At 36.0% G+C, this 72,089-nt stretch overlaps 2 protein-coding genes, 1 non-coding gene and 1 pseudogene across 3 annotated transcripts; 3 read left to right on the forward strand and 1 right to left on the reverse strand.

Moving 5' to 3' along the window:
* Positions 1–13,351: 13,351 nt before the first annotated feature.
* On the forward strand, positions 13,352–13,488 carry LOC111754733 (small nucleolar RNA SNORA2/SNORA34 family). The gene has a single exon (XR_002789396.1). It is a non-coding gene; the product is annotated as a small nucleolar RNA SNORA2/SNORA34 family (small nucleolar RNA).
* A 2,879-nt stretch (positions 13,489–16,367) lies between these two features.
* On the reverse strand, positions 16,368–36,084 carry LOC100733842 (olfactory receptor 5P76-like; annotated as a pseudogene).
* A 36-nt stretch (positions 36,085–36,120) lies between these two features.
* LOC100733560 (olfactory receptor 10T2-like) lies at positions 36,121–37,077 on the forward strand. The gene is given in 1 exon segment (XM_013144023.1): positions 36,121–37,077. A coding segment is annotated over 1 exon segment (957 nt).
* Positions 37,078–46,646: 9,569 nt separating this feature from the next.
* On the forward strand, positions 46,647–47,585 carry LOC100720754 (olfactory receptor 5M5-like). The gene has a single exon (XM_003462455.2). The coding sequence runs from the start codon at positions 46,647–46,649 to the stop codon at positions 47,583–47,585; it is 939 nt and encodes a 312-aa protein (XP_003462503.2).
* The last annotated feature ends 24,504 nt before the right edge of the window (positions 47,586–72,089 follow it).

The raw sequence follows: 72,089 nt of genomic DNA on the forward strand, positions 1-72,089 counted from the left end.
GAGGAAATTATAAAAAAAAACAGCAAAATCAATGCAATAGAGACTAAGAAAACAATTCAAAGAATCAACAAATCAAAGAGTTTGGTTCTTTGAAAGAATAAATAAAATCGATAAGCCCCTAGCCAGCCTTATTTAAAAAAAAGGGAAGAAAAAGCTCAAATTCATGCAATAAGAAATGAAAAAGGTGAAATCACTACAGACTCTATAGAAATACAAAAGATCATCAACACATATTTCAAAAACTTCTATTCTCAAGGATTTGATAACACAGAAGAAATAGACAGATTCTTAGAAACATATGAAGTACCAAAGCTAGATCAAGAGGATATAAAACTGCTGAATAACCCAATCTCTATCAATGAAATTGAACAAGTAATTAATTTCTTACCTACAAAGAAGAGCCCAGGCCCAGACGGATTCACTGCAGAATTCTACAAGAAATACAAAGAAGACCTAATGCCGACACCCCTCAAACTCTGCAATGAAATTGAAAGGGAAGCAATCCTTCCCAAGTCATTCCTGGAAGCAAATATTACTCTAGTACCAAAACCTGAGAAAGACCCACCTGAAAAAGAGAACTACAGACCAATCTCCCTAATGCACATGGATGCAAAAACCCTCAATAAAATATTGGCAAATAGAATGCAACAAATCATCAAGAAGATTATACACCATGACCAAGTGGAATTCATCCTAGGCATGCAGGGATGGTTCAACATATGTAAATCAATAAATGTAATCCACCATATCAGTAAAGCCAAAATAAGAATCACATGATCATTTCTATAGATGCAGAAAAAGGCTTCAATAAGATCCAACATTCATTCATGATAAGAACTTTACAGAAAATTGGAATAGATGGTCTTTACCTCAATATAATAAAGGCCATTTATGACAAACCAACAGCCAGCATCATACTAAATGGCCAAAAACTGAAAGCCTTTACTTGAAAATCAGGCACAAGACAAGGGTGTCCTTTATCACCACTCCTATTTAATATAGTACTGGAAGTACTAGCCGGAGCAATTAGACGAGAGAGAAAAATAAAAGGGGTAAAGATAGGAAAAGAAGAAGTTAAATTGTCATTGTTTGCCGATGACATGATATTCTACATAGAAGACCCTCTATACTCCATGGAAAGACTCTTAGATATAATAAATAAAGTCAGTAATGTAGCTGGATACAAATCAATACTCAGAAATCAATAGCATTCCTATACATGAACAACAAAATCACAGAGAGAGAAATAAGAGAAGCCACACTCTTCACACTAGCAAGCAAAAAATTAAATATTTAGGAATTACTCTTATGAAAGAAGTGAAAGACCTATACAGGGAAAATTATAATACACTGAAAGAAGAAATTGAAGATGATCTCAGAAAATGGAAAGACATCCCATGCTCATGGTTAGGAAGAACAAATATTGTGAAAATGACCATTCTCCCAAAACTGTTATATAGATTCAGTGCAATCCCAATAAAAATACCATCAACATACCTTATAGATCTCGAGAAATCACTCCTAAAATTCATCTGGAACCAAAAGAGACCTAGAATAGCAAAGGCAATTCTAAGCAGCAAAGGCAAGGCAGGAGGCACCACAATCCCTGACTTGAAGTTATACTACAAAGCAACAGTAGTAAAATCAACATGGTACTGGAATCAAAACAGAGCCGAAGATCAATGGAATAGATTAGAAGATACAAACACACTCAACCACCTTATCTTTGATAAAAGAGCCAAGCAGGCTCACTGGAAGAATGACAGTCTCTTTAATAAATGGTGTTGGAAAAACTGGCTCTCCATTTGCCAAAAACTAAAACTAGACCCAAGCCTATCACCATGTACTAAATTAAAATCTAAATGGGTCAAAGATATGAATATTAAAGCAGAATCACTAAACCTATTAGAAGACAAATTAGGTAGAAACCTTGAAGACATAGGGGTAGGTAGAGAATTCATGAACAGGACTCAAACTGCATGGGAAATACTTCCCAGAATCAATAACTGGGAACAACTCTTGTTAAAAAGTTTCTGCAAGTCAAAAGAAATCTCCAGCATAGTGAAAAGAAAACCCACAAACTGGGAAAAGATCTTAGTGAACTCCCCCTTAGACAAGGGACTTTCGTCTAAAACATATAAAGAATTAAAAAAACTCAGACCCCGAAAGTCAAAGACCCAATCCAAAAATGGGCATCTGAGATGAATACACACTTTTCAGAGGACGAAATACAAATGGCAAGTAAATACATGAAAAAATGTTCGTCATCATTGGTCATTAGAGAAATGCAAATTAAAACCACACTGAGATTCCATCTCACTCTTGAAAGAATGGCCAGGATCAAGAAAACCAACAACAACAAGTGCTGGAGAGGCCCTGGGGAAAAAGGAACTCTCTTACACTGTTGGTGGGAGTGTAGACTGGTACAACCTTTATGGAGGTCAGTCTAGAGATTTCTCAAGAAACTGGGATTGGAAATCCCATTTGTTCCAGCTATTCCACTTCTAGGCATATTCCAAGAAGAACTGAAAGCATCATACCACAGTGATATATGTGCACCTATGTTTATAGCAGCACAATTTGTAATCACCAGATCTTGGAAACAACCCAAGTGTCCATCAACTGAGGAATGGATAAAAAAGTTACGGTATTTCTATACAATGGAGTACTACTCGGCTACAAAGAACGATCACATTGAGATATTTATCAGTAAATGGACGCAGCTTGAGACCATACTCATAAGTGAAATAAATCAAACTCGCATTTGTGAACACCGAATAGTTTCCCTAGTGTAGGAAATGATTCAAATATATAAAAGTATGTGGTAATCATGATTCCCCATTATGTGGCCTTAAAGCCTTATAAAGTTTTCACTCATTAATTGGAATGGCTTTATTCTGCGCTGTTCAATATTATGGCCTGTGATGCAATGAACAGCTATTTTGAAGAAAACAAGACATCATAATAGCTAGTGCTGATTTAATACCATCTTGTTTTAAAGCCCCACCAAACTATGACTCTTCTGTCTCCATTGGCTTTATCATGTTGTATGTTGCTGGATTTTATCATATGTGGTATTATAAACAAAAATTGTTATAGGCAAAGAGACAATATAGAAACCATTGTTCACTTTTCTGTTAGCTGGTTCTAAATACTCTACCATGCTTTCATCCACTTGAATGGTGTTACACTGTCTTGATATGTTTCATGCTATAGCATATGAAGTTATATTCAAATATTTCAAGGAAAAAGACACTATACTAACTACTATTAAGTTGGGTTATTTGGTGGTGAAGTTCTAGGTTACTGGAAGTGTCATGCTTTGACCTGTATTGTTATGTTGTTATGCCCTCTTTTATCTCAACCTCTCCCTTATTCATTAAAAAGTTATTTAATTTTTTTTATTTTTCTTTTTTAAACTAAGGAGAAAAATCAAAAAATTAGCAGGATATATTACAGTAACTTTTTTGATTTCCTGTTAACTTGATTTGAAGTCCTGTAATACTCCCAGTATTCTTGTTTTGACTGATTGGGCTCTGTTCCGCTCTGTATGATAGTATTAAGTATCAGAGTACAGGCAACTACTTTGAAAGCAATAAGATTCACATGGATGCCCATTCTGGTTTGACTATGATAGTAAAAAGAGGATACTCTTTTGAAGTTTTGTAAAGTTTACAATGTTTACAAGGTTTTATAGGTCTTATTCTCTACTGTTTAGTTCAACTTTATTATACCTAATGAGATAGACAATTCTTCTTAAGGAAGCAAGAGGCATTATGGTAACCATTGTTGATAACCTTATACTCTGTTTTTACATCATGTGCTATGTCTATCCTGGGTTTTGACTGACAGCTTTGTTTTATCATGTTTGATTTTATTCTCTTACAAAAAAAGTAATAAGACCTATGGGGGCAATAAAACCCAAAATGTGTAAATTTTGTTGTAATAAAGAGAGGGGAAAAAATAGTGCCCTAAAGGAAACAACAGCAAGCGTGTTAATGTGTGTTAAATAGATGACCATATTAATATTTTTGTTTGGATCATTGAACACAACTACTCACAGTCTCACTGTTTGAATTTTCACTTTGTATGCTTTGATCCTGTGACCTGAATAACCATTTCAAAAATGATAGTGTGTAATCTATTAACTAGTGATATCTTACTATTTTTTTTGTAGTTCTGTATTACTTGTACCCTTACACTGTTTTGTTTTTTCTGTTTTTTTCTCTTTTTCCTTTTAAATAAAAAAATAAAAAATAAATAAAAATCTATTTACTAAAATAATAATATATAGCATTCCAAATAACAGGAAATAATTTAATGTATAGATAACTGAGGTAAGTAGAACTTCAAGTAGCCACAATAAGGAAAAAAAAACTCCCTATGACACATCACAGTCAAAATTCCAAAAGTCCCACTCAAGAATACAATATTAAAAATGATAATAAGATTCACTAAGATACCCATTCTGGTTTGACTATTGTCTTCTTTGGAAGTCCTGTAATGTTTACAATGCCTAAGTTTTATTGGTCTTGTTCTCTACTGTTTTGTCCAACTTTATAATATCTAATAAGATAGACAATTCTTTTTAAGGAAACAAGGGACAACGTTGATAACCATTGTTGATAAACTTGTACTCTGTTCTACACCATGTGCTACGTCTATCCTTGGTATTGACTGACAGCTTTGTTTTGCCATATTTGACTGTATTCTTCCCCCCCCCAAAGAAAGTAATAAGCACTAAGGAGTAATAAAATCCAAGATGTGTAAATTTTGTTGTAAAAAAGAGAGGGAAAAAAAAAAAAGAAAAGGAGCTCTAACGGATATAACAGCAAGTGTGTTTGGGGGTGTTAAATAGCTGACTTTATCAATGTTTTTGGAACATTGAACACAGCTGTTTGCAGTCTCCCTGTTTGAATGTCCACCTTGTGTTCTTTGATACTGTGATTTGAGGAACTATTTTCAAGAAAATAGTGTGTAATCTACTAGCAGGTAATTTCTTACTGTTATGGTTTTTTGTTTTGTTTTGTTTTGTTTTGTTTTGTTTTGTTTTGTTTTGTAGTTCTGTATTGCGTGTACCCTTACGCCGCTTTGGTTTGTTTTGTGTTTTTCTCTTTTTCCTCTTAAATAAAAAAAAAAAAGAAAGAAAAAAAAATGATTAGAGAAAATTAGTAAAATTAAAATTACTGCATAATTCTAGCAAAATCCTTAAAGGAGAAAACAAAACAATTTCCAACCCAGGCTGATATATTCTGCAAAACTATCTTTCAATTTTGTTGGAGAAATGAGGTATTTTCATGACAAAGAACATCTTACAAAATTCATGACCATTAATTAGCACTCAAAAAATTCTCAAGGACATCCAAGTAAAAGACCATAACAATAAAAAGGTCTAATATAATAAATACATCAGGAAAGGTGAACAATTAAGGGGGAAGAAATCAACAGCAGAAAAATAATGCAATGGCACAAAAAATATAGCTGAGCAATAACTTTCAATGCGAATGATCTCAGTTCCCAAATGAAAGACAAAAACTAGCAGAATGGATCAAGAAACAAAATCCAATGATAAGTTGTATATTTAAAAACACATTTAAACCAAAAAGAAGTTCATACACTAAAAATCAAAACATTGGAAAATCATGTACCACAGAATGGGCAACTGAAAAAATTAAGTGAGGGTAGCCATTCTAGATTCAGACAAAGTGGACTTCAAGCCAAAACTGGTCATAAAAGAAAAAGAAGGCCACTAAATATTGGCTAAGGGAACAATCCAAAGGGAAGACAAAATAATTATTAATATATATGAACCAACCAGTGGGGAGCCCAACTTGATAAAATAAGTACTACTGCACAGAAAAGATCAGAGAAACATAATCAAAATTATAGTGGAGGACTTCATTATCAAAAATATACAGATCAACTAGACCAAAAAAAAATCAACAAATAGTACTTTTCCAAGCCACCAGTCCCACCTGTCCTAAGTTTTAAAAAATAAGATCACTAGTACATGTTGAGGGAAAAAGTCAAATAAATAATAAATTAGTTTAATAAAATTTTGGAGAAAGAGACCTAATAGATATCAACAGTGTTCCACCCAGTAACAGACTACACATTCTCAGCAGTATATGGCACTTTCTCCAAAATAGACCACATTCTAGCCAATAGTGCAAGCTGAGTAAATTCAAAAAAATTAAACTATACTAAGTATATTATCAGATCCTAGTACAAGGAAACTATGAATCAATGGCAAAAGAAGCACAGAGAATATATAAATGCCTGAAATGTAGACACTATTTAAATAATTTTAAAAATCAATGGGTTATAGAAGAAATCAAAGCAGAAATAAGTTTCTAGAACTACACATTAATGCCATTAAAATATACTAGAATTTATGAAATACATGAAAGCAGTCCTAAGAGGAAAGTTATAACTGAATGCTTACATCACAAAAAAAGAGTAAACCCCTTAATAATGAGTTCCTAAATAAATAAGAACTCAAAGGCAGTACAAGGAAGGAAACAATAAAGATTAGGTAGCAATCAATGAAATTTTGACAAGAACATAATTCAAAAATTAAAGAGCTCAAAGAGGTAGTCTTATAAAAGAATAAGCAAAATATATGACCTTCAGAAAACTCACCAAAAAAACAAGAATATGAAATCACAAAGGACACTATTGAAATCAAGATTATTAACCACTCTTTCACAAACCTTTAAACTAAAAAATTGGAAAATTCAAATAAGAGATTGTTAAATACATGTGAATTACAAAAACTGAACCAAGAAGATGTAAAAACTGAATAATTCAATAGGAATCAATATAATTAAAGCAGCAATTAAAAAACCTACAAACAAGCAAAGTTCAGGTTTGGATTAATTCACTGCTGTATTCTACAAAATCTTCAGGGACTGTCTAACACCAATGCTCTTCAAGCTCTTGAATGAAATTAAGATGAAAGAACTATTTCCTAGACTTCCGGGAGAACATGGCGGATAGATAACAGCAGCTACAGAGGCTCTCTGAGATACCCCACTTAAAATCCAGGAATGGTGCGGGATGAGAAGTCCTAAGCAAGGGGAGATATACCCTGCTGACCCAGAAATAAACTAAACTAAGAGAAACCAACTGGAAATGCAATCCCGGTGCTATAACAGGAACAGATAAGGTCTCCACATGGAAGCTGAAGCCCGTGCCACTGGAAGCCATGATTTGAATTTCCTATAGCCGCTGCTGCGTCCCAATCAGCACAGCAAGGAGAGAGGCGTGAAAGGTCTGAGAGTGGGAAGTGGTGAATGGAGTTGAGAGCGAGACTGGCTGGGAGCCCTGCATGGACCTGCGGTGAGTGAGCAGATCAGGGACCCTTCCATAGAGTAGGAGGCTTCAGCAAAGGATATACTGGGACTGGGCAGACTAGCCGGAACAGGATGCTGCAGTGTCCTTAGTCGCATATTCCCCTCTCAAGCAGGATTGGTGGGGAGTGCCTGGCCTGGGTGTCGCTGCTGACTTAAGACCCAGTAGGCTAGTCCAAACCAGGTCCCAGCGCCTGGAGGTGCACCCTAGCAGTGAAGCCTTTGGTAGGTTGACCTGGAGGGGTAGGCCAACCATAGGCTGCCCAGGTCTGTGTCTCCCTAGTACACTGCAGTGGGTGGGAACACCTAGCCAGTGCAATTCAAACAAAATGTAACCGACAAAGAAAGAAACTGGGCCTCCTATATATGCTTGTATGGAAGGAACAAAAAAATATGGGAAGAGGGAGCAACAAGAAAGGGTCCTGCCCCCAATCCTGAGAAACATGCAATATCAGACACGGCACCAATAGACGCAAAGCAATATCTCCAGAGCCTCATAGACAAGTTCAAAAATGAAGTTATTAACAACCTAAAGCAAGATAGAAGTAGAATAGTTAGAGAAATGGTAAGCACCACCCAAGAAAAAACAGATGGTGGAATGGAAGAACAGAGAAAAAGGGGAGAATTGTTTGATGGAGAAAATAGAGAAAACATAGAATACATGAAGCAGGTTCAAAGAGATTACCAGGAAACTAAAAACTCTATCAAAAGCTGGCATAACAGCTTAAAAGAAACTAAGGTTAGATTATCTGAACTGGAGGGCAGATTTGTAATGTGGGAGCATGAAAGGAAAAACTTCTTAAAAATAACAAGAAAACAAACAGCAATAATACAAAGGCTAGAAGATGATAAGAGGATCTATAACTTAAGAATTAAGAACATAAAAGAAGTAGAGACACAACAAATGGACTACAAAAGCTATTCACAGAAATAATCCAAGAGAATTTCCCTAATTTAGCAAAAGGTAAAGATACTCAGATCTATGAGGCATACAGGACCCCAGCCACCTACAACCCAAACAGAGCTACACCCAGGCATATAATAACCAAAATTCCAGAAATCCAGTATAAGAACAGAATATTAAAAGCCATCAGAGACAAGAAACAGGTCACTTACAAGGGAACACCCATCAGAATTGCAGCAGACTTCTCGGCACAAACCATCAAATCACAAAGACCGTGGGGGGAAATAATTCAAGCTTTGAAAGATAATAACCTCCAGCCAAGATTGATATATCCTGCACAACTGTCCTTGGAAATTGATGGAAAAACAAGGTGCTTCCAGGATAAAGAGGAACTAGGGGAATTTGCAACCACCAATTCAACTCTACAGAGATTATTGCAAGATATTCTAAAAATGAAAAATACCAAGATTCCAGAAACAGTGGCAGAGAGGCCACAATGAATGGAGCAGAAAGAGAAATGAAGAAGACAAACTGACAACAAATGACAGAAAAAGAGCTCAACAAAAATGAGGCAGAGAAGATTGGATGGTAGGAGCAGCTATTTTGGAGAAAACAAGACATCATAATAGCTAGTGCTGATTTAGTATCATCTTATGGGGGTTTTTTTTCTGTCTTTTTCCTTTTTATCGGTACCAGGGATCAAACTCACGACTGCTTGCCAGGCAGGTGCTTATGCCACTGAGCTAAACCCCCAGGCCCAGTATCATCTTGTTTTGAAGGCCCATCAAGCTTTTATTCTTGTCTCCATTGGTCTTAACAGATTGTACCTTATTGGATTTTATTATATTTGATAATATAAGCAAAAACTTTTATAGACAAGGAGATTATACAGAAACGATTGTTCATTTTCTGTTAGTTGGTTCTAAATATCCTGTAATAATGTCATTCTCTTGAATGGTTTTACATTGTCTGGATATGTTTGGTACTACAGTGCATGAAGTTATATTCAAAGATTTCAAGGAAAGAGACAATATGGTAGCTACTTTTATGTCAGGATATCTTGTGGTGAAACACTATTTTGCTTAATGGTTATGTTTTGACCTGCGCTGTTTTGCTGTTATGCCCTCTTTCATCTCAATCTCCTTTTTTAAATTATTTATTTTTTTATTAACTTTTTAAGGAAAAAACAAATAAAAAAATAGCAGGATATGTTATAGTAACCTGCTTTCATTTCGTATTAACTTGATTTGAAACCCTGTATTGCCCTCACCATCTTGTTTTTGACTGATTTTCCCCTATCCTGTTTAGCTTGATAGTACCAAGTTCGAAAGTATAGGCAACAACTGTGAAGACAATAAGATTCATTATGACACCCATTCTGGTTGACTATTATCTTCTTTTAAAGTCCAGTAATGTTTCCAATGTTTTGGTTTTATTCTTTACTGTTTTGTTCAATTTTATTATAACTGATGATATAGGTAATTTTTCTTAAGATAGCAAGAGGCAATATGGTAACCATTGTTGATCACCCATTTTGTTTTACATTATCTATTATGTCCATCCTTTTGATTTGACTGACTCTGTTCTGATATGTCGCATTTGGTTTTACTCTCCTCAAAAAAAAGTAATAAGAACTGTGAGAGTAATAAAACCCAAAATGTGTAATTGTCATTGTACAATAGAAAAAAAAAAGAAAGTGCTCTAAAGGTTATAACTGCATATATGTTTAAGTGTATAAAATAGATAACCATATTACTGAGTTTTGTTGGATCATTGAACAAAACTGCAGTCTCACTGTTTGTTTATATGCTTTAATTTTGTAATTTGAACAACTATTTCTAGGATGACAATATGTAATCTATTAACTAGTGATTTCTTACTGTTTATTTTTTAAATTTTGTATTACTTATACCCTTTTTCTGTTTTTTTTCTTTTTCTCCTTAAATAAAATTTAAAAAAAAAAAGAAAGTGGGAACTATTTCCAAAGTCATTCCTGAAGCTAGCATTATGCTGATTCCAAAGCCAGACAAAGATTCAAACAAAAGAGAAATTTAGTCAATCTCTTGAATGAATATAGATACAAAATTTTTCAACAAGATACTGGCAAACAGAATGCAATGATTCATCAAAAAGACCATATTTAATGCCCAAGTACATTTCACAGCAGGGATGCAAGAATGATTCATAAATCAATAAATATGGTAAGTCACCTAAAAAGAAATAAGGAAAAAAGTGATGTATCATCTCAAGAATCAGAAAATAACTGACAAAATCCAACATTCTTTCATGATTCAAAAAATAAAACTGAAGGAAATAGGTATAGAAGCACTGTTTATGCTTGTGTCTGGGTGTCACCCAACCCAAAGCCTCACGCAGTCATGGAGGTGGCTGAATCTAGTACTTATGACAGGTTTATTGTCTGGAGCCAGGCTTAGTTTTGTGAGTATTACACCCCCCAGGTGCAGGTAGCTGGCATATAATATTAGGGAGAGAACGAGGAGTGTGTAGCGACCAGCTGCAGCTCTTGAGGTTCTTAGGTTGAAGGACCACAAGAGGATGAAAAAATAAAGAAGAGACAAAACTAGGGTCAGGTGGAGCCCTTACTCTCCTGATGAGAGGAAAGGAACTGAAAACCATACTTTATCACATGTACAAATCACAAATAACCTTTTTAAAAAAGAAAAAAGATATACATAGGAATGGAAGGTCTCAAGCTATTATTTGCAGCTGGAATGATCCCTTGTAGAACAACCAAAAAATCTGCCAAAAGACTCCTAGAATCAATAATAAAATTAAACAATGTATCAGAATGCAAAATCAATACAAGAAAGTAAAACTCATTATTCTATAAATAATATACACTAATATAAACAGAAAATATTTACATAAATTTTCTTATAAAAATCATATATTCTTTTTTTTTTTTTTTTTGTCTTTTTCATTTTTATCGGTACCAGGGATCGAACTCACGACTGCCTGCTTGCAGGGCAAGTTCTTATGCCGCTGTGTTGGGAGCCGCGTCTGTGATAGGTCGCCTCACTTGGCGGACGTGCGGCCTGTGGTAATGAGCAAAGCCTGGGGTAGATTACCCCTCCCATCGAATATGTTAGTTTCCTGCTTACCGCGTAAACAACCCGCTCAACAATATAGTCTGCCTGGCAACTGATGATGTTAGCCAATCAGCTTGCCTTGCTTACTTTAACATGATTGGACACTGTACCCGTATATATACCGGTGCCACCCCTGGGCGGAAGAAGAAGCCCGGAAGTAGAAGCCCAGAAGGAGCCGCGGAGAGCGGACCGGTAGAGGCTTCGGAGCGAAGCCCGGAAGGAGCCGCGGGGAGCGGACCAGAGGAGGCTTCGGCTGGGAGCGATCCCAGGGCAGGCTGTACGGAGAAGGAAAATAAAAAGAAAAGGTTGTCCACTGCCAGACTTTGTCGTGTGTCCTTCCTGCCGGCCGGGAGTGGACATCGACACCGCTGAGCTAAATCCCCAGCCCCATAATCATATATTCTTAACAATATCTGCAAAATCTATAGTTATATTTCATGTTATCTTCCTCATGTACATTTCTTTTTCTCTTTACAAGATAAAACTATGAAAAATCACTATAAGAAAACAATATTGGGCTGTGTTGTTCTCTGTTGTGTAATGATGTTCTATTTGATTATTTATTTTTTATAATTCTTTTCTTTCTATACCCTGTACTTTATTCTTCTTTAGCTCATTAAAATTAATGCAAACCTCATTAATTTTTAGCATTTTTCACTGTGAATTTATTAATTTCCTTATAAAACTATGTTTATAGTGAGCTTTTATATATAGAATTTTTCTTATCTTTCACTTGGTTCCTAAATGTATTGTGATTTTCTTCTTTGAGCCATGCTTTATTTAATGATAAATTAATTCACTTACCAATAATTAAGGAGATTTAGTTATCTTTTTGTTGTCAACTTCTAGCTTTATTGCTCTACATTTAAAGATGATACTTAAAACTATTTTTAAAAGTTTATAGATATACTCTTCTCCAATCAGAAGTAAAATTATTTTAATTTATCCTTTATAATTGTTTCCTGTGTCCTAAATATATATCTAATATTGTCTATTGTCATTCTGATTTTTTACCTTATGATAAAAATTAAAAGTTGACAAAAACTTTGAAAGTTGGTGTAAAATATTTTTCTGAAAAATCAAAGTGTTAGTTTTTTATTTGATTTAGCTCTGAAGTGAGTTTTAATTTTTCCTCAAGTTAATTATATTTTGAACCTAGAAGGTAAACATGTGCCAATAACATTGATACAGTTTTAAAGATATACATTGTAAAAAATTATAAAAAGAAATATATATATAGTGAAAATCAATCAACAGCCAAAAATTACTCAACTACTATCTTTAGCATATCCTTATAAATAATATGGCTTTTCCTACAAGTTGGGGAGATTCAAAAAATAAAATAAAAAATAAGCTAGAAAACTGCAAAGATTAGTAGTCCCCTTTTTGAGAATCTAAAAATGTTTTATAATTTCTGAAAATCCCATACTTAGCACACAAAATAGCTGACCATTTCTCAAACACCATTCAGGTTCCTTGCATGCTGCCTATGATCCAATATGAAAAGCTAAACAGTCTACTTGTTCAGAATTCTATAGCATTTAAGGTCTCTGATGTCATGCCCTTTCCTCATAAGATTAATAGTTTACAAAATACTCATACTTTTTTAAGACCAAATATTACCATATTGAACTTATTTTTTCTAAATCCTAACAAAATGTGACCTGTGTCACTTTCTAATTTTTATTGATAATAAAAAATGATTCTTTATTATAAAATGTATCTGGACTATAAGAACAGTGATGAAATATAACTTATTTTATGCTAGAGGCTTTCCACTGGAGGACTGTGATTTTTATAACTATAGAGTTTCATGAGTCCAACACACATTTGCAGGGACCCTGGAACTGTGCCTCACATTGTAAGATCTATTGGTTCCAGTTAGGGTCATGCAGCTGCCAAACTACAATTTTCTCCCTCCTAAGCTACCACTTGCAATCCTTTCTAAAAAGTTATGACATCTATGCTCACAAAAAGAAATACTGTTGGCCCTGAATCAAAGCCGGTAGCTTCCTGACACTGTTGGTTTCAAGCAGGAGTCTAGAGAGATGTCTTTCTATGGTCTATTGGCCATTTCAGAACTTGGGCAGTGAAATGGTCAATTCATTAGAAAGAAACACCTTCAAGCCATGCTGGGCCCTGGAGCACTGGGAAACCTAGCAACCGCTCCCCACCTGGTGAGTGCCTTTGACCATGGAAGGCTGCAGTGGCCCAGGATGGGAGCCACCGGCCTGGGTGGGACTCCAGCCATGCTGGGACCTGGAGCACCAAAAAGCCCGGCAACCCCTCCCTACCGTGAGTGGCTGTGAGCTGGGCAGGCTGTGTTGCCCAAGACAGGAGCCACCAGTGTTAACTGGGACCTGCGCCAGGCCAGGACCTGGAGGACCAGGAAACCAAGCAACCCCTCCCCCCACCCGCCTGTTTTGTTTGGTTGAACTTCAGTGTACATGGACGTATGGTCAGCTATTTTGAGGAGAAGGATTGACTCTAGAACGGCCATTGGTGACTTCCCTATTGTCTGGTTTTGAAGATCTGGAACACCTTCCTCTTTCTGTTCACATCAGTTTTATACTATGTTGTTTTGTATGTATTCTCTGTGTGCAAAGACATGGACAGCTATTTGGAGGAGAACCAGGGACAGTGTGATGGATGGTGAGGATCTCAGGTTGTCTAGCTTTGAGGTTTGTATCTCTTACATTGCTTTCCTATGTCCTATTCTGTTGTTGTTCTGTTATGTTGTATTTAATTTTACCCCCTTTAAAATAAAAAAAAATTCACTAAATTTTATTTTAAAAGTAATTATCATTTTGGGGATTGATTAAAATTACCAGCTGCAACAACCATCATGGGCAAAAACCATGCATGGGCCACTGCCAGCAGGAAGACAGCCAGACCTCAGCCTTTTGCCTGTGAGTCGGTGTCATTCATGAAATGTAGGGGAAGAGAACAATAATTCATCAGTAAGCAAGCCCTTTCTGCAAAACCAGCGCCATGTACAGGTCACTGCTGGTGGGTAACATTCAGACCCCAGCCCCTTCTGGCATGAGGGCTGGCAAACAAGAAGAGCCAATCCCTGCCTCTGCCCCATAAGTGACCAGCTGATCTGGAGAAACAGGCTGTGATGACAGCTATTGAGGTAAAATGCAATTTGATGTTTGTGGTGTTTTTTGGTGTTTCAACTGAACTTGTAGGTCTAGGGCCAGTGGTCTGATTATCTATTCAGAAGATGGTACATGGTGTGGCATCTAGAGAGATCTCTTTCTGAAGGTGGTAACCATTGTTAACACCCTATTATCTTGTTTTGAAGTTCTGTATCATTTTCATTGTTTTGTTGGGTTAGGTTTTGTTCATCTTTATTTGATTTTGTTATATCTGATGGCATGATAGCAAGGTATATTATGGTAGCCATTTTGGATTTGCAATTGGTTTGTTTTGAAGTCCTTTATTTCATTCATTCTTTTGTTTTTATTGGTTCTGTTCTGTTCTGTTTTATTTTTACTGTCTGAAGGTATCTGCAGCTATTTTGAAGACAAGAAGAGGCACTATGTTAACTATTGTTAATTTCATATTGCTTTGAAACCCTGTATCACTTACACATGTTTGTTTTGATTGGTTTTATTCTGTTTTATTTTCCTTGGTTCTACCCTCTTAAGTAAAATAAAATAAAATAAAATAAAATAAAATAAAATAAAATAACCAAGGCTGTTATTGTTGGAACGAAACCTTAAGGATGACTTAGATGTATGTAGTAGACTACTAAACTCATCCACCTGTACACTGGTAGGATCATATTAGATATAAAATATTCTCACTTCCTGCCATTCTTTATCTAGTGTCATGTTCCCAGTAAGATCTGTACTCACCCCTGGCCTGACATTTCAACTTCTTGCTCTTGGCACTGCTTTTCTTTTGTTTTCTTTTTTCTCTTTTTGTTTTTACCTTCTAAGTACTTGTCCCCTTCTTATCTACATCATCTGCTATCTTCCTATCTATATGATATGTTTTTCAGATGTATTATCTGAATCACACGCTATGTAGAAGGTTACTTGTAATGGTAATCACCTAAGACACGGACTGCGGTGTAAGCATCACTCAACGTAATTTCTGAATAGATGCAAATCTTCGCTTAGATAATGAATTTAGAAAAATAAATTGTTTCTTCTGAAGATTTCAGCCCATGACCAGATGGCTGCATTGATGGGCCTGTGGTGGGGCATTCGGGCAGAAAAATGTAACCCAAAAAAAAACCTCAGTTTTTGGCTGAGAAGCAAAAAAAGTACAAAAGAAAGGAAGAGAGCCTCATTATCCCCTTATAGGGCATACATTTAGTAAACACTCACTCCTTGGCCCCAATTCTCAAAGTTCTATCACTTTCTTCTAGTACCACTCTATGTACCAGCATTTTAACACATCAGACTTTCAAGAAGCCTTATTACGGCGACATATAATATCCTTAACCTATGACAAAGAACAACCTTTTAAAAATACAAATACAGGGGCTGGGGATTTAGCTCAGCAGCATAAGCACCTGCCTTGTAAGCAGGCAGTCGTGAGTTCGATCCCCGGTACTGATAAAAAGACAAAAAAAAAAAAAAAATACAAATACAATCTTAAAATAATTTGAGGCAGGTTTTGCTCCAAATCATTAAATTCATGCTCTAAATTATAAATTTTCTTTTTTTTAATTGTTTTTGGTCTTTTTCCTTTTTATTGGTACCAGGGATCGAACTCACGACTGCCTGCTTACAAGACAGGTGCTTATGCCGCTGAGCAAAATCCCCAGCCCCAAATTATAAATTTTCTTCAGGCTTATTAAAGGTAACTCATTATAACCTTCTGGCATACTTTATCATCTGAAAAAAAGGAGCTCCTATCTTTCCCAAAGCATGCTACATTGGTTAATACATTAATCAGCATTAGTATTCAATCAGGAGTACTCAGTTCTTTTATTATTATAGTATGTGATTGTATTACTATATCAAGTCCCACAAATAAAAGATTTCATTTAAAAAATGTCTTTCTACTAAGCAGGCTCTTCAGAGCTTCCTTAACTTCATTGTTCCTGAGACTGTAGATGAGGGGGTTCAACACAGGAATAACTACCATGTAGAACACAGACACCACCTTATTCTGCTTGGTAGAGTAGCTGAACTTGGGCATCACATAAATGAAGAAAACAGTTCCAAAGTAGAGAGTTACTGCAGTGAGGTGGGAGGTGCAGGTAGAGAAGGCTTTGCGGCGCCCCTCTGGGGAGCACCTCTTTAGGATGGGGATGAGGCTGTAGATGTAGGACACTGCTATGACAAACCCTGAGAACACAATGATAGCACCTACACAAAATGAGGGAGCAACTGCAGGGACACTGACATCAAAACAAGAGAGTTCAACTAACGGAGCAAAATCACAGAAAAAATGATTGACTCAATTTGGCCAACAAAAGGTTAAAGAAAAGAAGGAAATGGTAAAGACTGAAGCATTAATAAAACCACCTGTGTAAACCACAAGTAACTGGATACATAATTGTGTAGATATTTTGGTTGAATAAAGCAATGGGTTCCAGATTGCCACGAAACGTTCGTACCCCATGGTAGCCAGCAGGAAGCACTCAGTTGCTCCAGATAATCCAGTTGAACCCAGATGAATGCCACATGCAGCATAGGAGATTGTACTTTTTTTCCACTGGGAAGTTTACAAGCATATTGGATGTCACAGAAAATGAGAAGCCTATGTCAGCAAAGGCCAAGTTGCTAAGAAAAAGGTACATGGGATGGCGGAGTTCTGAAGAGAATCTGATAAGAGTGATTATGCTGGCAGAAGCCCCTTCCTTTGTCTGGAGGACTGAATATCTCTGCAAGCAGGGAGGGATCGCAGGTTCCTGAGGCACCTCAGCCTGTGGTGAGTGCTCAGCACACGCTGCCCAAATCTCAGACTGTTCCGGACCCCCCAGGCTTCCGGGTGCAGTGAAGTGGAGCAGCGGGTTAGAGACCACTACATCTGCCTCCCCATCCTGGCTGCACGTGGAGGTCTGCTGAGCTTCCAATGGGTGGGCGGGCCCACACTATCCCCCGAGCCCAGCCTGTTTTGCTGCCGCACCTTCCTTTGTCTGGAGGACTGTGGATATCTCTGCAAGCAGGGAGGGATCACAGGCTCCTGAGGCACCCTGGCCTGTGGTGAGTACCCTAACCCGGCTGCGATTGAAGAGCTGTGGAGCTTCCAAGGGGCAGGTGGGCGCACAGTGTCCCTGAGGCCCAGCTTGTCTGGAACTGTGGAGTTCTGAACAAGCAGAGGAGGGCCATTGGTTCTGCAGGCCCAATGGCTTGCGGTAGCGTGGTGCCAGAATCTCAGTAGCAGCAAACATGGAAGGGGATTTTCAACAGATCCTGAGGACACTTTCAAATAACACTTGAAACACAGAAATATAGAAAAATGACAAAACAAAAGAAAAATTACAACCTCAAACCTCCAGCCCATCTCAGGAAACCCTTAGGAGGAATGTATTTAGAAGAAAATATATCCCATCCACCTCATATATCAGACCCAATAGCTACTGAAATTGACAAGCAACAAGAGGAAGCTTTAAAGAAATTCAAACTCGAAATAATCTCCCAGATAAAAGAAGAAATGATAAAAGAAATGAAAGAGATTCTAAATATATCTAAAGAAAACACAGATAAAAAATTGGAGGAGCTAAACAAAAAGATAGAATCCCTAGACGAGCAATATAAGAAACAAACAGAATACATAATGCAGATGCACAGAGATATACAGGAAATAAAAAACTCCACTGAAAGTTGTAAAAACCGCCTTAATGAAAGTGAAGATAGAATTTCAGACCTTGAAGACAGGATTGCAGCTAGTGAACAGGAAAGAAAAGATCTTTTGAAAATAACAAGGAATCAGGAAACAACAATTCAACAACTGCAAGACAATGCAAAGAAGAATAACATAAGAATAATAGGGATTAATGAAAGAGAGGGAGACAACATGAAGGATGTCAGGAGGATATTTAGAGAAGTAATAGCTGAAAATTTCCCAAGCATGAGATCAGAAACTGACATCAGGATCAGTGAAGCATATAGAACTCCAAACAGTCATAACCAAAATAAAACTACACCCAGACATATAATAATCACCATCCCAGAAATCCAACACAAGAATAGATTATTAAAAGCTGTCAGAGAGAAAAGACAGATCACTTATAAAGGAAAACCTAGCAGAATCACAGCAGACTTCTCAGCACAAACGATAAAGTCAAGAAGAGCATGGAGTGAAATATTCCAGATCCTAAAGCAAAATGATTTCCAACCTAGACTGATATATCCTGCAAAACTATCATTCAAAATAGATGGTGAAATACGATACTTCCATGACAAAGAACAGCTGAAGAACTTCATGAACACCAAACCAATCCTGCAAAAAATATTGAAAGACAGTTTAGATACACAAAGGAAAAAACCACTAAGCAAAGCAAATAATTAAACAGAACAGAAAGATAAAGATGCAACAGCAGAGAGATAACATTCCTACAATTAACCAGCATTTAACAGTAATAACCATTAATGTAAATGGTCTCAATGCATCAACAGAAACAGACTATCAGAATGGATCAAGAAACAAAATCCAACCATATGCTGTTTACAGGAAACCCATCTAACCCAGAAGGATACTCACAGACTGAAAGTCAAAGGATGGAAAACAATTCTTCATGCAGCAGGAATCCAAAAAAAGGCAGGAGTAGCCATTCTGTTTGCAGACAACGTGAACTTTAAACCAACAATGACCATAAAGGACAAAGAAGGTCACTACATACTCGTAAGGGGAAAACTCCAAGAGGAAGAGATAACTATCTTAAATATATACGCACCAAACTCCAGAGCACCCAGTTATATAAAACAATTATTAACAGAAATGAAAACTCAAATTATCAGTAACACAATTGTAACAGGAGACCTTAATACACCACTGACACCAAGGGACAGATCAACCAGACAGAAAATGAGCAAAGAAATAACAGAACTGAATCATACCTGTGAACAAATGGGTTTGATAGACATATACAGAATGTTCCACCCAACAACATCAGAATACACATTCTTCTCAGCAGTACATGGATCATTTTCTAAAAAGACCATATATTAGCTCACAGAACATATTTAAGCAAATGCAAAAGAGTTGAAATCATCCCTTGCATATTATTGGATCATAGCGCTCTGAAATTAGAAATTAATGACAAAAGATACTGCAAAAATTCCGCAAACACTTGGAAACTAAATAACACACTCGAGTAATCAGTGGGTCACAGAAGAAATTAAACAATACCTAAAAGAAAATGAAAATGCAGATACAACTTACCGGAATCTGTGGGATGAAATGAAAGCCGTCCTCAGAGGAAAATTTATTGCTCTGAGTTCCCACATCCGGAAAACAGAATGAATACAAATAAATAACTTGATGCTACACCTCAAACAGCTAGAAAAAGAAGAGCAAGTCAAGCCCAAAGCCAAAAGAAGAGAGGAAATTATAAAAATCAGAGCAGAAATCAATGCAATAGAGACAAAGAAAACAATCCAAAGAATCAATGAATCAAAGAGTTGGTTCTTTGAAAGAATAAATAAAATCGATAAGTCCCTAGCCAACTTTATTTTAAAAAGGGAAGAAAAAGCTCAAATTCATGCAATAAGAAATGAAAAAGGAGAAATCACTACAGACCCAATAGAAATACAGAGGATCATCAACACCTATTTCGAAAACCTCTACTCTCAAAAGTTTGATAACACAGAAGAAATAGACAGATTCTTAGAAGCATATGAAGTACCAAAGCTAGATCAAGAGGATATAAAACTGTTGAATAACCCAATCTCTGCTAATGAACTTGAAAATGTAATTAAGGCCTTACCCACCAAGAAGAGCCCAGGCCCAGATGGATTCACTGCAGAATTCTACAAGAAATACAAAGAAGACCTAATGCTGACACTCCTCAAACTATTCAATGAAATTCAAAGGGAAGCAATCCTTCCTAAGTCATTCCTGGAAGCAAATATCACTCTAGTACCAAAACCTGAGAAAGACCCAACTAAAAAAGAGAACTATAGACCGATCTCCCTAATGAACACAGATGCAAAAATCCTCAATAAAATATTGGCAAATAGGATCCAGCAAATCATCAAGAAGATTATACACCATGACCAAGTGGGATTCATCCCAGGAATGCAAGGATGGTTCAACATACGCAAATCAATAAATGTAATCCACCATATCAATAAAGCCAAAAATAAGAATCACATGATCATCTCTATAGATGCAGAAAAAGCCTTCGATAAGGTCCAACACTTATTCATGATAAGAACTCTACAGAAAATTGGAATAAATGGTCTTTACCTCAATATAATAAAGGCCATTTATGACAAACCAACAGCCAGCATCATACTAAATGGCCAAAAATTGAAAGCCTTTACTTTAAAATCGGGTACAAGACAAGGATGACCTTTATCACCACTCCTATTTAATATAGAACTGGAAGTACTAGCCAGAGCAATTAGGCAAGACAGAGAAATAAAAGGGGTAAAGATAGGAAAAGAAGAAGTTAAATTATCATTGTTTGCAGATGACATGATACTCTACATAGAAGACCCCCTAAACTCCATTGAAATACTCTTAGATACAATAAATAAATTCAGTAATGTGGCTGGATACAAAATCAATACTCAGAAATCAATAGCATTCCTATACACGAACAACAAAATTACAGAGAGGGAAATAAGAGAAACTGGACTATTCACATTAGCCAGCAAAAAAATGAAATATTTAGGAATTACTCTTACGAAAGAAGTGAAAGACTTATACAGTGAAAATTATAATACACTGAAAAAGGAAATTGAAGATGATCTCAGAAAATGGAAAGACATCCCTTGCTCATGGATAGGAAGTACAAACATTGTGAAAATGGCCATTCTCCCAAAACTGTTATACAGATTCAATGCAATCCCAATAGAAATACCATCAACATACCTTATAGATCTAGAGAAATCACTCCTAAATTTCATCTGGAACCAGAAGAGACCTAGAATCGCAAAGGCAATTCTAAGCAGCAAAGACAAAGCAGGAGGCATCACAATCCCTGACTTGAAGTTATACTACAAAGCAACAGTAGTAAAATCAACATGGTATTGGAATCAAAACAGAGCCGAAGATCAGTGGAATCGATTAGAAGATACAACCACAACTACAAACACAGTCAACCACCTTATCTTTGATAAAGGAGCCAAGCAGGTTCATTGGAAGAACGACAGTCTCTTTAATAAATGGTGCTGGAAAAACTGGCTCTCCATTTGCCGAAAACTAAAGCTAGACCCATGTCTATCACCATGTACTAAATTAAAATCTAAATGGGTCAAAGATCTGAATATTAAAACAGAAACACTAAATCTATTGGAAGACAAATTAGGTAGAAACCTTGGAGATATAGGAGTAGGTAAAGAATTCATGAACAGGACTCAAACCGCACGGGAAATACTTCCCAGAATCAATAGCTGGGACCACTTCTTATTAAAAAGTTTCTGCATGTCAAAAGACATCTCCAGCATAGTGAAAAGAAAACCCACAAACTGGGAAAAGATTTTAGTGAACTCTCTCTCAGACAAGGGCCTCTTGTCTAAAACATATAAAGAATTAAAAAAAACTCAGACCTCCAAAATTCAAAGATCCAATCCAAAAATGGGCATCTGAGATGAATACGCAATTCTCAGATGAAGAAATGCAAATGGCAAATAAATACATGAAAAAATGCTCATCATCATTGGTCATTAGAGAAATGCAAATTAAAACCACACTGAGATACCATCTCATTCCTGAAAGAATGGCCAGGATCAAGAAAACTGACAACAAATGCTGGAGAGGCTGTGGGGAAAAAGGAACTCTCCTGCACTGCTGGTGGGAGTGTAGACTGGTACAGCCTTTGTGGAGATCTGTCTGGAGATGTCTCAAAAAGTTGGGACTGGAAATCCCATTTATTCCAGCTATTCCACTTCTAGGCATATTCCAAGAAGAACTGAAAGCATCATACCACAGGGATATATGTGCACCTATGTTTATAGCAGCACAATTTGTAATCGCCAGATCTTGGAAACAACCCAAGTGTCCATCAACTGAGGAATGGATAAAAAAGTTGTGGTATTTCTATACAATGGAGTATTATTCAGCTATAAAGAAGGATCACATTGAGATATTTATCAATAAATGGGCGCAGCTTGAGACCATACTCATAAGTAAATAAATCAATCCCGCATGTGTGAATACCGAATAGTTTCCCTAATGTAAGTAATGATTCAAATATATAAAAATATGTGGTAATCATGATTCCCCCATTAGGTGGCCTTGGAGCCTTATAAAGTTTTCACTCATTAATTAGAAAGGCTTTATTCTGGGCTTCTTGATATGAAAATATTTCAAGCTAGAGTATATGAAGTTTTATCCAAATATTTCAAGGAAAAAGACACTATGGTAACTACTATTAAGTCAGGTTATATGGTGGTGAAGTACTAGGTTGTTGAAACAGTCATGCTGTGACCTCTATTGTTATATTGTTATGTCCTGTTTTATCTCAATCTCCCCCTTAGTGTTTTAAAAAAATTATTTAGTCATTTCTTATGTTTGTCTTAATTAAAGAAAAAATTCAAAAAATTAGGATATATAAATAGTAACTCTTTTTGATTTCCTATTAACTTGTTTTGAAGTCCTGTAGTACTCCCACGATCTTGTTTTGACTGATTAGACTCTGTTCCATTCTATATGATAGTATCAAGTTTGAAGACATAGGCAACTACTTTGAAGACAATAAGATTCACTAAGATACCAATTCTGGTTTGACTATTGTCTTCTTAGGAAGTCCTGTAATGTTTACAATGCCTAAGTTTTATTGGTCTTGTTCTCTACTGTTTTGTCCAACTTTATAATATCTAATGAGATAGACAATTCTTTTTAAGGAAACAAGGGACAACGTTGATAACCATTGTTGATAAACTTGTACTCTGTTCTACACCATGTGCTATGTCTATCCTTGGTATTGACTGACAGCTTTGTTTTGCCATATTTGACTGTATTCTTTCCCCCCCCCAAAAAAAAGTAATAAGCACTAAGGAGTAATAAAATCCAAAATGTGTAAATTTTTTGTAAAAAAGAGAGGGAAAAAAAAAAAGAAAAAGAGCTCTAACGGATATAACAGCAAGTGTGTTTAGGGGTGTTAAATAGCTGACTATATCAATGTTTTTGGATCATTGAACACAGCTGTTTGCAGTCTCCCTGTTTGAATGTCCACCTTGTATTCTTTGATACTGTGATTTGAGGAACTATTTTCAAGATGATAATATGTAATCTACTAACAGGTGATTTCTTACTGTTATGTTTTTTTTTGTTTGTTTGTTTTGTTTTGTTTTTTTGTAGTCCTGTATTACGTGTACCCTTACACCGCTTTGGTTTGTTTTGTGTTTTTCTCTTTTTCCTCTTAAATAAAAAAAAATATCTAATGAGATAGACAATTCTTTTTAAGGAAACAAGAGACAACGTTGATAACCATTGTTGATAACCTTGTACTCTGTTCTACATCATGTGCTATGTCTATCCTTGGTTTTGACTGACAGCTTTGTTTTGCCATATTTGACTTTACTCTCTCCCCCCCCAAAAAAGTGATAAGAACTAAGGAGTAATAAAATCCAAAATGTGTAAATTTTGTTGTAAAAAAGAGAGGGAGGAAAAAAAAAAGAGCTCTAACGGATATAACAGCAAGTGTGTTTAGGGGTGTTAAATAGCTGACTGTATTAATGTTTTTGGATCATTGAACACAGCTGTTTGCAGTCTCTCTGTTTGAATGTCCACTTTGTATTCTTTGATACTGTGATTTGAGCAACTATTTCCAAGATGATAGTATGTAATCTATTAACAGGTGATTTCTTACTGTTATTTTTTTTTTGTAGTTCTGTATTATGTGTAACCTTACACTGCTTTGTTTTGTTTTGTTTTTCTCTTTTTCCTCTTAAATAAAATTTTTTTAAAAAAAGAGTGATTATGCTAAGATTACCAGATATGGTCACCAGGTGGATGCACAGGATGATCACAAAGAGTATTATTTTAAGAACTGGATCATCTGTTAAACCCAATAAGATGAACTGTTACTGCAGTGTAGTTCCTATCCGCCAGCGAATCTATGAGAAAATGTGGCTGCTGAGAAATGAGCCTGTAATGAAAACATTACGTGAAAGAATTCATCAATATGATGGCTATATATATATATATATATATATATATATATATATATATTAACATATAAAATAGCATTACAAAGATATTCAATTACTGTTATGTATATATATACATGTGATAAGCTTATCTTCACTGTAAAAAGTGATTTTTTGCTGAAAAATTCCTTCATATAATGTCTACTTTTCTTTATATACTATAAACACATCTAAAGTAGTATTAAAGCCAAATTCCAAAAAGGCACAACAGATGGGAATGACAAAAACTACTTCAAAATATTGGAGGCTAAGAAAGATCAACATGCTAGTGGCCATGTTGACTTTATAAAGCTTTTGCTAAAGCTGGTCTTGAATCAAAAGCATTCAGATGTATCAACCAAATGTTTCTGAAAAAATTTTACATCTTTACATTTTTAAATCTTCAAAACACCTAAAGCTGTCAGTTGGCAAAATGCCAAGTTTGGATAAAACTTAATGATTAAGTGACTTCCTGTCTTATAGGTAAATAAGTGAAGAACTTTAGGGACATGGGTTAAGGCTATCTATTTATCTGAAACTGATGAAGGAAACAGCAACTCAACAAAAATTCTCATTAGCTGGTTACTTTATTGTACCTTCTCTATTTCATAACTATGATCTGTGACTACGGACAATTTGAAAGTGTAAAATTTTCTCAAATAGTAAAAGAAAAATCAGTAAGTCAAATTCACAAACAAAAGCCAAAGGTCCTACTTCCTGAAATAACTTACTCACCTTTTTGTAACAAATGAAAGCCATACTCATTATATAGGTATCTTTATTTTTATCTTCCTCTGGGAATAAATTAAAAGATTCAGATGTGAGTTCAAAAGCACCCTAGAGCATTATTTCCTGTAGCACATATTAAGCAGTTCACTTAACACAAACATACCAACTAAACTTTCAAAGCTTTCAATTCTCAAGTGCTTAATTTATTTTTTTGTTTATATTTAAATACTCATGCATATGTCTATGATGTTCACTCAATGATTACTACAAAATATAACACGTCTTACAAAATAAGTAACAGTTCCAAGTTTACTTTGATATTGCTTATCTACTAAACTTCAGGAGTAAATTATTAGTCTTAGATTTAATCATTTAGTATAGATTACTGATATGTATTTTGTACTGATATCTGCAACACATGCCATTAAATACTTCAAGGAAATTTGAGGTAAAAATACATGAAAAAATGAATTTCACGTAACAAAAATGTTAAGACGTATATTATCAGAGCAAAAGTGAGAAAATAAGTACAAACCTTGAAAACTGTATAAAGAAGTACAAAGTAAAAGAGGTTTGGATGGTTTCCAGATTAGAAATAGCATCAAAGGTCTGCCACTTTACTAGTGCCTTACAGTGTAGGTGGATCATGACGGGCACCAGCATCCTCAGTCCCAAAATTCACTCTTACCCTTACTCTTGCTTGTCCTAATTTTAGAATCTCCCAGTTTCCTGTAGTTTGACTTTTGAGCAGTTGGATTAACCATCAAGAGAACCAACCTCACTTTATACCAATGACTCGGCTAAACACTTTATACGTGTAATCCATACAACAGTTTTTTGAGATAGTTACATTTATTGACCTCATTTTTTTCAGCTGATAAAACTACAACTGAGGTGTTAACTTCTACTGGCTAATTCCAATACATACTGTCACTTTCCTACTTTTATTACTACCTGATAAAATCTATGGGTTTTTTTCATTTTTTATTTTATTTTTATTAGCATGTTTCCAGTACATGTTTGCATTCCTTGTGTAAAACTGGTACATGTACAGAACCCATCTTAATTCCTTTCTTAATCCCCTTTCCATCCCTTTCCCCATCTCTTAATCTCCTTCCCATTTGAGAAAGATCACCTCACTTCCCGTTATCTGTCTTTTATTTTGTTCTTTATTTATATTTTGGTGTTCTCATAGGAGATAAACCATGCAACATTTAAGCTTATATGTCTAATTTATTTCATTTAATATTCTGGTCTCAAGGTGCATCCATTTTCTTATAAATGACTTGTTTATATTTATGACACAGTAGTACTCCTTTGTGAATAAAAGCCTTGTTTATATTTATGACACAGTAGTACTCCTTTGTGAATAAAAGGCCACTTTCAAGATTCAGCTAATTTGCATCGTTCTGCTATAAACATGTATATGCATTTATCACTGCAAAATGATGTCTTTAAATCTTTTGCGAAAATCATTTGCGAAATTTCTAATTTCAGTTTTTGAAGAACCTTGCATTCTTTCCCACAGTGGTTGTACTAATTTACATTCCTATTAACAATATAGAAGGTTTCCTTTTTCTCTGCACCTTTACCAGCATTGTTATTATTTGATTTCTTAATGATGACCATTCTGTAGTCTACGATGGAATATCTGTGTTAATTTGCATTTCTCTAATAACCAGCAGTGTTGAGCATTTCTTCATGTATTTTTGGCCATTTGTACTTCTTCTGAAAAATGTCTATTTATTTCTCTTGCTCATTTTTTGATTGGGTCTTTTATTTGGAGTTTTATTTTTTTCGTTCTTTATATATTCTAGATACGAGTTCTTTGTCAGAAGGATGAGTGGCAAAAATATTTTCCCATTCTGTAGGTTGTTTCTTTACTTGCTTTTTTGTTTTCTTTTGTTTTGTTTTTGTTTTGGGGGGGTTGTTTTTTGTTTTGGTTTTGGTTTTTCGGTACAGAAGCCTTTCGATTGCATAGTATCTAATTTTGTGCAACTGGGCTTCTGTTCAGAAAGTCTTTGCTTACACCTATGATCAAGAGTTTTGTCTGTTTCTTTCTCTTAACAGGTTAAGTGTTTGTGTTTTAGCATCTAATTCTTTGATCAATTTTGATTTTAGTTTAGTGCAAAGTGAGGGATATGGATCCAGAAAGAATCCAGATTTCCCAGTTGCATTTAATAAAGAGGCTATCTTTCCTCCAGTGTATGTTTTTAACCCCCTTTGTCAAAGATCAAATAATTGTAAGTGCTTGGGTTTGTTTCTGCATCTTCTCTTTTGTTTTTCATGTCTGTGTTTGTGCCAGAAACATGCTATTTTTTATTCCAGTAACTTTGAAAATTCAAGTCTTGGATTGATACCTTGAGCTTTGCTCTTGTTACCTAGGATAGCTTTTGCTACTCTGTCTTCTGATTCCACATGAAATTTAGGATTGTTTCCCCAGTTCTGTGAAGAATGTTGTTGGAATTTTGTTTAGGATTGCATTAAATATATATTGGAAGTATAGACATTTTGACTACATTGGCTCTGTCTATCCAGGAACAGGAAATATCTTTCCATTATCTGATATCCTCTTTTCTTTCTTTTTCATTGTAGAGATCTTTCACTTCCTTAGTTGGCTTATTCCTAAATATTTAATTTTTCCTTTTGTTAATGTGAATGGTATAGTTTCTGTCTCATTAGATTCATTATTAGTGTACAGAAATGCTATTGATTTCTGTATGATTTTGTATCCTGCTACTTACTGAATAAAGTTATTAATTTCAAGAGTCTTTTGGAGATCTTCTACATAGAAGATCATGTTATCTCCAAACAATGATAATATGACTTCTTCCTTTTCCATATATATCTCTTTTATTTCTTTGTATTGTCTAATTGTTTCCACTAATGTTTTAGAGTACTAAATAAGAATAAGAATAAAACTGGTAGCAGTGAATATCTTTGTCTTGTTCCTTTTAGAAAAAAAGCTTTCAGTTTTTCCCCATTTAATATGACATTGGCAGTGGTTTGTCATAAATGTCTTTTATCAGATTGCATTAAGATCCTTCTATACTTTCTTTCATCATGAAAGAATTTTGGGTTTTGTCAAAGCTTTCTCTGACTCCATTAAGTGAGCATATGCTATTTTTTTCTTGCTTCTGTTTATGTGATATATTACATTTATTGATTAGTGTATGGTGAACCATCCTTGCATTGCTGGGATGAAGTCTACTTAGTCATGATGATTCATTGCATTCTGCTCACCAGGATTTTTGCATCTATATTTATTTAAAAGATTGATCTATATAGTTCTCTTTCATAGCCCAGGTTGTTATACATTATTTTGGCTTGTGAAATTCTATTATAGCAAAAGAACTTTTGAGTGTCAAGTATGTTTCCTGGGTTCTCACACTTTCCAGTACTGCATTTTATCATTCATTTTAATTTTACCCCCCCTCCCAAGAATTAATTATAATGATCAAACCTGATATTGCTGGAAAAGAAATCTCATATAAATTACAAACTTTTGAGTGCAATATTAGACTCGAACAACCATACATAGCAATGTCATATATGATGTGAGGTGTCCACATTTCTAGTCATCCTTGCTCAGGTGTCATGTTTTTAGTGAGACTGCATCACCACTCCCTCCTGGGCCCATGAACTTCCCAAACGTAGCTGTTTTTTTTTTTAACCTCTCCACAGTACTCTCCAGGGATGTACCTCAGCAACACAGGGGCTGCCTTGCAAGTACATGGTCATGAGTTAGATTCCAGTACCAAATGAAAAAAATCACAGTTCTCAACCCTTTCTCATTACCTATTCACTTACTTTTAGTGTTATTGTCTGAATTGTCTGACACTACAAGAAAATTTCCACATTTTACTGTTTGTCACTGGAAACTCCAATATTCTAGAACAGTGCCTGGAATGTATGAATCACTCAACATAATTTTTGTGAAAAGCACAAGTGAAGGAATGAAAATGTTAATGTACCTAGTTCTATAAGTAAATCCATGGAATTTCTTTCTGAAACACTAATTAAGGGAGAGAAAAAGGAAATAAATATCAGCATATGAAGGCTGTTTGTGTCTGTTCAGATTTAGTCAAATTTTCAAGAGGGTGAAAACCAAATCTGTGCAAGCAACCTGAGCAGCATGTGAGTCTGACCATGAAGACACTCTACAACTTTCCTATTCACAGCATCACTGTCATGCTACAAGATGGATTGTCTTCTTAGAAATTATTGTTTGTTTCTGTTTAACTTGGTGCTTTGGAGTTCAGGAAACATACTCATTTCAGCAAAGGAACTCATATGTTTGCCTTGCCACAGGAATTCACAGTTGATCAGAAATGGCTTATCACATTCTTCCCTGGAAATCCCATAATTGGGTTGGGGCCAGAGACCTAGAACACCCACTAGATTTTTATGGATCCACAAATCCTAACCCCTCAAAGACAACCTTTCTATAAAAAGAATGTTTTCATTTTTTTGTCATTTCTCTTACAATATAGTCAATCATAGATACAGTTATCAGGCTTATCACAGGATAAGCTTGGAAAAGGATGTAGCCTAAAATATTAAGTACATGTGAGTCAACTCTCTGTTACTACAACAAATAGTTCAAATAATCAGCTTGTAAAGAAAAAAGATTTATTTGAGCACACTATTTTGAAGATTTCAGTCCATGATGAGCTGGCTATAGTCCTTTGGACCTGTGATGGCACAGTGTGGTAGGAATGCATGCCAGAGCAAAACTGCTCACCTCATGGTCAGAAAGCAAAGAAAGAAGAAAAAGAAGGGGCTGGGTCCCAGTGTCCCCTTTGAGGACAGCCTTCAATGAGCTAAATATCTCCTGCTAGGCTCCAGATCTTAAAAGTTTCCACCACCTCCCAATAGCACAACCCTTTAAAATAGCACACATCTTTAAAACCTGGGCTTTTGAATAACATGTAAGATTCAAATACAGCAAGGTATAGTGATCTTAATGTATAGTAGAGAAAAAAATGTGAAAAAGAAGAAGATTGGGCCATCACTGACTTCCACTAAGAGATAAAACCTAGTCAGGAGAGACAGATTGCTTGGATGTGATCTGGAAGTGTGTATTTCCCTCCCTGGCTCTTTCTTTCTCTTTCTATTTCTGGCCACCATGACATGACCAGCATTCCTCTGTTAGACCCTTCCACTACATCTTTCCTCCCCTGAAGCCAGCTGACTATAGAATGAAAATACGATGCAAAGCAAACCTCTTCTCCTTTAATTTGTGGGTAACACATATTTGTTGGGAGTGACTGAATGGGAGACCAGCCACACATTCAGGGTCACTTTATTCAAAATTTGTCAATCTTCATGCTGGTAGAAAACAGTCCAATATAATGAGATACCTCATCTGTGATTTTACTACAAAACTCTAGAAAAGCCAAACTGATCTATACTATTGAAAAGCAAATCTCTAGTTCCTGAGTCCAGGGACAGAGGGAAGAAGAACAGACAAGAAGAATCTATAAAGGATGATGGAACTATTATCTTAAGTTACCAAAATGAGTAACAAGGAAGGTTACTATCAGAAAAGATTATATTATCTTTCCAGAACAATTTTTGATTCTGTTTTCATATATTACATAAAAATAAATTTAACTAAGATAGCAGTATATGCCTTTATCCCAGCACTCTGGAAGGCTGCGGCAGAAGGATGTGCCTTCAAGTCCAGTCAAGGAAATTAGCAGTTTAGTGAGGCCCTGTATCAAAATGCACAAAAGGAAAGCTGAGGCTATCGTTCAATTCAAAGGCCCTGAATACCACAAAAATGTTCAACAAAAAATAAAGTAATAAGTTATAGTATTTAAAAAATAGCTTTGAAAAGAAATATTGGAGATAACACTTAACAGTACATTAGGTAGAAAACAGGGAAAAAATAATAAGGCAGAGCAATTATTTATAAATATAATTATTTCTAAATATAAATATCATAGATATTTTATTATTATTATTTATAAATATATTTAATATATTTTTATATATTATATATTATATTTAGTATATATTATTATTTATAAATATAAATATCATGAATATTTATGCATTGATGGGATTAGAATAAAAGTGATATCCTTTTTAAACAAAGTTTTCTACAGCAAATCTGCCCATAAGAAAACAATCTCAATTAGCATACTATCTACTTTCTCTTGTTTCCTGAGCAAGTAGCCACATGACACCCTTTACACTATAAATAGGATAAAAGGGACCTGAAAAACTTAGCAAATTCTCAGAATTATAAAACCAGTGGTATTGCTCAGGAAGCATATATGCCTGAGGGAATCATTTATAGCTAAGATATATTTTAATAAATTGATTTTCAGTCATTTTCACTGCTATTCAGAAGAATAAATTGAACAAGAAATAGTTTTATCCATGACAAGGTTTAGAAAGCATTTTGCGAACATGATATTGGGTAGTAGGACCACAGACAAAAAACTTCTAGTACTGAAAACAATCTCAAGATAATTGATTCCAGGGGCCCCAGGACTCTCATTAAAATCTTCATGGTTCTGAGATGCACCTATAAGGAATGAAGAAAATGCTGGTTTCGTGTTAAAAGAGGCTCTAATTTCAGAGGGAGTTTATCATAGATATTCAAAGGGGGAAATTTCATTAAAAATGTATCATGAATTATGAGATATATAAAGTGACATGAACAATTTGACAGAGCACCTAGGGGTGAAACTAGTCTTCCTATGCTTCTTTGCCTCACTATTTTTTTTAAAGACTAGAAAATGATTCTCCTATTTTAGAAGGTGAGAATACGTGAAGCCTTTTTCATTACTTTCAATAAACATTATTCTATATCTTTTAGTTATCAAATGTCCATGGGTGTTACAGTTTGGTAGAAGGTTTCAAAGAAAAGTAGGCACCTGATAAAGTGAGAAGTTAAGGAAGCTATGAACTTGTTATTCTGAACAGAATGAAACCAAGAAGATGGCATGGGGGAGCTTTGAAGAACTAGAGAATATGACAACAGACCTCAGTGTGGGAAGAGGGTAAGTTTTGGGGGGAAAAAAGAAAGAAAGAAAGACAGCATCTTGTTCACCACTGTTTTCAGAGACATTATGGTGAATGTAAATAACATCATACTGACCTATCTTCTACCAATCGTGTCCTTGAATGGTATGTAGAAAGCTGAAATTAATATAACAGATATGAAAAGTATCTTAAAAATCAAAGGTTCTTAACCAAAATCGTTGATTAAGATTATGCAAACCATAAATACCCTCATACTCCTGAGATTTCTCTCCTTGGAGAGAATTACAAAAATCTTGTAGTGAGGGTAGAAAAGAGTTATTTTTGACAAAGTTCTCCTACCACTTCTGATATGTCTATTACTGGAAAACTACTTGGATTGGTTGTGTGTTTTGATTCTATAACAAATATAGGAAGCAAACCTAGTTCTATTTTTCCTAGACCTACGCAGCCACTGATCAAGTTTTGAGGAATTTTTGTTACCGTTTGTTTGTTCACCATTCATAAATTCAACACAGCAAGAATGTGAGAAGCATCTGCACATGCATTCATAATGCTAAATACCATGATTCCTAAAATCCATTTGGAGAACAGATCTTCAGTATCTACCAAAGTAAAATAAATGCTAAGTCTATCAAAGAATGTACTGGCAAGAAATTAAATGATCTAACATGAAAATCACAGAATTATTTGTGGGGAATATAGTATTCCATTTTATTCCTACATCACTGCATTGATCTTGATTAAAAGGCTACATGTCTTAGGATTAATCTGTAAGATGGAGGATACAAAACACTTTAAAACAACTCCCTGCCTGGTTTCATGTAAAAGTCATGCTTGTGAAAAAAATATTTTTTAATCTCATTACAATGAAATAGGATGGGAAAAATGACTAACGTCACTGGGGAGGTTTAGAAAGTCTTCCCAGGGCAAGTGACATTTGAATGGCTTTCTCAAGACAGATGTTTGGCATGCTGAAAAAGGCAGAACAGACATTGCAAGGAGGAAACACATATGCAAAGTAGAAGAACCAGGAAAGGGCATGCTGTATTTGTGAAACAATGGGATGTTTCAAATATACAGGAGATTAACAGTGTGAAATGAGATTGCATGCATTAGACCCTGAATTCATGCTAGAGCACCTGCACTTGGAGAGGGGAATTGTAATCATCGAGTGAAGCAAATGGTTCATCACACTCTCAAGAGCTTGCTGTAAATATACTATGCAGGCACTCACTACCTGTATCATTTTCACAAATCAATTATCTCTCAGAGCTATAGTTTTCTCATTATTATAACAAGATCATTTCAATACCACTTATCTCTCAGGGTAGCATAGCTATAAAGAAATATGAGACCGTGTAACTGAAAAATCCAATAATGAGTAGAAGTTATTAGAATTACTTAGCATGGTGATGCAAAAGTCATCAATAATGACAAGATATGGTAGATTTTATACAAAAGGTTCATATTAGGTGAATTATAGAAGTGAGAGGCACAAGCCTAGAGGATTTTGCAAAAATATAAATGAACAATAGAGTAAAATGATGGAAACATGTTCACTTAAGATTCTAGTACATATAAAGTGTGGACAAAACAACAGAGAATGAGTGATCAGGTGACTTGAAGCAAGGCCCTGAAAATGTATGAAAACCTGATGGGAAGTAAAGTTGAAGAAGGGAAGTTTATGCAGCAAGAGCACCATATACAAAGCTCTGTCAGTGTAAGGGATCAGATGTTTGGAAAATAGAGGGTTCTGTTCTGTGCTTTGAGTGGAGAGCTGGGAGAGACATGTGAGAAAAACTGAACCTAAACTATCTTGCAACCAGTTTATGAAGATCATTGAATCTCATACTGGAGTATAGCTATTCACTATTATTGACTTTATTAGTGACAATATACTCTGAATTAGAAATCTAACATCTAGTCACAGTGTGGTGAAAGACATGAGCATGTAAGACACTTATGACTAATAGACCATAGGAAGTGACATATTCACCCTGCAGGAAAGACTTATGCCAATAACGGGGAATTTTAAATCAAGCATAAAGAATACAAACACCTGGAACTCTGGAGGAGACTTATTTAAGTATAAGAAAGGTAAAATGCAATATCACAGTATATATTGTACATTTCAGTATCACAGCAGATATTGTACATCTTGGATCTTATTACTCTTTCATTTTTTATACTAGGGCAACAATATGGTATTTACAAATGTGAGATTGATTTATTTAAGATTAGTCTCAAGTTGCTTCCATTTACCTATTCAAGCCTCAAGAATATTCTTCTTTATAGCAGAGTAATATTTCATTGTCTAAAAAGACCACATCATTTTAATCCATTCCACGGTTGATGGACATTTGGATCGTTTCCAAGATTTAGCTATCACAAATTGTCCAGCACCATTAATTAAAGAGGCTGTCTTTCCTCCATGTCTCTTTGTTAGGCATCTTTGTCAAAGATAAAATAGTTGAATGTTCTTCCTCTACTCTGTTCCACTGACCCTCATGTCTTTTTCTCTGCCAGTACACCTTTTATATTCTGTATTCCAAACTACAATCGTGGGGAAAAAAACAGCAACTCTTCAAATAAAAATAGTTTTGTCTTTCCTCTTGTTTTTCTTAAACTTTTGTGAAACCTACAGAATGATTTCCAGTCAGCTTCTCTGTTTCTCTCTCTCTCCCTCTTTTTCTGTTCCACCCTTATATTCTTACTATCTCTTTTCTTTTAACAGTGACAGAAGTTAAAATCAAAATTTTATGGAGTCTTCTTGTCACATTTCGCTCACATCTCCCAAATACTTGATGAACAAACTAAATAGAAATGACTTAATAAAATGATCCAAAATATTTTATTTTATTATTTCCAGTTTATACTGCAAAGCAAACTACCTAATAAAAATACCAGCAAGAAAATATCCTAGGGATTATGCTAAAAAATCTCAAAAATTGATAATTTTATCATTACCAAAATATATCATTCTGCCATGAGACAGTACCTTCAAATTCATTTGACTTCAAGATAACCCATATTTTAGTATATAGTTGAAACAATATCAATGAAAAGTTCTTAGGAACTTTAAAAATATTAACATAAAATATAAAACTAGATTATCAAAAACTACTTAGCACACCACAAGCACTAAATATTATCATGAATCTCTAGCTAGTAAACAGTACATACTAAATTCATTTATTTGATCTAGTCATTTTCACACTTATCAGCTAGTAGTCACTGATAGTGAAGAGATCTAACTCAAATGTGATTGTACAGAGGAAAATATCAAAGTTCTTTTGTAAATTTTCACTGATTTTTCCAAAATATTTAACAGCTATATTAATTTGAAATAACTCTAATGACCATTAAATTACAAAATGTATTTGAAAAATATACCCTCACAAAATCGATTGGGTGAGAACCGAGCAATATTGTTTATATTTTCTCTTTTCTATGCAGATCCTGACTGGTAAAAAAGAAGGATGAAGAAAGCAGTTTTTTTAATACAATCAAAGAAGATATTTGGACCCACTCTATGCTACATTGATCCTCATAATAATTCTTCACCTTGCTCAAACTCTTATAATCAGGTGCATTTAACGCTCTTTGTTAGGATCCTTCATTAAAAGTTATCTTACACATGTACAGGTGCCCTTCGTTACTCTCCAGGTGACATCACTACAGAAGAATGTTTTTACAATCACCTGAGCCACGACTTCAAGCATACTTCCGCCTGTAAGTAAAATCCTGCCCCCAGGAAGATGGACAACCACACCACAGTGAGCACATTCCTCCTGTGGGGATTTTCCAGTTTCCCAGGACTAGAGAACCTGCTCTTTGTGGTAATTTTCTCTTCTCAAGTGACAATCCTACTCGCAAATATGTCCATCATGGTGGCCATCAAGTTCAATCACAACCTTCACACCCCAATGTATCTTTTCCTCTTTGGCCTGTCTTTCTCTGAAACCTGCACCACTATGGTAATCATCCCCCACATGTTAGTGGATTTGCTTTCAGAAAGCAGGACCATTTCTCTTCCTGAGTGTGCCACGCAGATGTTTTTCTTCTTTGGTTTAGGAGGAAATAACTGCTTCATTTTAGCTGCCATGTCCTATGACCGTTACATTGCTATCCACAACCCACTGCGTTATCCCATGCTGATGACCAAAAAGATCTGCTGTCAGTTTATAATGGCTTCCTGTATAGTTGGATTCCTAGTTTCACTGTCCTTTGTCATCATTATATTCAACATCTCTTTTTGTGAATCTTATACCATCCAGCATTTCTTCTGTGACATCTTGCCTGTGGCTAGCCTTGCTTGTGATTATACTCTGTATCATGAAATGGCTATTTTTATGCTCAGTGCCTTTGTGTTAGTGGGCAGTTTTGTTTTAATTGTGATTTCATATGTTTTCATTTTATCTGTAGTTATGAAGATGCCTTCTGCAAAGGGAAGGTACAAGGCTTTCTCCACCTGCTCCTCCCACCTCACTGTGGTGTGTATACACTACGGATTCGCTTGTTATATCTATTTGTGATCCAAGAGCAGTGACTCCTTCAGTGAAGACATGCTGATGTCTGTGACATACACAGTGCTGACCCCTCTGCTTAACCCCATTGTTTACAGCCTAAGAAACAAAGAGATGCAAGTGGCCTTAGGGAAAGTACTAAAGAGATGCAAGTGGCCAGCTGTCAGTTTATTTCTAGTTGGTAAATAAAATAATCCTGGATATTTTTAAATGAACAGAATTTTAATAAATAAAAGTAAAATAAGTTTAATAAAAATAACGTTTATACAAATAAATTGAAATAGTGTATTGTCTAATCTGATATATCCCTGCTTTATCATGTTTTTTAAACAGAAAATAGTTTTTAAATATTTTCAGATGTTATAATATATATACATACATCTAAGAAATTCCACAAACATATTTTGAATACAGTATTTTCATAATAGCAGTTGCTTGTAGAGAAAGAAGAAACTACTAACATTGTCTAACATTTGAACAGCAGTATATTGATTAGGGATTTCAGTAACAGTGAATTTCTTCTTTAGCAAGTATGTTCATTGATTTCTGAGCTACACTAATCTTTAGAAGACTACTACACTGAAGTCCCCCAATTAGAGAGGAAACAATAGGAATTGGCTGTAAGCAGAACTTTGATTTAACTCCAACATCGTGAGCGCCAAGGTCCCCAAACTTACAATTTAAACAAAATTGGCCAACAACAATAAAAAGTACTCCATACTGGCTCCCAGATCCACAGAATAGAGCTCTTCATGGAAAAGTCAAATTAGTGGCTCTGGAACTATTCATCCAAAACAATTTAGGAAATTAAAGGAATATCGCTTTCTTCAAGGAAATAAAAGTCAAATCCATCAGAGACATAGCACAGGAGTCAAGAAGTAATTTTAGTAGTAGATCTAAAGCAGTGAGATCAAGTTCCTAGGCAGCAGAGTGGATGTAACTGGTCCCAGCGTTCAGCGTATAGCAGGCATAGCACTCAGGGTAAACATCTGTAGTGCCTGGTTTTCAGCAGCAGCTGCACTGGTGTCCTCACTTGGCCAGTCCTTCACAGGAATTTGAACTGATTCCCCAGTTTTCTTCCTGAATGTTGTTTTCCTGAAAATATCCAGATTCCTTTCTGTAGCTTGCAATTGAAGATCCTTACTGACTGACACGCACACACTCTTAGTGATGTTTGTATAAGTTAGTAATGGATGCAAAACATATTTTTCACTGGAGTAAATTATTGCTCCTCACTCATTTATCCAGCACCACTACAAAAGGAGTTGGATATTTAAATAGGACCTTATAAGTAAATATACTGTAGATGGTATCATTTTTAAAAGTATCTTAACATTGCTAGGAGACAGAATAGCATAAAGAAAATACAAGCTCTGGGCTCAGGATACCTGTTTCAGTCACTCCTTTACCTACTTTCGGACTTTGACCAAGTTTCATAGCATTAAATATTCAAAGTCCTTGTCTATATAATGAAAATATGAGAAATTTTGATGATAAAACTAGGCAATATGTGTAAAGAGTTTAAAATAACACTTATCATAAATGCTCATTATATATTAGGTACTAAGAAACCAATAACACATAGAAAACTATTTTTAATGTTTTATTTAATTCAATATTTTCAACAAACCTCTAAAAGCACTGTTACTATCTCTGTTTGACAACTGAGGAAACAGAACCACTGAGAGGTTAGTAATTTGCCTAAAATGATAAGGCACTAAGTTGAGTCTGGATTCCACTTCCCTTTATGTGACTTCAGAGTTAATTCTTTAATCATAAAACTAGAACTATCACTAGTTTACTTCTACTGTTACTGCTATTTTTATTATCATTATTATTTCTTTCTAATAGCAGGCTGGCTCTGATCTGAAACAGAAGCATGACTTATTGCAAGCATAATCAAACACATTTTCAAGGTCATTAGGACAAATATTTCCCATCTATTTGAAGGTTATTTACCTGAAACTACACTTTGGATTTAGATTAGTTGGATCAGAGTAGATGCTTTAATGACTCCTCAGGGAATACAGCACTGTTGGCTCATAGTTTTAGAGACAATACTCAGGTTGAAGATTAGGTGAGGGATTCACATCTCCTAATTTTAGAGATGAAGAGAAGGTATCAAATTAAAGACCAAGTCTATATGGACTCACAGATAAGACACTATTTCTGCCCATCCCTGCAATCAAACCAATACAGCTGCAAGTCATGCCATATTCCCAGATAATGGACAATTGGATAAACAAAGATATCATTAATCTTAACTTTATCTATACAGTCACACCTTTGTATCTATGGAGAATTGGTTCATAATCCCCTATGAATACCAAAATCTTTGGATGCACAAGTCCCTTATATAAAGTTGTGTATTTGCTTTAAAACATCATAGCATTACCTATCATATCTATTACAAAGTTAAATGTTATGCAAATAGTTTTGTACTACATTGTTTAGGGAATAATGATCTTAGAAAGCCTGTATGTGTTCAATACAAATGCAATTTTTAAAAATAGTTTCAATTTGATTAAATTAATAATACAGAACCATAAACACAGAGGACCAACACACACACACACACACACACACACACACACACACATCATTAAAAATTGCCTTTATTGAAGTAACTCCTGACCAAAAAGATACCAGAATCTATTGCTATCTTGTTTTATGGGAAAATGCTTGGGCTTTAAACCAAATACAACAGGACATCAGCTATTGCAAGGAAAAAAAGTAATCAGCGCCTCAAGCAACTTGCCAAAAAATCAACAAATCCTTTTGGGTTCTAGTTGTGACAGAACAAAGTAGCCCTTACTGAGCTCTGGGACTTTTAATAGTCACACCCTAAAAAATTAACATTACTAAGGTTCTATACTCTAGGAAACACTTCTTCTCAAAGAGTATCCTCAGTTGAATGTGTGAACCCTATATGTACCCTTAATATTCTTCCTTCCTAAAAACTGGAAGTAAATCTCATGACCTAGTAGATTCTTAGAAACAATTTTCTCTTCTTTAGAATCTCACTGGAACCTACCTGACACTCCTGAATTAGGAACTTTTCTTTCCTACTTTTGCTGAGCAAGATGATGAAGTGTGAATATTAGCTCAGAAGTGCCATGGTCAGTTTTCTTCACAGAGGCGCACACTGTCGGTTTCTTCCAGTTTCTTCCTCATCCGGGTACTCACTTACCAGATGTTCACCTCCTATAATTGTGTCCTTATGGAATAAGAATTCCATAGACAAATCATTTCTTACTGAAAAATACACTGGAATAACCAGACCAGTCAGGGAAAGACAAAAACAAAGTGTGACACACATGGCAGTAGTTCATCTGACTCTCTGCCTCTGTTCCTTAATCCCACCCCTCTAGTCATGACTCATAATGGTGTTCAGTCACAGGGACACCCGGCTGGGATCAAACACAGCATTTGCAAAATCACAGACCTCTTCAGTTAGTGACTCAAATTTGTCCTTCACTCTCCAACATACTTAGCCTAGAAATCTTCTGCCCTTTCCAGAATGAAAATTAACAGACCCACCTTTTACAAGTTACACGAAATGGCAAAATTTACTAGAAACGCTACTAGATACATATATATCTATCTAGATATATATATATATAGATATAGATATAGATATATATATATCTACACTGTAGATCTGATATATATATCTACACTGCAGATATATATATATATATATATATATATATATATATATATATCTACACTGCAGATCTGACCCAAACATTCTTCTCTTCCAGTTTTCCCCTCTTCTGGGTGAATTAACAAATTTGGGAAATGCAAAGGTATAGGAGATGTGCTTTCTAATTTGAGAAAGCTCTGCCTTGCCTTGAATTCCAAGGTTGAAGACTGTATTTTTTACTTTAAGGGCCTAGAGAACCACGTTCTAATGCTTTTTTCCTTATGCCATGAGAAAAGACCAGATGCATTAAGAAATTCACTCCAACCACACCAGCAAGCATTGGCTGACCCAATTTCAACCCAGAAAGAAAGGAGGAAGAGAGAAAGACAGGGAAGGAGAAACAAGGGACCATTACATGATAAATACGCAGGTCAAGATTGCAAAGGAAAATGTCTAGTATGTGCATCCTAGTCTACAGTCTTTGTGTATTCTTATCTAGCCTCCATAGAACATACTTGGGGCCCTCACCCCAACTGCTATTTCAAGGTCACCTGTGGCAGATGTTCCAACATGGGCAAGATACCTGTATCTTAGCATAACACAGAAGTTCTGGACTCGGGAGCCTTTCCGGGAACAAACACCAAAGCATCACAACCTGAGTCATCATTATCAAAAGAACGACTCAGGGATTTTAATTCCCAAGAGTAATTTAATTCAAATGTAAAGCATCTCATAGAAACTCTGTATAAACTGTTCCCTTGGTATCCAGGGAACTGTAGAATAACAAAACATAGCAGACTCATTACATTTTAATTTTATAAATACTCAGGTTTGTCCGTGTGGAACATAGGAACTAAGCCTTACAGTCAGACATGAAGAGAGACCTGTTTTGTCAAAGAGGAAATACACTCAGTGGATGCTTTCAGGGCATCAAGAATCCTAATTTCGACTAGGTGCTTGGTAAGTTGTATTTACTTCTACGGCTCACACAGCAAAACTCACACAGCACCCCGTTTTGGGACTGTGAGACAATGACGTGTCTCCCTTCTGTCAGAATAGGATGTGAAGGATTGGTTAACTCTCACTTGGAGAAGCTGAGATAATTTTCCTTGTTTCCGTCTCAATGAATTATTCGATGAGGCAACAAGAGCAGAAATCTGGCAAACTCTTGAAGCCTATGAAATTGTATATAAAATTTTATATGAGTGAAACTTTCCAATTTAGCCAATTAGTCCAATTGGCTCAGCCAATTTAGTCCTACCTTTTTACTGTCTCTACTAACATCTTTACCTCATTGCACCATTGGTAAGCAAACATAATGGCAAGTTTTGCTTTCTTTTTTCTCTCAATTACATTTACTTTTCAAAAACATGATAGATGGTAGACAGAGATATCTATCTTTCATCAGACTCTCACAACAGTTGTGGGCTGTACACCTTCCTAAGTGGAAAATGTTTCTTAGGTTACTGAACAAAGTTGTTTGAATCATTCACACATTATGGATAATGGTTAGGAACACAAAACAACATTCTGAATTATTAAACATTGTATATATTGGTGAAATACAATATTAAATGTCAAATGTGCCTGAACAAATGAAGAGGAAGTATAGTTGAACTCATCTAAGTGTGCATAAAATTTTCCAGAGAAGTTTAACTTTTCAAGAAAAAAATCATGAAGTAATTAAGTACTGAAAACTGATAAATGGTGAGATGGTATTATTTATGTGGAGAACTCTGGAATTCTCTTACTGTTTTAAATCAAGACTCCATTAACTTGTGGATTTGGCAAATTACTGAACATTTCTATGTCTCATTTTTCTGAAACAACTAACAATTATATATTAAGTAAGATAGAATTAATTTTGGCACATAGAAAGTATTTAAGTAACCACTAGAAACTGTCAGTAATTTGAGTGTTAATTAAATTTTAGTAATCATGGTTTCTTTTCCAAGGGGACCACAACTTTTCCACTGGAAGAAAATCAACGATCAAATATTTATTATTAGAGACTTTCTGCATTGCTTTTACTGGAATTTGACATCAGACATAGTCATGTTCTAAGAATACTTAGACTAACCACTGGCACTGTCATTAGTCTTTGAACTGAAAAATTAATTCAAGAAGTATTTTAGAATACCAACAATGGTATATATGATAAACGATGAGTAAATATTTAGCTAGTGGAACAGAAATTTTTAAAATTTTCAGATTAGAAAGCATTAACCAAACCTTAGAAATGTCACACAAATGTGAAATCACATCAATAATTGCTAATAGTACAAATTTACAGTGATGCCAGGACTGTTGAGTTAGTGTCTTCACACTATCTTTGCAACTCTTCTGGTGACACTGAACCTTTCCATGTCTGTTTGAAGTGGGCACTATCATAATCTGAATGGTAGTGGAAAGACGATCATTTCTAGAAATGAATACAGAAGAATATTTTACCACCTTTATATCACTTAGAATTGTGGGCGACAGACATTTTACAAGCAACATTTTACTGAGTAAGATAGTTTAAGTGACGTCTCTGAATATCTCAAGGTTTGGTTTGGTTTTAAGTTATTCCTGAGAGAGATAAAATCATGATAAAACAGGTCACATCTACCATAAGCCAGGGAGTTCAGGAATGCCTATATGTAAAAGGCTCCTTACTCTTCACAGATATGAGCTAGCCTGCACATTTAGGGCACATTTTCTCCCCTGCTGACTCCTCTTGTGAGCCCTTTTGGGTGCTCGTGAGTCCAAAGATCTTGAACCTTTCTTTTACCTATTTCTCATGTCTCATCCAGCATTTATGTATCTGTGACTTCCAAATCAGGATCCCTATCTCTAACGGCAGTGGCACCAGCAATCGCCTCACACTGCCTTCAGCCACTTTAGTCCTACCTTTTTACTGTCTCTACTAACATCTTTACCTCATTGCACCATTGGTAAGAAAAGATAATGGCAAGTTTTGCTTTCTTTTTTCTCTCAATTACATTTACTTTTCAAAAAAATGATACTAATTTTAGTACATGCATGCGTATGAGTGTGTGTGTGTAAACCATGTCAGATCTCCTTTAGAAAGATACATGATAAAATTAAACTGTCAATTCTCATGTCATCATTATTTTAGTCTCTCAGGTTTGAAAATGCAGAGTTTCAGTCAGTTGCCAAGTGATGCAGACTACACTCTTTCTTCCTACTTTCCTTCCCTGGTGTAAAAACGTTGTTTCTCTTACATGGAAAACATGCCAGCTGAAGTCCTTTTTAATGGCTCACTCCTTCAATCCATCCCCCATACACCACCAGATTAAGTCTAAACCCTAAAAGCCCTCTAACCCTGAAAGCTGATAACTGGTCAAATCATTCCACTACTCAAATGTTTAATGGGTCCATATTCACTACTGAATTGATTATTAAATCTTTCTGGGCTTCAAGGTTCTTCACAATATACCATATCCTGCCCCATTCAGTTTGCCTCCCGTTGATCTCTTTCATACATACTTGCTGATACGTAAAAAATCTCATCTCAGCCCCCAAACATCCTCTGAGCTGTTCTGACTCAATTCCTTGCTCAATTGTTACTCTATCTAACACAGTCCCCTTAGGTCCATCTTTCATTTTCTGAGGTTCTTTCCATCTTCCAGTAACCACCAAAGTTCCTTGCCAAGGCTGTCTACTCTCTTCAGGTTACAAACCAAATGAGATATCATTCTTATCACTCATAGGCTGTCTTCTAGATGCTTTTCCCCATTTTTAGAGCTACTTGGAGACACTCCTTACTGAGGCAAGAAATCTATGAGAGCAAAGGAATATGTCCCCCAATAGCCCATGTCATCTACTCCTTCTAAACCATCTTCCAGGTAACAGAACGTTAAAATACCTTTCCTAAAAGACCCCTGCCTTGACTATTATTGTCTTAAATATGTCAGTACTAAAGTTCATCTGAAACAGTATACATGTAAGAATAGCCAAAAAATTTGCTACCAGACATTAAAATGCATTGTACAACATAAAACTGTTTTTGTTTAAATATTTGATCTTTTCTCTAGAACAAACTGAAAAATAAATCAGAAACTGACCCAAGCATCTAAGGACATTTTAGCATGCCATGAGGTGCACTTTTAAATGAACAGAATTATCAAAATATTTTACCATAAATGGTATTAAGACATCTGGCTAGCCATTTGAAGAAATTAATTTATTACCTCATTATTTATATAATAATTAAAACATAGGTAAGAAGTAAAGATCATATTGTAAAAATGAAATTCCATAAATATTTAAAATGAAACAGTAGATAATTTAAATAATAATAAATTGATAAGTGTTTATTTAGCTGTGTCACTAAGATCAGAATTCAAAAAAGAAAAGATTTGCCATCAAAACATTTAAAACTTATTGCACAGCACAAAGAAAAAAAATACCATGCCAGATGCATTGCATTACCAATACCAAGTCCAATACATTAAAGGACAAGTGAATTGCACATAATTGCAATATGCATATCAAAAAGTTGATTTAATTTACCAATTGCTATCAAAAGAAAAAATATATTCACCTTGACCCAAACCTCACTTCTCGTGGTCTTCCTCTATCTACGTACGTACATATGCATGCTTATGCCAGTTTTATTTATTTTTCCAGTTTTATTTGTAATAGAAACAAGCAAAAATTGTAAGCATTAATTAATCCATTGAATATTACTAGAAAAGAGGAAATGAATAATGGTTAGAGGGAGGGAGGTACAAAGGAAGATAATGGGGAATATATGATCAAATATGTTATACGCATATATGAAAATACTACATTAAAATTCAGTATTTTGAAAAATTAATAGAAACAAATAAAAATGTTGTTTTAAATTACCAAAATAAGACATTAGTGGAAGTAAATAAGCAATAGTTATATGTATCATATATGCACTATTTCCAATTGAGGAAATAATTTTAAAATCTCTATTCTGGATCACACGTGTTCCTCGTTTTTATTTAATATCTCAAATCCTCAGGCAGTGGAAATCATCTCACATATAGGATTTGGGCTATTAGCTTGTCAGTTAAGGTAAAAACTGTGTTAAAACAAGAAACAAAAAAATTATTTTTAACATTTATTTCAATTTTTAAAATATATATGTACTTTTTATTCTTCAGTACTTTAATAGATCCAGAAACTACAAAAAATATCTCATAATAAATCACATACTATGACACATTTTTTAAAATAAAATAGCTCAAGGGAACTTAAAAATAAAATCAATGTCCATTAAGAGGGAACTCACTGATAAACTACAGTACAGCTATAAAAAGGAATGTCATGAAATGCTTGCTAAGAGACAGAAACACATAATTGCTAAGAGTAAAAAGGAGTAAAATTAAAAACTGCATATAAAAACTGTATCCCTCTCTTTAAAAATTTTTGGTCCTCTACTTACTCTCTTGCAGGCAGGTTGAATTATAGGGATTTCTCTCTTTCATAGCATGAATCTACACTAAACTGCAACTAGTCCTTTATATGCATGTTTCTCCTACCAGGCTATGAGCTCATTGAAGGCAGATATACATGTACACATCTCTGTACCACCTTCACTATAAGCATGACATCAGGCAATATATGTTTGATAAATGAAAATAATCAGTCAATAAAGGTTTTTTTCTTCCACCAGCCACATAGTCTCTCCCTGCTGTATCTCACAGCAGTCTTACAATCTAATCCTATTTGGGTCACTCCCCTCTATGGAATAATGCTTTATGTGGTCCTCTGCTAGAATCGAAGAGAACGAAGACAGTGTGGTACTCAATCTCTATCCCAGGATCCTGTGCAATCTGGCCCCAGGTAGAGACAGAAACACATAATTATTGAACTGAAAATAGTTTCACTGTCAACATGAAAATAAAGCCTGATGTAGGAAGATCATACCCTTGCTTCAAAAAAGAAATAAGTTCAGATCTTCTGAGTCCGTTTTAGCAAAATAAACTCTCCTGGCTAATGACAGATTTTAACTATTGCGAATGTCAGACCAAATTTTTGTTATCTCATACTGGGACAAAGAGGTAAGGAAATTTGTGAAGTATCTAATCATTTTTAAGCCATGTTTCTGCTTTTCACAACAGATGAGAACAAGATGACAAGAGGCAATGGTACCACAGTGACAAAATTTGTCCTCATGGGATTCACAGACCGTCCCGAGCTTCAGCTGCCATTGTTTCTGGTGTTCTTGGTAATCTATCTCACCACCTTGTTGGGGAACATTGGCATGATCCTGCTCATCAAGGCAGATTCACGACTCCACACTCCCATGTATTATTTTCTCAGTCACCTGGCATTCATTGATCTTTGTTACTCATCCTCCATTGGGCCCAAGATGCTGCAAAATTTATTGGGGAAGGAAAAAACTATCTCCTTTTCAGGCTGTTTTGCTCAGCTCTATTTCTCCAGTGCTTTTGCCACTACTGAGTGTTTCCTCTTGGCCACAATGGCCTATGACCGATACATGGCCATCTGCAACCCCCTGATTTACAAAGCCATCATGACCCAGCGCGTCTGCAAGGAGTTGGTGGTAGGAGTCTATACCTACGGCTTCCTGAACTCTGTAATGCAGACAGTACTGACTTTCCAGTTGTCTTTCTGTAACTCCAATGTAATTCACCACTTCTACTGTGCAGACCCTCCTCTCCTCGCCCTCTCCTGCTCTGACACCCGCAACAAAGAAAAGCAGCTGTTGATCTTCTCTGTGGTGAATCTCACAGGATCCCTCCTGACTGTCCTCATCTCCTACCTCTGCATTCTCTTTACCATTATAAAAATTCGGTCTTCTGAGGGCAAGTGCAAAGCATTTTCCACCTGTGCCTCCCACCTCACTGTGGTCACCATCTTCTACGGAACACTGTTTTTCATGTACCTGCAGCAACCCAAAGCTGGGAATTCATGGAAGTACAGCAAAGTGGTCTCTGTGTTTTACAGTCTTGTGATCCCAATGCTTAACCCTCTGATCTACAGCCTGAGGAACACAGAAGTAAAGGACACCCTGAAAAAAATGCTAGAAGGCAAAGAATCACAGTGAGTGAGTTATCGAAGTGTGGCTTTATGGAACTATGATAATTGACATGCTTTAAACGATTTGATTTTAATTTAGTAGGCCCATTCATATCCAATCAAGAAGCAAACAGTTAATCTAACTAGTGATTTTAATGACCAAATTGTTGGGCCGTTGTTTGACATAGTAACATTTAATTCAGTCAGTTATCACAGATCAGTCAGAGCTGATTTGCAAACCAGAACGTCATTAACTATGTGCTTTGTATGTTGAAAATGAAGTACCTTACTACAGATTTGACAGAAATATGACCTCTAAATTCAAAAAAGGTTCTCTAAAGTAGCACTTTGGGTGAAACCATAGATTAGTATAAGTGCATATAAAATACACATGAAAATGTTACTGCAAACATTTTCCAGCTTAGAATAGTCTGTATTGATAACTTGTTATTCTTAAGAAATATTTCCTCATAATACATTGCTATGCATAGTAGTTAAATTTCAGTACCAGCTCACATAGTTTATTTAATGCAAATGTAACCAAAATACTGCATACTTTAAATGAGCAATTCTAAAAATAGTACTATGGCAATTTTAAGGACAGAAAAGAATAGAAAAATTGTGATTCAGTTAAAGGTGGGCTTTTTTTTTTAAAAAAAAGGAAAGTTCAATTAGAAAAAATGAAGAGTACTCTAGAGTACTTTCAGAGATATGATAAGTACTCATTTACTCAATAGGGTTTAATTTTTCTAGTCTCTGAAAAGTACCACTAGAGTGGTACTTTTTTTCTTTAGTGGAAAAGGAAGAAAAACAGTAGGAAAAACAGAGGACAGAGTGCATGCTAAGGTAACCAGGCCAGGTCATGCATGTTTCTTAGAGATAAAATTATTATCTTAAATATTTTGAATTATTTAGAGAAATATTTTGATTTTGCAATGTTTTACATGTTCTTTATTTGTTCCCACAGATTTAGTATTTCAGTTTCTTAAATATTAATCCACATAAATTCTTGCTATTTATAGGAGCAGGTGAAAGAAAAACTCTTTAATTTTGTTTTTATGTAAACAGGAATAGAAGCATTCTGTAGTTTTTGAGTCTCAATTTTAATACTACTTTCAAAATAATTAAGATACATACATCGCCATAAACTATTAGATTTCCTCTAAACTGATTTTGAAATGTGACTATTACATAATTTTATAAATGGTTAAAATGTATTTCACCAATTGATGGCAAATTAATCAAGAAACTCAGAGTTTCCCAAACTAACTTTTCCAATAATAAGATGAAATCTTTACTTGCTTTTTGCTTGCGATTGCCTAGTTTAAAAAAAAATTAAGACTAGCTTAGTATTAAAAATTGTTTTTACTTACTTCAGAAAGCCTATATGAAGAACTGAGTTGTATTGTGAGTTATATTCCAAAGCACTTGGGGATGAAGTTTTAGCTATGTTTAAAAAGAAATATACTGGCAAGGCAGAGGAAACAGTGAAGAAAGGTAGGAAGCCAACCAAGAAGACAGGAGACTTGCACAGGGAATGAGCAAATTGGTAATGCTGAAGGATAATAAGAACCCAGATGTTAAACCATGAGGTATTTGTGACTAAGCAGATTATCTTCCTCGCTTTACATCCCAGTACCTCCCACAGTTCCTGGCACAGAACAGATACATCAGAACTGTCTGCCGAGTTGAGCTGAACTCCTCTGTAAATATTTACTTTTAATTCCAATATATGACTGAATACCACACCCAGTAATGGTCCTGTGGTGAGAGAGAGAGAAAAGAAATCACTGGAGTTGTCCAATAAGACTGTTTATCAGTATCCCCCAAATGAAGTTAATATCTGTATAGTAGGAAGACATAAAAGATAATAATATAACCTGACCTGGGAAAGGGATGCATTGAGGAAGTAAATTTCGGGAAGATGGTAAGAGCTGGATGGACCACAATAGGTAAGGAATCTTTGTTATAAAAAAGAGGTGACTGATGGAAATAAAAATGAGCAGATATCAACACTTAGACTGAACAGTGTGCTTTCAATCCAATGCCGTGCTTCTTTTTTTCTCAAACTATTTTCAAAACAGTTTAATTTAGAAGCAGAAATAACAGTAAATAGGTTTCATCTGTTTTAATACATGCCCCTTGACAAGTTAAATATATTCATATTTTCAAGGGAATATTTGGTGTTAATATTTCTTTAGTTCTTTTCAAAAGAAACTAAAGATATGTCATGGAACCTCTCCAAAATAGCTTCCAGCTGTTGAATTTGTGCACTTTCTTCAACGTGCTCTTTGATTCTCCCACAAAACAAAGCAAAACTGAAGAGTAATTTATTCATAAATTGTGAAGCATATAAATCCACGTTTTCTTAACTTAAAAACAAAGAATTAAGTACAAGAAAGGATCTGAATCAGTTAAATTTTGAGCTTTTTTTTTTTTCTTTTCTGTCTTCACTGAGATTCCTTAGCCTTATAAATGTATCTTCCTGACTCCAGCCTTAAACAGAAACATCTCAGGTGAAGAATTCTACAATTAACTATTTAAATTTTTGCAAATACACAGAACAACACATGCATGCTCTTAAATGTTACATTTAAATGATAACACTTAAGCCATAAAGTAAACCAACAAAATTATGCATATTCATCCACTTATAAATTGAGACTCTTTCAATCAATATATAAAATACACTAATTATTCAGTCCTAAATAAATATTTCCTGACTACATAAATCTCTCAAAATAATAGAAGTTCTAATTAATTTTGAGTGCATTATTTCATGAAAAGTGAAAATAAAACTCTTCATACAAAATAAAGTACAATTTCATTTTTTCATGATATTCCTGAAAATGAATTTTATTTGCCAGTCTTCACTGACTAGACAGTTTTCACTAAAAAAAATCTGTATGCAACTAAAATACATAACATACACTTATATATAGATAAATTCATACTTGTTTGCACATAAAATGAATTTTTCAGTTAATATACATTTAAATTTCTTATTTATCTTCATTTAATACTTTGATGGGTTTCACAGTTAGAAACATATCAAACATCAAAAAAGGATTTTTTATCATGTTGATAATAAAAGGGAAACATGAGGCCAACAAGTATCTTCTTCCATTTTCCTTTATATTATTTCACATGCAAGTATTTGCAAAATTAAGCATTTTAAAATCTCAGTGTGTGCCCCCATTTTCAACTCTGTCCTAAACACGCAGTTCTGAAATTCTTTGGTAAGCTGCATGAAACGCCAAAGAATTAGTTCAGCACTCGAGAGTAGCTCTGCCTGGAATCACATGCTGCATCCACCAGAGAGATAAGTCAGTACTTGTAGAGGACAGGCTTCTGGAAAGTGACAGGTTTGTCTTACTTCTCCATCCAAGTTGATAGAAAAATATAAACTTTTTATAGATAAATAGAACTTCCACCTCTGATGAGATAGTGCAGAGTGGAAAAAGGAAAAGGGTGTCATTCTTTTTCAAAAATCAAATAAGCATCTCTCAGGTTTATGAGGCAGTTAAACTGTCCTAACAATTTCCAGAAAGCTTTGTTCTGTAGCCTGAAAAAAATATTTTATTCCCACAGGTCTATTTTCACTTGGGTGTGGTGGCCACTCTGGCACCTGGAACCTATCAATCTGCAGCTTCTGCTCCTTGCTGCAGATGACACTGGTTGCTGACGACACTGGACGTGGTGTGAGATGTGTGAGGAGAAGGCATAGAAATGAACCCGCCAGTCACAAGCACTTTCAAGCCCATCTGTGTGTCACTGTCAGCTAGGAATGGTGCATACCATCATCAGGTGTCTCAAATTTGGGCAGGAGTACAGAGAGTTAAAAGATCTGTCTCCAGACTTCCCAAAGAAGCTTTTTATTCCATTTTTTATTATCTTTCAGAAGGATCTACTCTTAATCTGCTTTGCTCCAATCATTGTTTCATTTTAAATCAATCTGTTATTATAAATAGTATTTTACTTCATCATTTGCCTTAGCGAAGCTAACAACTAACTTCCCTTGCAAATCTTTCAGATGCAGAATTTAAATTAATGCTGATTATAAATGAAGCAGAAAACTGAAAAGAAATCAATTAAATGTTATTTGTATTTTAAAATGTCATTTTAGGAAAAAATAACATTTGAGGCTATCTTTCCATCTTATCACAAGTCACAAATGGGTTCAAAAATAGCACAAAATAGAAACTATCAACGTTAGTCTAGTCTACTGCTATCTACCGTACTTCAATTATTTGTCAAAACACAGTCTGCTAAGCCTTTATTCCTGGTCTATTCATATTTCCCTGTATATTATATTATTAAATTTACAAAAAAAAAGGTTACATCTGTGTGGCCTAACCTAAAAGAATATATTAACAAAGCTGGGCATGGTGATGCACACTTTTAATCCCAGCTCTCAGGAAGCTGAAGCAGGAGGATTACGGCAAGTTTGAGATCAACCGGGGCTACAAAGTGAGTTCAAGGCCCGCCTGAACTGCATAGCAAAGCCTTGTATCAAAAAGACAAAAATAAGCAAAAACAAAACAATAATAATAATAATATATTAGCAACACTTAGCAAACAAGCAAATAAATTATTCTGGACCTGAAAAGAATGCATGGTTTAGAATATTTCACTTACATAAAACAAAAATTTGATTCAAAAAGGCAAGTCTCTGAAAAATAAAATTAAAGTTTTAAATAAACAGGCTTGTGGAAGTACAACAGCGTAGCAGAGAAGGGGCTGGACAGGGAAACTCAAAGTCAAGCAGTGTTTAGTCCCAAATCTGCTCTGAACCGCAGTGTCAATCAAACAAGCTTTGGCTTTTTCACCTGAAAATGAAATAAAATAATATCTCACAGAGTTATGAAAAGTACAGACCAGCACAGAGTATGCTAAACTATATTTTAAACAATATAAAAGTATAAAGGCTTTATTTTTAATAACCAGACACTACCAATATGACCTGGGCTTAACTTTCAGAATCTTTGATTTGAACCTGTTTGGAAAAATCTTTGCTCTAAAATGTTTTGCATGCATCTATATGACAGATAGATGGACTGTGAAAGTTGTATTTGTCAGTAATAGAATTTCTTCATCTCACCTACATATCTGGAAAACATTATACATCTGATTTCCTACCTACAAGAGCCCTGCCCCCAATATCTCTGCAAGTCAGTGATTTGAAACATGGACATGGTTCCCTGGTTACCAAGTTGTCTTCCTGACTCATAATAAATCCATAATCAATCACTGACCTTTCTTTGACCCTGAACAACTACAGTTCACCTATTACTGAAGAGCAAAAACTTGAAGTATCAGAGCAACCATTAGGAGCTCCTCGCCAAGTGTCAGGTGGTTGCCTGGACCCCCTCAGGTCTGTGACCACTCTGAGTGTCTGTGGTCCTCCTCACTCCAGCCTAAGAGACAGTGATCAGAGGTGAGCTGTTGGAAGGAGGTAGTGTATTTCATTGGCAATGGAAGAAGAAGCATATCATTTCCTCCTGCTCTTTTTCCTTGTTCTCTGTTTAGATAGCAGTAAGACTGGAAGAAAAGCCCCACAGACATCTCTTCCGCCGCCTTCTTTTCCCTCCAGGGCTCTCTACCTTCCCCTAGAAGGACTATCAGAATGGGAATACTATCCCACCCTGATTCTAGAAGAGTGGTGACAAGAAGCTTGAGATAGGGAACTACAAAGCCGGCTGGGGAGAGGGGCAAAAGGAAACCTGTGCACCAACTAACAATCCCTGGAGGAGCTGGCTGCAGCTTTACTGCTCAAGGAAACAGAAAACCTGCCCACTCAGCAGAACACAGTGCTGCCCTTTAAATACAGTAGACATCTAACAGAAGTTAAGTAAATCTTGGTTTCTTCTGTTCACATTTTCTTATATTTATGAGAATATTTATGTACTATGACATAAATATTCTGTTGGGATCACAAACCCAAACTTTTAACAATTAATTTAACCATAACGTTCTATTCCATGCCTCATTCCTGCTGTCCCAATTCTTGTACATGGCACTTTCCCCCAGTCACCTGGCTCAGAGAAATTACACTTACTTTGACATGTCCTTATGACCTTTGTATTTCAGAGAAGGTAAGATCTATTTCTTTAATATGAACATTAATGCACACTTTCTTGCATGAATCCCTTTCCCTTTCTTTCCTATTATCACCCTTATCATTTCTTTGCAACTGGACTTCCCAGGTATCTCTGTTTCTAATCTCTTCATATCAAAGATACTTTGTATATTTATGGATGCATGAGTACAGTATATCATAATATCAGCAGTTCAGGCCAGTGGGGGAAAGAACACATTTTTAAATAAATTAGGGCATCAATTATGTATCTTACACTTTATATCAAAGTCAGTTCAAGACTGAGTAGATCTTAGTTTAATAAGTAAAAATTTTAAAGTACTTAGAGCAAATATAGGTGAATATTTGCTAGTCTTAGAAAAACAAAAGCTTCCCAAACAAAAGAATCAGAGCCAGAAATTGTGACAAATAAATATATGACAGATTTGATAAAATCAAAAAATGTTTCTACTGTAATACACAGATAAGCATTAAATGGAAAAATACTTAGGGTCTATACGACAGAACTAAGGCAGACAAAATATAAATCAGTAAAAATGTAAGTATGGGAAATGCATGGATGATGTACAAAATGAGCAATGAAACCAAAAATGTGTAATAGTCATTGTACAAAAGAGAGGAAAAGAAAGTGCTCTAAACTATATAACTGCATGTATATTTAAGTGTATAAGATAGAAAATGATATCACAGAGTTTTATTGGATCATTGAACAGAACTGTTTGCAGTATCATTGTTGGAATGTCCACTCTACAAGCTTTAATTTTGTGACTTGAACAATTATTTTTAAGATGGCAATATGTAATCCATTAACTAGTGATTTCCTACTGTTCATTTTTTCTTCTGTAAATCTGTATAACTTGTACCCTTTCACTTTTTTTTCTTTTCTCCTTAAATAAATAAAAAAAAGAAAGAAATGTGATGGCCTTAACTGTACAAAAGATGGTCAGTTGCATCAAGGAAGTACAAATTAAAACAGTAGTGAGAACAATTTTTACTTTAGACTGGCAAAGATGTTGAAAAATAATGACAACCAAGGTAACAGTATGCAGACAGAAGAGGCACACTTATAGGTGACTCAAGGAAAGGCAAATCGGTATAAAATTTCCAGAGGATAATTTGACAATAGTTACTGAAAGCCTTAAAGCTAAACATTCTTTTATAAAATGATTTTCTTTGAAAAAAATCATTTCATGAAAATATTGTAACAAATTCACAAAATGTTACATAGTCTTTACATGAGTAAAAAGTCAGTAGCAATACAATATAAATGTATACTAATGAAGAACTGATTAAATAAACAAGAAATTTATTTATGATTCCATAATCTATAATATACCAGTTTAAATGATATAGTAATGCCTTATTTTTATAAAAATTCTCATAATATATATGCAAATGGTTTCAAAATATGCATCATTTTATTTCCTAATTGTATATGTGAACTATTAAATATATAGATTGGTATAGTAGCTAGTATTGATTATTTCTGGATTTTAGGATTACAGATGCCTTTAATTGGTACCTATATATAGAAATAAACAAATAAAAAAACTAAGAAATTAATTCCACTAAAGTAGTCTTAAATATTCACTGAAGAGTCTATCCTATATCATTAACTCTAAATTATCTTTCTAATGCCCAGTACCATGCCCGGAGGCAGGAGCCAAGTTTAAAAGACGCAACCACAATTTACATGGATAGAGTCAACAATGTGCAGTGAAGAGAGGTAAACATGAGGTGGCAGAGGAATCAGAAATGGTGTTGGAGTTTCAGACCTGCTAATGCAGAGATAACTGGCAAAAAATGAGACAGTTTAGCAGAAAAATTCTGGGTGCTTAAACACCTACACAGAGCCATGAACACAACAATCATTCAGTATTTTTAATGGTAGGATATAGTTTCATATGATCCTTATTGTGGGCAGTGGTAGCCATGCTTTATCCAAAATATTTTCTGGAGATTCTAAATAAACAGGAAGAGAGAGAGTTTGATACAATAAAAGAGACATTGAAATGGGAGTCAAGAGACCTTTTTTACACACCAAGTAGACATATGTTTCTGGGCAAGACACCCCACTTTTCCCACTGTCTAGCAATTCTCTTGTTCTGCACAGGAATTTAAATGCCTTTTTTCCCCCACACAGATCTTCCCTGACTTACAGCACTCAGGTAAAAGAAAGACACTGGGTCATCCTGCTCTCACTTCTCTGGTTGTCAGGACCTACCTGCTGCCTAGGAACGCAAAGCTGTCTGCCTTTCTTTTGTGGGCTTGCCACTGACATATTTAACTCTTTTCTCATGTTTTGGACTTAACATGCTAGAAAGAATACACCAAGGAACCCGATCAGAACGTCCCAGGATATCAGTGAAAAAGAGAAAGGACTGTGTAAGGGGTCTTAACACATTCCAGCCCACGTACACACACACACGGCACTTACCATTTATTGGACTTTCCCTCTCCTCTTCTGCAGGCACTGGGCTAAGCACTTTGCATGCTCAGGCATATTGCTCTTCACCATCACAATAACAAATGCCACTGTGATTAACCATAACACAGATGAATGAGGTAGGACTTAGAGACGCTTAAGTGACATCCCAGATCACACAGTGCAGTGGAGTTCAGATTCAAGCCTGGTGAGACTGGTAGGGATTGCTTAGCTGCCTTTGTTTAAAGAGGTGCAGATAATACGGCAAAATCAAAATTGGCCTGAGAGGTTTTGCAACCTTCTTCACTCAAGTTTTTCATTTCTTTGTCCTCTACAGTACATACATCTATCAAGTCATCATATCATATATCTTGACTATATAAAAATCTTTATTCATCAATGAAATATTTTTTTTAACAGAAAGAATAGGAAATAAGTGGCCTGAGTGGCATGTTAGCGAACAGGTTGGATGCAGCATGAAAGCCATCTGGTTTGGGCTATACTTCTAAATGATGGGACTAGTAGAGACTCCAAATCCCTTCTTGGGAGCAGTGTAGTGGGCTGTGGGCTGCTGCTCCTGTTCTCACAGAGACTAACCTGCTTCTCTGCTCTCCTCACCCAGGGAAAGCCCAGACCTGGGTTTGGCAGGAGTGTGGGCACAGCTCTGGCCTGGGCATCAGCTTGTTCCCAAGAGTTATCTTAGCATAACAGTGCTTTTCATATTTAGCTTGCAAGCTGCGCCAGAAACTGACTTGCTTTGGTCCACAGTGTTCTCAGGTACACCCTGCCGGCTTTATAAATTACCTCCAAAGAACCCTAACAGAGGAATCCTATGGCAAGTAGCTGCTCACCTCATGTGGGCTATTCTGGTAAATAACTGAGAGCAGAGTAGATGTATGGCCCTAACAATTCCTTTTCTTTCCATATTCTCTATATTCTTTAGCTGCAGGATCAAATTACTGTCGTGATTTAAAATGCACTAGAGTGGACCCAATTTTTTTGACAATTTAATTCCCGTTTGAACTTCTCACTTTTATTATGAAAGCCAGTTTTTGAGATGTGATAAATGGGGACTTAATAATAACTAAAATTCTGAAATAAGAATAAATGAATGAAAAGAGCCTCTAAATCGATATAAATCTTTGCTCAATTAGTAAAAATAAATAATTCAAAATCCCCTGTGACAAGCATCATGAGTATGAAGAAATATTTTTTTCTCAGAAAATGAGCTTTTAAAGAATTTTCTTAAGAAAAGAAAAAAGTTTCAATTGTGATACATTGAAAATATTTACAGAATTCATGCATATTTTTATAAAATGTTGATTTAAAGATAAGAATGAACTATATTGCCAGATGCACTGTTTACTCCTAATGAGCTTGAGTATGACTTTTTAAACTTCCATAAACCAAATACAACACCTGTGAGTTATAATTTTTCAAATAACTTTTTAAAAATATGCCTGAGGCATTAGAGTTAGAAGCCACTTACTTGTACGTCCTTGCTACCACGAATGTCTTGTTACTAGCTCATAGTGTGGTATAAATGGGGGCATTTGTTGAGTCTGAGTTTTAAATAACTTGAAAAATGGGTTCTTGCAACTTTCCCCTGGGATTTAATACTAATCCTGTTATTGAGAAAATTATGAGGGTATGATTAGGAAAGTTACAGGATTTGTGGCCCCTTGAAAAACATGAGCATTGTGGTCACAAGCAGTCTAGACTTCTAGCCTGTGCCAAAGCTGTGAAACTGGCATAGTATTTTTGTTCTCAGTAGATAATTTTATTTGTGTAGTTTCCCTGGTTGTAAAATCAGTATCAGCACAAAAGATAAGAGCAGTAGAAATAACACAAAAACAAAATACTGGCTTGGGCTGAAAGGAAATCACTCTTACCTGCTTCCATAGGCCTCCTCCAACACCCCCACTAGTTAAGAGCGACTGTTTACATTTCCTGTCACTTCAGTGGACCACAAGCTCCTTGAGGGCAGGAAATACATCTCAGTCATCTCTGGATGCCCAGTGTCTCAATTTGTTGTTCACTTCATCCTCCATTCAAACACTGTGGTCTTGGTCCTTATAGAACAGTACAAAAATGGTTTCCTGCTTTAGACACAAGTGTCATTTTGAAGACTGTGTCAGCAGAAGCAAGCAAATTAGCAGAGGCAACAGAGAATAGTGTCACCTGAAATGGTCCATAAAACTGAAGGGTATGAACCAATCCTAATATCTGACTCATCTTATCTGAGGAACAGACGCATGAAAACACCAAAGGCAACACCATTTAATACTAGATCACAGCAGAACTCCCCCACACTGATCTGGGCTCATGAACTGAAGAAATTCATTAGTATGTTGTGAGCTTTGTTGGCATAACTCAGAATGCCTAACTCAAACCAGCGATCTGGCCATGATAGACAGTATGTTGCATAGAAAAATGAAAACTAGATTTTTGGGGATGATGGCAAATTCATACATCGGTTCCTTTGGGGCAATACACCTATTTCCAAAACCATTTCCTCTTGTACCCCAAATTGGGCAATGAGTAGATAATGTTAAATTAGACATAATCTTTGACTATAAAAATCTTGTTGCATAACAAAGCAAAAAAGGAGGAAATACATCTGTGCTATGATAGATTATTATGCTCTTTTATAGATCGAATTTCCCCCACTGTTCTCCTGTCTCCATTATTTTGCTGTTACACCTCAAGTGTCTCATTAAATGTAATTGAGAAATAAGTTTCTGAGTTCTTGTGTGTCTTAAAATAACTTTATGTTAGCTTTATTTTTGACTGATAGCTTTTAGAGAATACAATTCCTGATTGGAAATCTTTTACTCTCAGAAACGTGAAAAGATTATTCTATGATATCCTAGTGAATAGTGCTCTATTCTGATATTCATTATCTTTATTTTTAAAACATATGTTTGATAGTTTTCCCTATTTACAAACTCGGGATTTTTTTATTATACGTATGCTTACTTTTTTTTTTTTTTTTGTCTTTTTGCTTTTTATCGGTACCAGGGATCGAACTCACGACTGCCTGCTTACAAGGCAGGCGCTTATGCCACTGAGCTAAATCCCCAGCCCCTGTATGCTTACTTTTTACAATTTTGTAGCGCACCAAGAATTTTTTAAATCTAAAATGGCATTTCAGTCTCAAAATGCATTCTTATCTTTGGGATTTTACTCTATAATCTGTTTAATAGTGTATCTTTCATCTGTTACTAATTTTCAAGAATTTATTCTTCTTGCCTTCTGTGACTCCCTCTCCTGCCAACACTGATGCTGGAGAATGAAACTCAGGCTTCACACATGCTAAGCAAGCAGGAGCTCTGCCACTGAGCTGCATCCACAGCTTTCCGGTTTTTGCTTTTCAGTGGCTTCGTATTATTCTATCTTTTTAGAGCTCTTCTGCTTCAATTATGTCCATCTGAACAAAATCCTTCCTCCTATTTGTTGTTCTGGGTCTCTTTTACACAGAATTTTCTAAAATGTCTCATCATTCTTCCTGGTCCTGAGAGACTGAATTACTATTTGTCTTCTGTGTATTCAGTAAGTCAACTGATATAGGCTTTGCTTTAGGGGACTTGTGGAAATCCAATCTTTTCTCTTTAAGAACAGATTTAAAATGATTTTGAAAACTTTAAATTTCTCTGTAGTGAAAAGATCTTCAGTATTTTACTTGGGAGGTGGAGACTTTGCTCATGAACATTCTAAAAACATGGGGGAAACAGAGGAAAGTATCAATTACTTATTTTTTGAAAAAAGAATGAACAGTCTTACAGTTAAGACATTTTAGTCTATTTATACAAGTAATTTTAAAGGCATTTTATTTTAAAATTCACCAAACAGGAAACAAATCTAATCAAGAAAAAATTTTAAATCTAGAAACAGTATTACACATGAAAAAGAAGCTTTATAGTAGGTATTGAGAGTTTTGAGAGTTTAGTACCTTGAGATCACAAGGTTAAGTGAAATATGTCAGGCACACATTTATCATGTGATTTCTCTTACATGAGAAACCAAAAATATAAATAAATAAATAGAAAAATAAAAACAATTAAGAGAAAAGGAAGATAAGTGTCTTTGTAAATGGGTGACCGGAGCCGCGGGAGACAGGAGGCCAGACTCGAGCAGGATCAGCTCTCAAAGTTTATTGCGTACAGCGAACCGGACCTAACAAGGTCCGCCACCCTCAGCGTTGGTTCCTCTTCTGCCCGTTAGGGGCAGGGACAGTCTCTTATAAGGGAAAACAGCATCCAATCATAGCAAAGCAAGCCCAGCAAGCTAATAGGCTAGCGTCATCGGTAGCTGGGCAGACGTGGCAATTTGGCGGGCTTGTTCGGGCCGGGAAGAACCCGGAAGCAGGAAATGGGCGCCATCTTAGGGGACTGGTCAGGCGGCTCCCCACATCTCCCCCTTTTTTATTTATTTGAAAATGTGATGTCATGTGGGTCCCTCTAGGGTGTTTATAATCTTGTTATTGTTGGACACCTTGGAGTGGGTCTACTTTGTAGGCCGAGGCATGAGAGAATGTAGAGGTCTATACCCTGCTGTGCATCACCTCGTTTTGTGCATATCCCCCCGGTAGGACCATGCTCAGGGTGAGTGGTTCATTTTTTTGCAGGGCCAGGCATATGTGAACCGAACCTGGATGCATATAGACATTCATTCATGCCTTCCCCCCAACCTTTGAGGCGGATGGCACTGCAGTACCCTTGGTCTCGCATCTCAATGCCAATAATTTGGCTCCAGGAGGGACCCCTGGCCTTAAAGGCCATATATATCTGAGTGGAGCCTATCTTAGGTTGACCAGGAGGACGTCTCCCGTCTTACCCGTCATTGGCTTGCCCACTCAGCTTTTATAACTGATGTTCTGCGACATGAAGGAGATATGCGGCGGCCTGTCGACCCGATGGGCCGCCTGCTGCCATTTGCATGGCTGCCATAGCCGTGACCTTGACCTGTTGCTGGGTTTGCATAAGGCGGTCTAACAAGCATTTGATAACCACAAGCCCTACTAGGATAGCCATGGCAATTAGGATCCAAAAAGAGGTAATCGTGGGACAGAAGGAAGAGAAATGGAGGGTCGACCGGAGTTAAGCAGGTGGGTCATAATCAAGGACTGTTTGATTGATGGTGTAAACCCTGGGTGAGGCGGGCGAGGCCGCCGAAAAAGGTGCCAATGTGGGCGGGTGGTGCCAAGGACCCCAAAGATATTGTGGTGGTTCTGTGGAATCTGAGCATATCACAGGGGTGATTAATAGGAACCCACAGAATAGAAAAAACTCCAAACCAGACATTTTAGTTTGTAGATGGTCTCGGGCGCTGAGCGTCGGTCCCAGAAGGGTTGAGTTGACTTGTGTCCGCGGGCTTATCCTCCTGTGCTTTATCAGAAACTGGTGGGGAGTTTACTGCTCGCGTCAATCTTTCCGGGACCCACAGCGGCTCGCGACCTGGTTCCTGTGGGAAGACACAAACCGCACCTCGGGTCCAGCTAACCACTGGATCCGGGCCCATCCATTGTCCTGTAAGGACATCTTTCCATCTAACCAGCCCTTTGTCGGTTGGGGACAGATTGCTATGTTCCATGGCAGGGGAATGATTATTCTTATGTTCTCCCTTTCCAGCCAGCCGTCTTCAGGCCTGGAGGCCACAGCGGCTAATTTGTTCATAAACCTGGCGAGGGTATTGAGTTTGATCTTCCTCAAAGGCTCCTCGCCCTAATAGCATATCCCTGTTCCACTCTCTCTGGTTATTTTCCCTGTTGGCTGCTGCCTGCTCTACACAGAATTCCTCATTCCAGGACTTCCAATCTAAATATTGTCCGGGGGAGAGGCAGGCGCGTGCCAGCTGGGTCCAATCTCCAGGAGTTAAAAGCAGACCTGCCAATGCCTCTAAAAGCGCCATGGTAAATGGCGCATTGGGCCCATAAGCTGAAACTGCGTCCTTGATAGCTTTAAGTTGTTTAATTTCTAAGGGCTCATAATATCCTCCTCCTCCCCTGCCTCCTACTTGTACCGGGAATGCATGGAGACTGGAACACTCAAAGGGAAGCCGCGACCATACCCTCTGGTGGAAGGAACGTCCTCCTCCTTCCCCAGATGGGGGCGCAGAAGGCAACCCAGGAAGTAGCTCTCCCTTTAACCAGGGCGGTGCCATAGGTTGTGGGTGCCCTTTGGCGGCCACGGGTGGAGGTGGCAGCCCAGGGAGCAACTCCTCTTCCGGCCACAGCGGTGCAGTGGGGCCTGGCGCCCTGAAGGGGGTGATCGTGGGTCGCGAACTTGCCAAAGGGCGGAAGGGCTTAAGCTCCTCCCGTAAGGCGGAGTAGCTCGAGCAGGGTGGTGTTTGGTTCCCCTTTTTATCTTCCCGAGCCCTGAATTCCTCTTTAAGCTGTGCAGGAGGGTCCTGTTTAGCGAAGACAACCTCCTCTTCTGAACCTTCCGAATCAGAATAAGAATTAGAGCCCTGAGGGTCCTCCGGAGACCCACAATCGGCAGTGGCTCCGGGCTCCTCTGAGCATTCCGATCGAGCTTTATCAAAAGCCTGTTGGGCTGTATGAAGTCCGGGGATCTGCTCATCCGTTAGGCAAGCTCTAATCATCTCCCATAGGGGTAGAACCATAGGGTCTAAGAGACCCCTCTCCTGGGCACATCTAAGGTCTCCTCCCAGCTTTTCCCACGATGGGAGAGTTAGTGAGCCCGTGGGCCAAAACCAGGGGGCAATATCATTGATATGGTCCAGGAACCTCGAGAAGGTGACCCGGTTCATGTAGATGCCTCGGGTCCGCAGTAAGACCCTCAGGGAATCGGCAAGGGGCTTGCGAGCAGCGTTGCCCATATTAGCGAAGCGAAAGCAAAACAGATGCAAAGGGAAAAAAGAAAAAGAAAAAAAAAAAAAAAAACGGCGTCCACTCGCGTGGCACTCAAAATCTGTTAGGTGCGTCCACCCAACCCAGGTGATCCAGTACTCACCTGTCCCGGGAACCGCTGTATCTCACGTAGCTGATCAGGGTGAAGAGAAGAGGCGCTCAGGGCCTTCCGTTGTTATTGGGCCAGGTCCTCCGTCGTACCGCGGGCGACAGCAATCGCACCTCCCGGCCGAAGAGGCACGTCGCTGAGCCTTTTATCCCCGTACGGGCCACCAGATGACCGGAGCCGCGGGAGACAGGAGGCCAGACTCGAGCAGGATCAGCTCTCAAAGTTTATTGCGTACAGCGAACCGGACCTAACAAGGTCCGCCACCCTCAGCGTTGGTTCCTCTTCTGCCCGTTAGGGGCAGGGACAGTCTCTTATAAGGGAAAACAGCATCCAATCATAGCAAAGCAAGCCCAGCAAGCTAATAGGCTAGCGTCATCGGTAGCTGGGCAGACGTGGCAATTTGGCGGGCTTGTTCGGGCCGGGAAGAACCCGGAAGCAGGAAATGGGCGCCATCTTAGGGGACCGGTCAGGCGGCTCCCCACAAATGGGCAGGAGACCAAGGGATTGTATTAATAAAAAAACTGAAAAGAAAAAGAATATAAGGATGCAATACTTAGCACACATGTTATTCACAGGATGTTCCCTGTTAGATATAGCAGTGTTCCACCCCTAGCTGTACTCCTCTGCTAGAATCTCCAAACAAGCTCTCAAGAAATAGCAATTGTCAGAGTTAGGCAAGGCTTTTGGTTTGGGTTTTGATTTTGGGGGGTTACTGAGGCCTGAATCCAGGACCTTCATACTGAGCTACACCTCATCCCCTTTTTGTTTTATTTTGAGATGGGTTCCCAATGAGATGCCAATGCTGGGTTTGAATTTGTAATCCTTCTCCTTGGGCCTCCAAAGTGCTGAGCTTATGGGTGTGCACCGCTATGCCCAGGTTGGAAGTTTCATTTGTATAGTCTTCAACATCTTTCTTCAGTCCTAGCATAACATTGATGCCAGTAAACACAAAAAGAAAACTGCAACTTGATCTCAATTATGAAAGTAGAGCCAAATTTCTAAATCCAAAATGTACTATTTCAGTTAAGTGATATATTAAACAGCCCACACCATTACCAGATAAGGTTTATTTCAGATCATGCATGCATAAAAACCATTAATATAATTGATTATATTAAAGAAAGAATAAACAGAAAACTTGTTAATTTTAGAGTTCAAACACAAAGTATTATCAAGATGTAAGAAAAGAAAATGAACTTAACATGATCACAATCACCAATCAACACAATTCAAAAGAAGTTAGTTATTAAATGAGAAACAAATATTCATGCGTAAATGAGAAACAAATATTCACGTTTTCACTATTTTGTGAGACATAATAAGTAATGCAAGATTATATTTTAATGTATTAAAATTTAACAAATAATATAAACTAACTTCATGTATTTTCTGCTGTTTTCTTGTTATTCAACTTTTTATGTACATTAATAAATATATTGTTATAATAATTAAAATATTTTTAAGAATACATTGAGATAAAAAGGAAGTCTCTCTTCTCTCTCCTGCCATTACTTACCCCACAGTAATAAGAGTTTAAAATTTTATATGTGTGCTCTCCAACCCTTCTGCATTTTATATCTATGATATGCAAATATAATATCTTACATATGTGTGAGATCTAATTTAATCTGTGATAAATATATATGCATAGCATATACATGCATATATACACACATACATATTACATCTGTATATATAGCAAAGAAGCAAAGTTGATCTTAGCCAGCCAAAATGTCTCTGCAGCTCTTCCCACAGTGAAAGATTTTGCCCTACAAGACTGACAGTAAAAATTATAAGACATAATTTTAAAAAGGGCTAATTCAGCCTTTTCTGGCCTCACTAGTTAGATGAGTGACAGTCCTCTCATGTCTACACGTACTACTGGGAGAGAGAAGAAAGTATGGAAACCCTTTTCTAATATTTCTTAAATGCTGAATATTCCTGTTTCTTGAGCCAAGACAAGAAGGAGAAGAGAAAGACTAACATAATTACAATATACAAGACATAGGGCACAACATAAATAACCACAACTTATTTAACTTTGACCTTATTGGTAAATAACTTTTGTGATAAACATTGCTGCACCAAACAGAATGTTAATCATACTGAATAGACCTCTTCAAAAGCAATATTGTGGGGCCTTAGAGTATATACACTTTCATTTTTATGTATCATTTCATTATTTAGTTCTAAAAGTGAAATATCTACAATGTTTAAAAACTTTCAAAAGTACAACAGAATTGAAAATGAAAGAGTGATATCTCCCTTTAATATTTCTATTGGCCACCACATTGTAATCTCTATTATTTTCTTGATTTATTAATCTGAGAGTCCCAGCTATCTTCCAGCTATAAAAGATAAAAAGAGACAATGCATTCATGCTATGATCCATCTTTTCCCACATCAAAGCCAGCATCTATTCTCAATATATCTCTCTGAAGTGTATAAGTGGTATTGAAAGGTCATGTAAATGCCCATTGGAATGTATAAACATAGGTGCATATTGAGGCCTTTTATTGTATAACTTCTGGTAAAAGAAGCAAGAAATGAATTTTGCATGGTTCTAGAAACAGGAAAGTGAAGAATATAAATTTTATCCACAATTAAAATGGCTTCAAACCTCACAATAGCAATATGAAAAGCCAAAAAACAATAAAGTAATAATTCAAATGATTCTTTAAAATAATTTCCAATTTAAACTTTCATAGCTAGCCAAGCTCCAAGTTAGAATACAGAGATTTTCAGGCCAACAAACTTGGAAAACTTTACTCCACATGTTTTTTCTCAGGAAGAAACTTGAAAATGTCTTTGGAGTGTAAATTAATAGAAAATGAGTTATAGTCCAGAGACAGGAAAGACAGGTAGATATCTTCCACAACAGGAAATGAATGGTTCATACTTAAAAATACCAAGAAATACTAGTGCAAAGTCTTTTTCTTTCTTTTTATTTATTTATTTTTGTATTGGAGATCGAACCCAAGGCCTTACACATGCTGGACAAGTACTCTACCACTAAACTACATCTCTAGCTGCAAGTTTAATTTTTAGTGATAGGATGGTAAATACCAAACTATTAAACTAAATTAATGAAAAATGTTTGTTTCTGAGGGTGGAGAATACAGAATACAGAAGTGAGACTGAATACACTGATTTTTAACTTTTAAAAATAAATTATATTTGTTAAATTTATAATTTTACTTGATAATTTGAGAACTTCAATGTAATTCATGATGACATTCACCATAAGACACATCATGAGAAATAAGCTTAAGGTAAAATAAGCAAGTAAGCAATGTAACTTTACACAGAAATGTAAGTATTTGAACAAATAGAAAAGACAAACATTCATACTACACAACATGGGAACTAATTACAAATTTCCATTTATGGAACTTAGATACTTAGTTTTTCACATAAAATATGACATTTCAACAAATGATGCTGAAGAATAAAATAAATATGCCAAAAACTGAATAGAAATCCCCTTCCTCACACCATAAAAAAATAAATACAAGAGCTAAAACTAGAAGATTGTAAAATAAAGGTTCAAATATCCATGATCCTGTGCTTGGTAAGTCTTGTATTAGTCAACTATTTCATTCCTGAAACATAATACCCAACATTTGCAACTTTGATGAGAAGAGATTTAATTTGGCTTACAGTCTTAGAGGATTTGCTCCATAGTAGACTGGTTCAAAAAGGAAGAACTATCACAGTAAAAGGGCATTATTGAGGAAAAATTAATTGACCTTCTTAGTTTATTGGGGGCGTAAATCAGAGCAGAACAGTACCAGGAAGAAAGGAGCAAGGAGTCAGACACAGAGCCCCCAAAGCCACACATCAGTAACTCATTCAAAACACACCCATATGTGTGCTCCATCAGTCTCCTGGGAATCCCAGAGCCAATCAAGCTGATATTCTACTCTAACCCCCATATCCTACCCCTTGTCAGCAAATACACCTCCCTCCTTAAGCCATCTTTAATCTTCATATAAAAATAAAGCAAGTTCATACTTCTTCCTAACATAATACAGCTATCCCTTCTATCCTCTATAATCTGAAACACAATAATCCCTTCCCAAAAATCTCAGTAGTTTCAAGTTTTTAAAATTCCAACTCCAAGTCTCTTCTGAGACTCAAGGCAAACTCTTAGCTATGAATCTCTGTCTAAATTAAAAGCAAGTATAGCCTTAAGGTAAAATGGCACAGGGTAAATGTTCCCCCCCAAAAAAATTCCTTAAAAAAGCTTCTAAACCACATGGTCAGGTATAATCACAGCAGTGACATCACTCTCCATACTAATTTTCTTTATTAGTCAACTTCCCTATTGCTGGACACTATAATATGCACCACTCACAACTTAGAGGAGGAAAGGTTTAGTTTGGCTCATGGTTCAAAGGACTATCTTTGTTCAGCTGGATTAAGGCAAATAAAAGGCAGAAGAAATGTTTTAACTTCCTGATGGCTAGGAAGCAAAGACAGAAAGAGTGAGCTGGGGAGTGGAGATATATCGCCCAAAAGTGTACTTACTCCCAATGATGTATCTCTTCCAAGTAGGTCCCACCTTCTAACAGTACATTTAGATATGAACTCATGAATAGATCAAATCACTGATGAGCAAAGTACTTCCACAATCCAATCACCTTCCAAAAGCTCCAGCTCTGAATACATAAGAGTTTGGGGGGAAAGAGCTCTAACGGATATAACAGCAAGTGTGTTTAGGGGTGTTAAATAGCTGACTATATTAATGTTTTTGGATCAATGAACACAGCTGTTTGCAGTCTCTCTGTTTGAATGTCTACTTTGTATTCTTTGATACTGTGATGTGAGCAACTATTTCCAAGATGATAATATGTAATCTATTAATAGGTGATTTCTTACTGTTATGTTTTTTTTGTAGTTCTGTATTATGTGTAACCTTACACCACTTTGTTTTGTTTTGTGTTTTTCTCTTTTTCCTCTTAAATAAAATTTTAAAAAAAAGAGTTTGGGGGGACATTCTAGATCTAAACCATAACAAGTTTCTTAGAAAATGACATCTAAAGCACAGCCTATACATATGATAAAAATTAAAATTAAAAACCTTTATGCTTTGAAGAACATTAAAAGACAATTCTCTATGAAAGAAAGCTACTTGTGAATCATAGATTTAAAAAGAGTCTAGGTTTCAACACATATTTTTTCTTTCTTTTTTTCTTTTAGTTTAAAAAGAATAAAACAGAATAAAACCAATCAAAACAAACCAGTGTAACAGATACAGGACTTCAAAACATTACAAAATCAACAATAATTATCATAATGCTTTTTGATGTCATCAAAATAGTTGCAGATAGGGCTGGGGATCCAGCTTAGCGGCATAAGTACCTGCCTTGCAAGTGCGCAGTCATGAGTTCAATCCCCGGTCCAAAAAAAAAAATAGTTGCAGATAACTTCAGACATGATAAAAATCAAACAAAACAGAATAGATAGAAACAAGAAGAACAAAACAATGAATGCAATAAAGGACTTCAAAAAAGCCAATAATAAATCCAAAGTTGCTAGTATATCTTATCTTTGAAATAGCTGCTCCTGCCATCAAATTTGACATAATCAAATAAAACAAAAGAAAATAAAACCCAAACCAACAAAACAATGGAAACAATATAGGACTTTAAATTAAGACCACATGGAATCAACAATGGCTGCAATCCTCGGAAGAAGATCCCTCCTAGATGCCAGACTGTGTACTGCTGTCCGCTGAGCCTATGATCAGACCACTGGCCCTAACCTTCAATGTTAGTGAAACACCAAAGCACCATAGGCATCCAATTGCATTTCATCTTGATAGCCATAATCACAGCCTGTGTTTCTCTGGATAAGTCAGTTGCTTACAACGAGGGTGGAGGGAGGGTTGGTTGGTACTTCTTGTTTGCCAGCCTGTGTGCCAGAAGGCGATGGGGTCTGGCTGACCCAGTCCAGGCTGGCCGGTGCATGGTGCTGGTTCCCAGACTGGACTTGCTTTCATGGGTAGCCTTCTCTCTACCCCCAGTCCATGAATGGCCCAGCATATATTTTTTAAAATTCCATATAACAGAGTAATTAAGACAAGAAACTCAATTTTAAAATAGAAAAGTTCCTCTTTTCATCTCTTTTCCTTCCCCCTGTCATCCCCCCGTCTCTTTATTCTGTTTCCTTTTGAGAAAGCGAGTCATTAGTCTAAAGTTCACATACTAGCTGAAATGTAATGATATACAAACACATACTAATTTAAAAAAGAAAGAAAATAAATAAAACTGGAAAAGTTGATAGATATTGTATTACAATTTTATAATCCCAGCATATAGAAGACTAAGACAGGATGATTACAAGTTTAGGACAGCCTGAGCTACATAGTGAGATTCTGCCTCCAAAAGGAAAATGGGCAAAACAGTTAGACATTTCTCCAAAGAAAGTGTGTAAATAACCAATAAGCACATGAAAAGATGTTTAGCATCATTAATCATCATGAAATTACAAATCAAAATCATAAAAAAGGAGTTACTCTTCCTGAATGACAGGAAGCTCTTACATGATTTAGCTCCAAAGTTCAACTCCCCAGAAAACCTAGCTGTATTTAATTTTTCTGTTGCTACAATAAAGTACCTAAATCTTGGTCATTTATAAAGAAAAGGTACTTATTGTACTTATGGTTTAGGAGCGTGAAAGCCCAAGATCAGGACTTTCCATCTACTTGGCCTTTGGTAAAAGTCTCATAACAAATGACATCACAACAGTGGAAGGATGTACAGAAGAGAATACATGGTGAGACTTCTCATTTGGGGAAAAGCTAGATCTTGTTGTGGTTTAAATTTAAATGTCTCCCAAATTCTTATGTTCAGAGGAAGAGTTTTTAGAAGGTGATTGGGTCATGGGACACTATTCTCATCAATAGATTAACCCATTGGGAGTTCATGTGCTGTTAGGAAGGGGCTATGGAGGAGTAAGTCTCTGTAACTATCACCAGGGACAGTGTATTCTTGTCTCAGATTCCTCCCTTTGCTTTCTGTGCTTCCTGGCTGTCATGAATAAGCTGCTTTCTTTTGCCATGCTTTTCTATCAGGCTGTTGCTGCCTTGGAGTCAAAAATCATGAACTGAATTCTTTAAAATCATGAGCTAAAATAAACTCATCCTTGATTAAATTATAAATACCTGATATTTTGTCCCTGCAATGAGAAAGTGACCAAAACAGATCTCTAGCCCACACAACAGCCAAATGTAAATAAGTCTGTGAGAAAAGTTAGAAACTATAATTTATGAACTTTATGTTGGAAAGATTTTTCCTAAAATGGCACCAAGAATAGGATTCATGAGAGAAAAGTGATGACATTTGATTTCATACATTTTAAATATTTATATGAGATTAGAAAATGACAATAAATTATTTAAAAATACTTGAAACTAAGAATTAGTATTCATGTTGTATAAAAATACTCACAATCCAATAAGCATTCAATTTAACATAAACATATAGCATATATTTTATACAGAATATAAATATATAATCTATATATATACCAGACATTAAATAAAAGATTTTTAAAAGTAAAGTATGTATAAGATAAAGAGCTTAATTTTATCATGACCAAATCAATGTAAACTGAATAGTATTGAGATATTAATTTTCACTCAAGAAGTTAGTCAAGATTTACAAACTCAGAATAAAAACCTCCAGTATTAAAGACTATAAAGGAATGGAAATTTTTATACAAAGTGAGACTAAAAGTTTTCCAGAGAGTAATATGGCAACTTTCATAAAAGTTAAAAATGTAATCCTACTAGATATAATGTAGCATGCTTATACCTCAGCTAAACAGGATGGTAAATTCAGTGCCAGCCTGACCAACTTAGTAAGGCCCTATCAAAATAAGATTGTTAAAAAGGACCAGAATGTAGCTCAGTATTAAGGTGATTGTGTAGTATGGACAAGGCCCTAGGTTTAATTGCCAGTATGGCCAAAGGAGGAAAAATGTCCACCTATATCTAATTTTATTTTAAGTTAAACATGCACATATAAAAATTTATCTTGAGGTAAAATACACAAGTGCAGGGCTTTTCATTTCTTTATAGTGAAAAAAAATCCTAGAAATCATTATGTGCCTATTAAAACAAGATGTACAAAGTAACCAGGGCTATCACACAATGAAATACTGTTATGGTTTATGTTTGGATGTCTCCCCAAAGCCTCATGCAATCATTGGGGGCTTCTTTTTGAAGGCAGCTGAGTCTAGCATTTGTGATTGGTTTGTTGTCTAGTGCTGGCATTGGCAGTACCAGTGCTGCACCCACCAGGGGTAGGTAGCTGGCATACAATATAAGAGAAAGAAGAAGGCATGTTCTTCCTTTGTGTTATGCTCTTTTCACCTTTGGTACCTGCCGCTGCCATGAATAGCTCCCTAGGTGCCATGTCATCCTGCCTTGGAGCAACATGAAACCTCCATGCACTGTGAGCTAAATAAATCTTTCCTTCCTTAATTTTGAATATTGTGTACTTTTTCCCAGCAAAGAGAGAAAAATAACCAAGACAGATATTATCTGTATTTATATAGAAAGGTGTTCACAATCTTTTAGTAAATTAGAGGATCTAGAGCAGTAACTATAAGATAACTTATATAAAGAAAAATGTAAGTGCATAAAATTTAGAAAGACTGAATACAAAATGGAAATTGTAAAGGCATGCATCTAGCTATTACAAATATTAGTATGGGCATTCTCTATATTTCCTTATTTCTCCGTATTTCCTAGCCCTTAAAAATAATGTACATCTACTCAGCTATAAAAAAAGATAAACTTGAGGCTTTTATAGATAAATGGATATAAATAGAGGCCATACTCATACGTGAAATAAAACAGATGCACATGTGTAAGCATTATATTGTCTCCCTAGTATAAGAAACTAAAAGAGCAAATTATATCCAAAATCTAACATAGATATCATGAAAAGGAAATGAACTTCACAAAAACAAAAAAATGACTAGGATGGGAGAAAGGAGGAAAAAAGGAAGAAAAGAGAA

Source organism: Cavia porcellus, unplaced genomic scaffold (genome assembly GCF_034190915.1).
Source record: "Cavia porcellus strain 051 isolate PalLab524CR breed Dunkin Hartley unplaced genomic scaffold, mCavPor4.1 scaffold_9, whole genome shotgun sequence".
Lineage (NCBI taxonomy): Eukaryota > Metazoa > Chordata > Mammalia > Rodentia > Caviidae > Cavia > Cavia porcellus.

Excerpts from the sequence above, each read along its gene's own strand:
- LOC100720754 (XM_003462455.2), top strand. The coding sequence starts at position 46,647 with ATGACAAGAGGCAATGGTACCACAGTGACAAAATTTGTCCTCATGGGA.